The sequence below is a fragment of the Vicia villosa genome, linkage group LG1, assembly GCF_029867415.1.
Source record: "Vicia villosa cultivar HV-30 ecotype Madison, WI linkage group LG1, Vvil1.0, whole genome shotgun sequence".
In the NCBI taxonomy this organism is placed as follows: Eukaryota; Viridiplantae; Streptophyta; class Magnoliopsida; order Fabales; family Fabaceae; genus Vicia; species Vicia villosa.
The window spans coordinates 130429595-130487236 of NC_081180.1; the positions used below are offsets into that span (position 1 = coordinate 130429595).

At 36.7% G+C, this 57642-nt stretch overlaps 1 protein-coding gene and 1 pseudogene across 1 annotated transcript; one reads left to right on the plus strand and one right to left on the minus strand.

The window, feature by feature from the left end:
- Positions 1-4118: 4118 nt before the first annotated feature.
- Positions 4119-13839, minus strand: LOC131644200 (vacuolar protein sorting-associated protein 52 A). The gene is made up of 20 exons (XM_058914632.1): positions 13607-13839; positions 13413-13480; positions 13275-13332; positions 12910-13005; positions 12024-12125; positions 11670-11753; positions 11240-11320; positions 10626-10769; positions 10402-10493; positions 9778-9859; positions 8897-9079; positions 8134-8249; positions 7972-8030; positions 7386-7486; positions 6916-6966; positions 5774-5953; positions 5556-5690; positions 5352-5426; positions 4760-4817; positions 4119-4671 (listed from the first exon to the last, which is right to left on the minus strand). The coding sequence occupies exons 1-20, from the start codon at positions 13631-13633 to the stop codon at positions 4367-4369; spliced, it is 2097 nt and encodes a 698-aa protein (XP_058770615.1). The 5' UTR covers positions 13634-13839; the 3' UTR covers positions 4119-4366.
- Positions 13840-25822: 11983 nt separating this feature from the next.
- On the plus strand, positions 25823-54643 carry LOC131654079 (uncharacterized; annotated as a pseudogene).
- The last annotated feature ends 2999 nt before the right edge of the window (positions 54644-57642 follow it).

The following is a 57642-nucleotide window of genomic DNA, read 5'->3' on the forward strand; positions in this document are numbered from 1 at the left end:
CTTACGATCCACGTTTTTTTATGCCCCAACGATCTTGAGTGAAATCCCGATTTTGACAACCATGATTTGCGGGAAGTGGCAGTTATGGCTTCCCACGATCTCCTAGGAGCTAGGATTGTCATGATTGAAAATATTAGCGTGTGGGGTCGCAAAAGACGTTTCGCAAAAGGTGTCATAATGACTATGACGTCACTGGAACTGAAAGGTTTGGTGTCGAAACGAACGGTCAGAAAATGGTCTTTTCTTCAGTGTGTCGAAAATTACATTTTTGGGGGGTAATTTGTTAGTTGGAGTTTTCAACACCATGGTATCAGCAAAGGAAAGAAAATATCTTTTAAGATATTACGAGTTTTTCGACAAAATAACATGTTTGTTGAAATGTCATCGAAGTCACTTTTTGTAAGGAAGAAGTGTTGGACGTGGACTTAGAAATATTTGCTAAGTTTTATATTGGTTCGACAAAGGGAGCGACATTCGACGGGGAAGTTTGAATTTGAATGGAGGATAACTGACTTTCGTCCTTATCCGTTTTTTCAGAGGACGCGTGGAGCCTCGGGGGAAAGGGAGACATGCCGAGCGAAATGTGGCATGTTTTAAAAGAAAGAGTGTTGGAAACAATTATTTTTGGTCCCTCACAAAAATCACACAACCCAAATTAGTCCCTCACAAAAAAAAGGACTCGATTTAATCCCTTACAAAATTTAACCGGACCATATTAGTCCTTATGTTAATATTTTTACCAAATCGGTTTTTTTCATACTTTTAAACCGTGACTGGACTGCCACGTTGGCTTTTATTTTTTATTTTTCATTTTTTAAAATACTAAATTAATTTTTAATTATAATTTCATTTTTAAACAATTCTGAATTAATAATATCAAAAAAGCTAAAAAAATATTTTATATGATATTGAACCTATGACCTTTAATCAATATCTTAAGTCCTTACCACTAGTCCAATGTATATTCATGACAAATAATTCTTATAATTTTTAGAAATATTAAATAATGTAGAATTTAAAACAAAACAAAAAAGTTAAAATTTGTACCAACTGGGTCTCAAATTCAAATCCATAATAGTCACTTTACAACTATACAAGTCAATTTATATTGTTAATATTATTAATAATGAATTCTTAAGTTAATAATTCAGAATAATTATTTACTTATTTCAAATAACAAAAAAATAATATTTACTAATTTTAAATAATACAAAAATTTAAAAATAAAACTAATAAAATATAAATCCTAAATTAAATTAATCAAATAAAAATAAATTAATTAATATTTAATTGAATTACTATTAAACTAATTGATTACTATTTAGTTTGCATCAACTAAATAATGTTAAAAATTAATTGATTATTTAATTTAAATTTATTAAATATTTTAATAATTAGTTGAATTACTATTAAACTAATTAATTATTATTTAATATGAATTAATTTGAAATAAATAAATATTTATTTGTGTGTTATTTAATTTCAATTACATATAATTTAATTTATTTCTAATTGATTAAATATATTGAGGTTTTACATTTAATAAATTTTATTTTTAAATTGGCGTATTATTTGAAATTAGTAAATCAAAGAGGTTCGAAACCCCATTGATATAAATTTTATAATTTTTGTTTTAAATTCATAATTATTTAATATTATTAAAAATCTTAGAAATTATTTTTTATGAATGCATATTGGCCTAGTGGTAAAGACTTAAGATATTGTTTAATAGTATTGAGTTCAATTCCTTATAAAAAACAATTTTATCTTTTTGATATTATTAAATTAGAATTGTTTAAAAATTAATTTAGTATTTTAAAAAATGAAAATAAAAAATAAAAGCCAACGTGGCAGTCCAGTCACAGTTTAAAAGTATGAAAAAAATCGATTTGGTAAAAATATTAACATAAGGACTAATATGGTCCGGTTAAATTTTATAAGGGATTAAATCGAGTCTTTTTTTTTGTGAGGGACTAATTTGGGTTGTGTGATTTTTGTGAAGGACCAAAATGGGTCTTCACTCATATATATATATATATATATATATATATATATATATATATATATATATATATATATATATATATATATATATATATATATATATATATATATATATATATATATATATATATATATATATATATATATGAGTCTTAGTGTTAGCCTTCAGTGTATTTATTTGTGTACAAAATCTCACTAAAAGCTCGGTATCTGCGTGTTGATAAAAGAGTTTCCTGAGAATGTACGCGTAAACACCATTTTTATCTTTTTTACAATTTTATAACATATCATTTTTAGAATTTTACTTCTAGCAATTTACTTTCAATTATTTTTATTTTGTTTCTTTACAAGTTTATGTTATCACTTTAAAGAATCACTTAGATAAAAAAAACAAACGTTATCATAAAATCATAAATATTGTCGAACTGTTCTTCATTCTCAACAACAAGTTTAAAATAAAAAACACATGCCCTAGAATCAATCTAATCGATCCCGTGAATAATCAAAGATTTTTGTTTTTTAATAGAACTAGCGCTTGTTTATCAATTTTCACGGTAAACACATGCAAACATATTAAACTAACATTGCAATGTATAGCAGGGGTTCTGTTACTCCCTAAAATAAAGCTCAATATAAGACACCCTAGAAAAATAGTATATAAATGGTACTATAGATAGAGATAAAAATTGAAGTTTCTGAGAGATGCAAAGTTAATTTGGGCAAACGGGGAAGATTTTAAAATAATATAGAGGAAGTATTCAGTAAGATTATTGACAAGCAGGATCCTTAATTCAGTTAAAATACTGTCCCATATGTTAATAAATTTAGCATGATTGAAGAAGTAGCATTTTTTCCTTAATAACTTATGAATAGGTTGTGGCCCGCAGGCATTGCCCGACGGATGCGCGGGGCAAGTTGCGGCGGGTAGGCGGACCAAAAATCTCAATCCAACCCGTCATTATTTGGCAGATGCATGGGCCGGCTCTGTGGGCCACGACCCGTTTTGCTACCTGCAGTTATTGTTGTTAAATGTCGGTGTTATTTTTGTTAGTGTTCAATGTCGGTGTCGTGTTTATTTTCGAAGTGTTAACATCAGTATTATGTTGTTTCAATATCAAATCTGTGTTGGATAGTTTCAATATCCGTTAAAGTTACATTCATATTTGGAAAATTTTATTGTGTATGTACAACAAGTCAATTCTTAAACCAACAAGTTAAATCATTTCATTCATATTTGGTGTCTCTTTTCAGTCAAAACAAAACATAACTACAACTAACAAACAAAATCATTAATAAAACCTATTAACATAAATCCTACATAAATTCATTGTCAGTAGTTTCCTCTCCTTTTCTTCATAACTATGATTTTCATAATCATTTTAAAAAAATTTGTTTAAATCCAAGAGTGAAGATAAAGATTCATCAATACTGTTGGACTGAACTTCATCTCCCAACTCTTCAACTGCAGCACCTTCAAAGGAATCTTCAACAATCTATCCTTTAACACCTAAAAAATCATCAACAACTTCCACTTTAGCACCTTCAAAAGAATCTTTAATAGTCTCTATTTTAGCACCTTTAAAAGAATCTTCAATCATCTCTATCTCAGCTCCATTTTTAAAATTTAGATAGAGAAAAAGAATGAAGAAGAGGATGAAGTGAGGGAGATGGTGTCTCTTAAATATGTCAATTAAATAGAATTCAGAGTACCATGATATAAGAATAAAATAAAACGTCCAAATTGCCTTTCCAATATTTGAGTTATTGCTTTGATATTTTCAATTAGTAAAATTTATTTCTAATAAAGAAATATTTGAAGTAAATAGAAGTAAATTTGTCCAAAATAATTAATGTAGTTGAAAAGTGTAAAAGGGTCTTAAAATTTATCAAAACAAGACTGACTTCTTCACATTTGCTGTTTTTGCCAATTTTGTAAGTTAGGTGTACCAAATACTCATTTGGTTAGCTAACTTTTCAGTCGAATTAGGGCATTGGGGAATCTAATCCAATTTCTCAAACTATTATGATTAAGAAAAGCAAACAAACACTACATTATCAACCCTATCATCTTATACACAAGAAAAAGTAAAATAAGATCGTTACCCAAATAAAAATTACACGATAATGTCCCTCTCTGCATTATACATAAATTCATGGATTTGATATTTGCTGCATCTAACTACAACCGAAACACTCATCATTCTCCAACAATGGTGTGCCCGAGGGCACCAATTCAGTAAAGCTATAAATGTACCTAAAACAGCAAAAAATCATGGTCCAAAAATGTCTTTTTTTTTACAACACATCGGATATTATGGATTTGGAATTAAATCCAACAGATAACTAAGACTCCTTCAAAAAATTAGAAAGTCCTCGAATATTTCCTAATCTCATACATGATTGATGATATGGAAACAAGATCCTTGTTCAATGCAGACCCGCCAGGGATCCTCTTGATGGAATCTGAGAGTCTTGTATAGTACAGTAACAATTGGGTCAATGCAGCTCTTAAGATTTCCATGCCACACAAGAAGTTGCTGAAAGATGTGATGACATCTTTGTGCATCAGCTCTATTGCCGCCTTCCACCTACTTGCAAAATCCTTCACTAGTGGCTCCACTTCCGCAATCGTTATAGGTTTATCAGGACTCGCAGTTGGGTCCTCAGCTGATAAATTTGAAGCAATCAAGCCCATATTTTAACAAATATAAAACGTAAATCAGAAGCTACACTGGTGTCATCTTTTTATACTTACAGGCTTTGGCCTTTACAAACTTGATTAAATCATTAAAATGCTCTTGGAGCAGTTCCTCCTGCAAGGATTGAAAACCAAAACCATAAAGAGAATTGCAATTGAAAGCGAGAGGGTAAACCAGTTATTTGTTATACCACAACTTTAGTCAATGGATACACTAACCCGTCTTCTTTTTGTAAATTAGGTTAACATTTACAATTGTTGTAGATTTTTTTCTTTAGATGAAGGTCACAGTTCTGATTTAAGTGGTTTTCACATAAATAGTTTGCTATCAACAAGTGATATCTTGAGTTCTCCCCTACTTTATTTGCAGAGAACTCTCAGCTAGCTAGTCTAATTTCGAATGCATTTCCTTCAGATTAGTACCGACAGCACTAAAATTTCCTCAAAGAGGTTTGGTCTTAAATATTACAATCAAAAGGCATGTCAGAAACTAAAGTTAGACTAGTGCAACATCTTTCACTATTTCTTAACCAAGAATATGAAGAAATAGAAACTGAAAAAGTTTGTTCTGGTATATTCTGAGAGCACAATTATAACACAAACTTTAATTTGCAAAGACACCAGGTAAGAAAGGATTGTACGAAATTACCACAAATAATGCTGTATTGCTCTTTAGTAGTTCCTCAAAGTGCATTTGAATTTTGCCAGCTTCAGGACCTGCTTCCTGGAATCAAGCATGTGAGAAAAATTTAAGTTACCCTGGATATTCTAAATTGATAGAGCCCATGATAATCAATTTTGACATAAATCACGCTTTACAAAATAAATGAAGAGCCAGCTTGCAGATTCCTACCTTCAGAACAGCAATTGTCATATCATAATTGTTAATAAGAAACACCGTCTGTAGTTTTGATTTTGTGAAATTCTTCGCAAGCTTGATAAGTAAATCATCAATGGCCATTCTAAGTCGTTCCAGATTCAAGTCAAGCTGCAATTAATAAACAGATTAATTGTATTAGAAATTTAAAAAAAAAAAAAGGAGTTGATGATTGATAGGCTTATCATACTTGCCTGACCATCTCCAAACTCGGAGTTTAAGTGGATAAGCGAAGCAGTGAACTCGGCATAACGCCTCATCACATAATGAGGATGAACGTCATCTTCCCACAGTGTCTTCACACTTGCATTTCGCAAACTGTAGAGGTGCATGTCAAATACCATCTTAAACCGAGGCCATAGGGATATATTGACCTGCCAAAATAATGAATCAGCTTCAAATATGACTCGAGAGGCCCATTGACTCAATATTATCTTCTAGTTTTATCCATTTTCGTCATTTAACAGCAGAAGGATTTCATAAATGGCAGTAAATAAAATATATTGGAATGAACGAGGGAAATGTAAGAGAACAGAGATTGTATATCACAAGACTTCAGACCCAGGCCAATAGAGTTCCATTGTCTAGAAAGTTTTGTCAAGGAAATGTAGGATTCTAGTCATCTATGACTTCCTTGGGTAGACCAGAGGCAGAGGGTGAACATTTAAAGGACTCGAGGGTGATGTTTTAAGTGTGAAGAAAAATTTAATCCCCTTGCCAATGTTCTAATAAAAAGTTAAGGTTAGTTTTATTGGGTGAAAAATGAAATTCATAGTAATAAGGAAGGAGAAGGAATGGCTTTCCAATTTGATAGCCAAAATGAGGAGAGATTTTTGGGTGTCAAACACTGCGGCTATATGGAGCTAACTATGAAGTGAGGAGAACCGAGTAGTAGATGCTTATTCACTAGTTCATGGTGGTGATGAAGTGTTAAAAACTATTCTTTCTTCATCAAGCTGCTAGCTGGCTGCAGGGAGACATCACTAATTCGCTGCTAGTTGCTCCCAATCTCGAGGGATTCTAATTATGTTTTCCATGTATGTATATGGTTGTACAGATTCCTTGTATGATATAGACAATCATTCAAATTATTCAATTATTTCAAACAGATTTAAGTTCCAGATAAACAGTTGAATAGTTTTCTAACCAACACCCCAGTGACTTCAATGCTATAACTGTCTAAACTCAGAATGTTACATGAATAGTAGGGCTACTTGTGAGCAGGTGAGTTTTACTCATATATGAGAATAATATCAGAATCTACCGGAAATAAACACACTGTCAAGAAAAAACTAATCTTGTCTATGAATAATAATGCATTGCCCAGGAAGCTGACCTTGTCTAAGTAAGAATCCAAGCATGGAATCCGCCTCCGAGACATAATGAGCTGAAATAAATAAGTTTATCAATTTTTAATTGTTTAAAGGGTAAAACATTTTTAAATGCACAAATCTTTGCCAACATTCACATAACTGTTTGGTTTTAACTTTTAATGAAACATGATATATGCAGATTGGAGCTTATTTGAATTCTAACTGTGCAACAAAATCAGTATGTGTTAATTTTAGACCTTATTTGAAAATGTGTATAAGAGGAAAGAGCAAAACTGATTATATGAGTTATGGGAAAATTATTGAAAACTACTGCTAATTATGGTACAGTGATGGCTAGTTATGGGGCGTTACTGCTGTGAACAATAATTAGCTATGTATTTATATAGTCCAATTAGCATCAATGTGATGTTTACTTTGATGTGCTGTCCATCTTACTGAAGACTGGAATCAGTCATACAAGCTAGAACTTTACCTGATGCTGGTGTATTATGCGAATCATAAGCATTAGACCTATAGCATCATAGCAATTTGGAAGTATTGTATTGAAATGCTCATCCATGACACCAAAAGGACCTGAATATACCAAACAGCATATCAGTTGACTCTGTAAATGAAAAAATTAATACAGGAAATGATACAGTGGTGTTCGTTTATTTACCAAAAAGGTAAATGTTTTCTTTGCTGAAAATGGCTTTTGTTACCATGCAATTATTTATTATATTAAATGCAACGGTTATTTATTTGAGCACTAAAAAAGATATGTGTAAACATTAAAGACTTCAATACAAATTAAGTTTGAATTGTCAATTCTACAAATATGTTTGTCAAGCACCTATTTCAATAGTGTTTCCAAATGTTCTGTAACATCATAATACTTTTGTTCTATGTTAGCAGATTTTAAAATTTGCAATTTACAAAGTAGCAATCTATGTGATGTTAAAGTTAATCTAACTAAGTTTATCTTGTATATCAATAGGCTAAAAATTTTCTTCCTGTTAACAATCTGTTAGACAATGACTGCAAATGCATCACAAAATTTAAAACTCCATAACAGATACCTGAAAAAATTTCATAGAACATATGTTGTTCCCCAAAAAATTCATCACAGAAATTATATCTGCAGATGAAAGGAAATAATGTCAACATGCATTTAACTAGAGATTTATGTGCAGTAGTATTTTGTAATACAATATTAAGTAGTATAGCAAACTGGAGAGTACTCTGAAGTAGCTGTATCCATAAGCAGCTTCTGCAAGCTCCTAAACAGAACTTCATAAGGATGTTTAATAGAGCTGGCTTCAGCTATATGAGGAATCAATGCTGGTTCATCAATTTCCTGAAATTATGTCAAATCTAAGGCAATTACCCAATGACTGTACAATCTCTGCAAATCAGAATAATCTAATGGCGTACACATTTCAATTGAACTTGGCTCCTCTTAGATGAAGAGTATGAAAATAATCGTCAACAGAAGAATCGACAGTCGAATTTGTGAACGAATAATACACATTTATAACAAGATATGACATTGTTGATATTTTAATTGTTAATTTTTCAATCATCAGTCATAATTTGACTTTTATCCTCTAAAGTGTGTCTCCTTCTTTAGAGGAGCCAAATCCAGTCACATTAACAATACCAAGAACCACGAAAACAAATTATCATGAATAAAAAGTACAGTATAAAACATATACTCTTAGAAGAAATTTTATTTCTTTTCTAATGCAAATAATTCAAAGTATAATAAATAATAATCAATATTTAAACAAGCAACAGATCCCTAGAGGCATGCAACATAATCCTACCCCAAAAAAAATGTTTTCCTTATTCCCACAATTATAATCCTTGTCTCGACTAACCTTCACTACTCAAAAGAAACAACTGACACCAATGATATTAAATAGGCTCCTAGATCAATTTAGTTAGATTCAGAAAACAAAAAAAATCTGCAAGGCCTTGCCCTTTTCCTAGATCGAGTCATACCTTTAATATATTAATTCTATCCCCAAGAGCAAAAACAGCAGAACGATTCTTTAGCGGTTCCCATGCTCTTGCAAAAAGACCACCGCTTCTTGTCTCTACGCCAATTAAATCATTGGATGTTGCTATATCCAGTTGCAGTTTCTCCAATGCTTGTATATAAGCGCGGAAATGAGCACTGAGAACCTGCAAATATACAGGAGCATAAGGATACTTGATGAAATAATTTTCAAACGCACTATTTCCATGCAAATTCATTACGCTCTATTCACTCTATATGTATATGTTTACATATTGGGATAGCTGCTAAAAATTGATGATTGTAACGTGGATTAGCTTATTCATATAACAACGAAAATAGAAGTCCTTTAAGTGAATTGATCATAAAACATGAAAGCCAGCAAATCAACATAGAACCAAAGCAACACCTTCCAGACAGCAGTACAGCAGTTATCTGAATAAGTCAGGCCAACATAAAGCTGGAAAGATTTATAAATGCTACCATTCACACCTCACTTTAAGTTTCATTTAGGTAAAAAAAATATGCATTTTTAGTGTGGGCTTTCTTCTATATTGAACGTACACTTAGGCCGAATGTATAAGCATACAAAACGAGCCTTTTGTCAACAGTTTATAGTAAGGTTAAGTTCCTTTGAAATAGTAAACTTTTCTTTCTTTTTCTTTGAAAAAAGCTTTGCCGACATATGTGCTGAGATGCTGATGTGACGTTTATTTTACTTTGAGAAAGATGCTATCAATCAGGTAATGTACAAAAAACAGTGAAAAGCTACTAAATTTTTCTTCTCCTCATAGCATTGTTAATATGAAGGATAACATTTTGATCAGCAAATATCTTGATGGAAGATTCTGATTTTAGCAGTTACCTTATTCATTGTATCAATATAAGCTGCACGAACTTCATTATATACTTCCTTGCCATGTTCCTTGAGGAAGTTCACAACATACCTACACTTTTGCATGTCTATTTGTTAGATTCATAAAGCACACAAAGTTAACAAAATTAACCAAAATGCTTTCACAATTTAAAGACGGTGAAAGCAATGAGGTGGTATAGAATGGTAAATGACAGATCCTTCTCTAGTTCTCCTGTTGGCAGATTAAATGCTAATTATGACAACTATAATATTTACAGATACGAAACCCTTCAATAGTAGTTCAGTAACTAAATTCTACAGATCAACGATCTATTTGTAAGCACGGTTTCTGATGATTTAGCAACAGCTTTACACTGAAGGCTCAATACAAAGTAATTGAAAATAACTGTGAATGACAAAGTGCAGTAATACTCAAGAGAGATAGTGTTACGATTTACGAACCACACTACTTTTTATAAAATAAATGTATATTGAAAAAACTCAACATACGTGTTTTGCCTGTTATACTTATCAAGCAAATAAAATTACGTGCTAGTGGAACTTATCAATTGGAAATTCAGAATATCAATCCATCAACCCATCATATTCTAGAGATTAGTTAAAGAAACTCACTTGTACTTTAAAAGGACACTTTGCTGAAGTATTTGGATATTTGTTTTGGGTTTTCTCAATGCATAGAGTTTCTGAACAATGAAGTCAAACACCTGCAGATGAATGGATAACAATAATATAAATACGTGTTTATATTATAAACAGTTCCCAGAATAGAATAACACTTCTGAATGAAATTATAAAAGAAAATAAAATGCCATACTAATACTATAGGTGCAGACAACCTTTGAGACTGCTTTCTGCCTAAGTTTTTCAAGCTCAGGCTGAACATCTTTAAGAGCTTTTGAAGCTTTAACCATTGTGTCCACTTCTACAAACTTCAGTTTTTTACTCAGAATCTCAAGAGTTCTCAAGTATTCCTCGTTGACCTGAAAAACATCCAAAGCCACAATCTTAGATAAAAAGGGACCAGTGTAAATGTTTACGATATTACGTGCAGAATGCAGACCTTCCCAACACCAGCACTGCAATATTTATTATGCATGACCCTTGTTTCAAACATAAGTTAAAAAGTCAAAGTCATTAAAAAACATATATTAGGGATTCAAGATCAGACCCTTGTTTCAAAGCCTGAAAAGCCAATGAAAATGTAGAAGATAAGAGCAAACAATACTTTTCAAATTTAGACTTGGGGCCTAATTCAACCCCACAAAACTAACTTGTAAACTGAGGATTGAATAAACCATATAAACACTACCTAAGCCATATCTCAAATGGATGTGAGATTCTCAACAAATACTACTAGAAGTGTTAAATGTGTTTTTTGCACAACCACCAAAAGTAATTGATAAAACATTATTGGAGAGGAGAGAAGTAGACTATAGAAAAAACATAATACCTCTCCATCAATAAGTATGTCCACCATCCTTGGAGGGATAATTATGTCTTCCACAAATTTAGCCAGCTTGGATTCAGCCACCTTTTAGGAGAAAAAACAAGACCAGTTATATTACATACTTCATATAACACTATAGTAAAAAGATAGAAAGACATAATCTAATTAGGTAGGGTGGGGTTGCAGAGAAAAATATTCTAGACTGAACAAGTGATAGTGAAATTGTAATTCCCCCCATCCAAAATAGAAAAGAAGTCTAACAATTAAGAAATTCTAACGAATTAACCTAATTGTCTAAAATGTAAACAGCTTTTTGATGCAATCTGCTTCCAAGATCAAATTGACAGCTACATAATACTAAGAAAACACCAAAAGGTGCTACAATTCAAGAATGTCTTTGAAGTATTAGTTTGTACATATAAAATGGCCATACCTTGCGATTCTTAAGCCTCAAACCCATATCCATAGACTTCTCCTGTAGAATTTTAATGTCTGAACTTATGGAACCAATCTCAGCCTGATAAATAAACATAGAAATTGAATTTCATATTGTCTGACAAGTCCTTCAAACTATTTAATATAAACTAATGTAATTGTAACATTTGAGCGATATATATACCCTCAGAATATAAATAGGCACTTCATTATTATAATATGAAAATAATACCTCTAAAGCTTTTTAAATGATACTAATTAACTAGGAACATTGGTTGGTTGGTTCTGCTTTATATCAGTATAGGAACTCATAAATGAAAGCTTTTTCAAATTGCTCAAAGGGCCAACATACCTGAAATCCACTTAGCAGAGTTTCCATATGTGACAAGATATTATCACAATCTCGAATTTGATCATGAAGAGAGACTAGATTATCACTTTCTTTAATATAATCCTGTAATAAATGGAACAGTTGTAAAATCAATTGATTAGTGAGTTTTCAGCAACAATCAACAAAGCAAGATTAATGCTAGTAGGAACAACATGACATACAACAACAACGACAACCAAGCCTTATCTCACTAATTGGGGGTCGGCTACATGGATCGACTTGCGTCATAATGTTCTATCCAGGACCATACTTCTATCCAAATCGCTAACCTCAAGATCTTTCTTCATAACTTCTCTTATGGTCTTTCTAGGTTTTCCTCTTCCTCTAATTATTTGACTACTCTCCATCTGATCTACTCTCCTTACTATAGAATATACTGGTCTTCTCTCTTCATGCACAAACCATCTAAATCTATTTTCCACCATCTTCTCTACTATAGGTGCTACCCCAACACTTCTCTACTATAGGATCAGTATGACATGACAAACAAATTTTCATGATAAAGCGGAAGAGGTTCTTTCAGAATACTTCACTATGTTAAGGGCAACAAGCAAATCCAAAGCATAAAAAATCGTCGATCTAGAAATGCCATATAATCAAATTTTTACATAATTGCTTAGTGGCCACAAATCGTAGAAAGATAGCATTCTTCTAAAAGTCAGAAAAGGTTATCACCCATCTTATGCATGAAAGATAGAGAGATTCAGAAAAACAAGGCTACGCCTACATGTAAGATCAGTACTACAACTAGACAGTAAATACATACGCTTACTCGTCATCAAAGTCATCAAATCTAGCAAAGCAAACAAAATGGTGTGGCGATTTAAACACTCTATTATCAACAAACCTGAATTGAGTCCAACTCCACTTTGCGCAAATCATTCTCAACTCCCTTGGTATAGTCTCTAAGTTTTGTACCTTTAGATAGTATATTTGCAACTACCTACACATATGAAAACAACTTAATAATTTTCAAAAGGCGGTGAAAATTACAGAGAATGTGATTTGTAAGCATTGACCATGCAAGCACGGAAAGAAAATACAATTGTTAAAAAAATGTTAGTTTAGTGAACCCGATGAGAGTAAGAAAACTACACGCAGAAACTTTAATATAAACCATTATTATGCTAACTCAGATCAACTAAGCAATTTCATCAGAATCTAAATTAGCAGTGTTTCCAACACAATGACGAAGTTGAAATAATTACTCACTTCATCATTTTTACATTCCTCAAGCTCTTGCTGTAGTCCTTCCAAGGATATATCATCACTGCAAAAACACATAAAATTAACATTCATAGTCGCAAAATTAACTACAAACTGAAAAAACGGTAACTGCAATGTATTAACCCGTTTAGATCCTCTTCGATGGTTAAGTCGCCAACGAATGCTCCCAGATCAAATGCACTGGAAGGACTCTGCGCAACACGAAATGAATTTCGAATTGTTAGTTTCAGCAATTTGTTGGTGATTGGAGAAATTTCAGTGTAACGGGAAATAGGAAAATCAACAAGTAGAGAACGATTATGATATGATGTATGTACCACTGAGCTTCCGGTGACATCAGTCATCTTGATTGTGCCGAAATTGTTCGCTGGTTTTTCTGATTTCGATCAATTTTGAAAAAAATTAACATGTGATGTGAAGAAGAAGCATGTGTGAGGAAGATCAAGGAGAGACTAATGCAGTGATCGCCATTGACATGAGATTTGGGAGACACGTCGCGCCTGAGATCTACCTGCCTGGAGATGATCCGGACAGTGATTGGGCTTACACAAGAATGGGCCTCTTCTGAAGACGGGAAGAACATGGGTTGGGTTTCGATTCAAGAATATAAAACAATGTAGGATTTAAATTGCCACCCTCTGAGTTGATTCTGGCACCCCAAAGCGAATGAAAAGAAAAGACTATTATAATCATATTCCAAGTTTCCACCATTTTGCAAAATTTACGTTCAGAAATTAAAATTTTTAACTCTTTACTGCGATACCGAAAATTTTACGTGCATACTAGAAATTCTTTTAAAAAAATAAGTATAATATTGGAAATTTAGGAATTTCACAGAAATTTGAGAAATTCCGATATTTTTTTTATCGGAAATTATGAAATTTCTGCTATTACAAATTTTCTTTTTCAAAATTTCTGATACCTTCTTCTTTCACTAATTTTTTTATATATTTTTCAGTGAGGGTCACAGGGAAAGACGAGTCCATTGGAGGCTGCTGAGGTAGAGGCTTTATAGCTATGAGTTAAATGACATGCTTTGACCGATTCTCATTGGAAACGGATGACTAAGCAAGCGCAGGGCCAATTTCGTGCACCCCGATGTCGAGCTTCTAGAATTTCTACTGTTATGGAGATACTTGCTGTTATGGAGGTACCTGTGCCAACTGAGCAGGTTCCTGTTGATGTTGAGGAGGTTCTTGTGTCGGCTAAGCAAGTTCCTGTTGCTATCGAAGAGGTTCCTGTGCCGACTGAGTTGGTTCCTATTGCTTCAAGAGGTTCTTGTTGTCGATGGAGTCTTCCCAGAAGGACCTAGTGACCGATCTGTGCTCACAGGATATGCTGATCATGTTACATACAGAATATGTTAGGGAGAGGTATTGTTGAAAGTGTTTGTGGGTAAATATTTTCGGTATATATCGTATCCACAGAGATTTGTTTAATATTACTGTCGTTCTATAGTTGTTTATTTTGAGTGAGAAAACTAGTTGAGTTTGTTTGTTTATTCTCAAATTGCATATAACGGAACAATAATTGACTGATAAAAAGCTTAAAGATGATTAACAATGGTAAACGAATATGTTGAGTTCTAGGGTTCATCAACCTATTCCTATACAATTTATTAATTAAACCTTATTCGAACAATCATTTGAATTATTATCTTCACTTATCCTTAAATATGATAAACTTCTACCGGTATGAGATTCGATCTCTCCAAATATCAATATCGATAATAGTAATAAAGAACGGTAATTATGAAAACCCAATCACAATTCTATCTCTGCAAATTGTGATTGAATCAATATAGTAACCTAGGACAAAAGTTAGAATCATTTCTTTCGATCAAAGACTCCACAATGATTTAAGATAAAAACAAGGTTTCTTATTGATAATAAATTCAAACAATTGTTCATAAGAATTAATCAACGGTATTGTATATTCATAAGTTAACTACTACCTTAAACTCAACAAGAAGAATTTAGCTTTCCATAGACATGAAGAACAAACAAGGTTTCATGGATGGATTCATCTTCATCGAGGGAATGTCTTCAATTGATGTTGAATTCTCCGTCGGATGTTGTTTGCTGTTCTGGATTAGGATTGCTCTCTGAATTTCGCTCACAAAAAGTCTCTCTTCCAAAGTTCTGGTTTATGAGGATTAGGGCTTGTATTTATAGCCTTTTCCTTTATAACGCAGTCACCGCGGCGCGACACGGGCTGGCGCGGCGCGAACCCAAGTCAGAGGGTTCTCGCGCGTCTCGCCTATGATTGGCGCGGCTCGCCACTTGCTTTAGCTCAAATCTTTGTGATTCCTCTTCTTCAGAGTTTCTCCGCTTGCGTGTTCCTTCGTATTTGCTTCTTAACTTCAATATCTGCACAAATAACACCCAAAGTGACGCAAGTCGTTCTACAATTAACATCGAACCTCGAAAGTTCAATTCTAACTATAAAACCCTTAAAAATCATAAGATATATTCACTTTTAGCTCAAAAGATAGTTAATGTAACACATGAAAATACCACTAATTCACTCCTAACAAACTCTCCCCAACTTAGAGTTTTGTTTGTCCCTAAACAAAATTACTTACCTCAACGAAACAACAAAAACATACCAACAATCATGCCACAAGTTTTTCAAAAAGGTTTTTCAAATGGCTCAATTCAGCAGCCAAATCAGATATTCCTCATCTCCCTGCAAACTCAGAACACATACATGAAACAGATTTTGAAAGAAAATTACCTCCAGAAGTTCAAAACACTATACAATTGCAATTGAATCAGCACTAATCACTCTAATCAAAAGTATGATGAATAATAGAGGGGTTAAACACTCATCCAAACAATTAAATCAACAAAAATCCATATCATACGTTCACCATATTGTTAGCATCAAGTCTTGTGGAATCTGAGAATCAGAAGGTCTTTCCAGGGTTGTAGTGTGGTTTTAAGATTCAAAGAAAAGAAGACAAACGAGGGTTATTCCTATTCTAGGGAAGCATCCGAATCATAACTCCTTTCCTTTTCCTTTATACTTTCAACTTTTTCACCCCTTCTTCTTTTTCATTCGTAGCTCGATGTTTCTCTTTTTTTTTTCAACAATTGTTTTCTTTCAAACATTGTTTTTCTTTTGTTTTTTTTTTCAAGCTACGAATCTCTTTCGTTCTTTGCAAATCACCACCAACAGACTTACCCTTCTTTTGATTATGACTCTCCCCAACTTGGAGATCAACCTATATTTAGATTATATGAATGCTCCCCTACTTTCTATGAAGGTCAAAGAGAAAACACATCACCAAATTTTGTGGTTGATGGTCCACAACAATTTTTTTTTATTGAGATCAAAACTCACCAGGTTTTTCCTTGGTGCATATGATGAAATTTACCTTGACCTCAGGCTCAAAGAATGGTTAACAAAGGATCACACTCTCATAGGAGAAAATAAGTTTTAAGATGGAATCGGCTCAAAGAAACTCTCATATTCAAACAAATGCCTAAATCACTTCCACAGATTTCCACAAACAATGCGACAGATGGTTTAGCATGATACAAACAAGTTGAAATAATTGATGGTCTCCTGCATATAGTAAACAATGGAAAGCTTTCCTCACAATGGTTAAGGCTAAGCCGATCCAACAGAAATAGTGTACCATAAAGAACTTCTGCCAAGTATTTACTAACAACCTATGTTTCATGCACACACTAGGAGTTTGAGTTTGAAAATTCATACCTGGCTTGTTACTTATTGAAAAAGAAAGTGAAAACTGAAATTTTTGAACATTCACTCACTACCATTTTCACACATGTTGCTCCATTGTTGGTACTTTACTTGAGATTTTCTTTGCGTTTTCAGGACTACTCACTCTAAATTGGAAACAGCATAAATAAAATAATAATTTGCAAAAACAAGATCAACAATAAGCAAACAATATCATTTGCAAAAACAAGATCAACAACAAGCAAACAATATCATCATATCTGTTAGCAAACATTGACTCAATCTCATCCGCTTTCTCTTGTGGTGGGTTATTGGTTTCAACACCTGCACCCCCCCTACTGGACAAGGGTTGGATTCCAGCCAGCCGCAATATGTGAAATATCTTCAATGCTGAATTTCGTAATGCCGCGGCGCGCACGTTTACACCCGCGTCGCGCAAAACTTTCTGTTTGGCTTCACGGCGCGCACCTTCACACCCGCGGCGCACCAAACTTTCTGTTTGGCTTCGCGTCGCGCCCATTTTACTTGCGGCGCGACTCTGAGAAACAAAGCTAATTTGCAACGATATAATGATACATAATAAAAGAAAAACAAAAGAACTTACTCAGTTGGGTTGCCTCCCAACAAGCGCTTCGTTTAACGTCACATGGCTCGACGGTTGAGATCCTTCTACTAGGTGCTCAAAAGTGAGATTGTGCACACTTCTCTATCAAACTCTCCTCCAAGGTAGCTCTTTAACCGTTCTCCATTAACGGTCCAACTTTCTTTGGTCTTACTCTCCTCAATAGTAATGGCACCATATGGTTTGACCTCCTTAATTACGAACGGTCCTGACCATTTAGATTTTAGTTTTCCTGGAAAGAGCTTGAGTCTAGAGTTGAAAAGTAGAACAAGGTCTCCCACCTTGAACTCTTTCTTCTTGATTCTCTTGTCATGGTACCTTTTCATATTTTCTTTGTACATTTTGTTAGACTCATATGCTAAGTACCTGAATTCCTCCAGTTCATGGATTTGATTCTTCCTTTTCTTATAGGCCAAACTATCATCTCTATTGAAAAATCGTAAGGCCCATAGTGCTTTGTGTTCCACCTCTACTGGGAGGTGACATGCCTTACCATAAACCATTTGAAACGGAGAGGCACCAGTCGGTGCTTTGTATGTTGTCCTATATGCCCACAATGCATCATCAATCCTTACCGACCAGTCTTTTCGGGATTCTGACACAGTCTTCTCTAGAATGTTCTTGATTGCTCTGTTTGATATCTCTGCTTGCCCATTGGTTTGGGGATGATAGGGTGACGCTATCTTATGGTTGATATGATACTTGTCCAGCACTTTCGCTATCTGCTCGTTAACAAAGTGAGATCCACCATCGCTTATAATCACTCTAGGCATGCCAAAACGTGTGAATATGTTTCGATTTAAAAATTTTAGCACAATTTTGGCATCCGCTTTTGGTGTGGCGATTGCTTCTACCCACTTGGAGACATAATCCACTATCTTGAACAAATATGGGTCGTCCCACACATAATATTTTGCATCGGCTAACAACTTTTTCTTTTTGTTCCAATCAAAGTCTTTTGGTATGATACCGGTCGCTTTATAATTAGCAAGATCGGCGAGCCAAGGTGTTATTTGGAGTTGAAAAAGTTGTTCATCCGGGAACTCATCCTTTATCTCAGCTTCTTGGTTGGTGACATTTACATTGACCAAACGGGATAAATGATCTGCTACCACATTTTCTGAACCTTTTTTATCCTGGATTTCTATATCAAATTCTTGCAGAAGAAGAACCCATCGAATGAGCCTTTGCTTCGAATCCGGTTTAGTAAGCAGATATTTAATGGCTGCATGGTCTGTGTAAATTACCACTTTTGACCCAATGAGATAAGATCTAAATTTTTAAAGAGCATACACTATAGCTAACAATTCCTTTTCTGTGGTGGCATAATTGACTTGAGCATCGTTTAGTACCTTACTTGCATAGTGTATGACATGAAATATCTTTCCTTTTCGTTGGCCTAATACCGCACCTATGGCATAATCTCTAGCATCACACATAAGTTCAAAATGGTTTTTCCAATCGGGTGCTACGATCACAGGTGCAGTGGCTAGCTGTTCTTTTAGGTCGTTGAAAGCTTGTACACAAGATTCATCAAAATTAAAACATGTACCTTGGTTGAGTAAATTACTCAAAGGCTTGGCAATCTTTGAAAAATCTTTCACAAATCTTCTATAGAATCCTGCATGACCTAAAAAGCTACTTACTCCTTTGACATTTATTGGGGGTGGGAGTTTTGAGATTACCTCCACCTTGGCTTGATCCACTTCAAGTCCTCTGGAAGATACTTTGTGTCCGAGTACAATTCCTTCGGTCACCATGAAATGGCATTTCTCCCAATTTAATATCAAATTGGTTTCAATACATCTTCCAAGTGCCACATCCAAATTATTCAAGCACATATCAAAAGTTTTTCCAAATACTGAGAAGTCATCCATGAATACTTCAATACTTTTTTCAATGAGGTCTGAGAATATGGCTTGCATACACCGTTGGAAAGTAGCTGGAGCATTACATAATCCAAATGACATCCGTCTATACGCGAAAATTCCAAATGGACATGTAAAAGCTGTCTTTTCATGATCTTCTGGGTTTACCACAATCTGATTGTACCCGGAATACCCATCTAAGAAGCAATAGTAATTCTGTCCCGATAACCTCTCAAGCATTTGATCCATGAACGGTAGGGGGAAGTGATATTTTCTCGTAGCTTTATTGAGTCTACGATAATCGATGCACATTCTCCACCCGGTTACGGTTCTTGTTAGTATGAGTTCATTCTTGTCATTACGGATTACCGTCATGCCTCCCTTCTTTGGCACAACAGGTACTGGACTCACCCATGCACTATCAGAAATTGGGTAAATCATACCTGCTTCTAGAAGTTTGATCACCTCCTTCCTTACTACCTCTTTCATTGTTGGATTTAGTCTTCTTTGCGGTTGAGCTACCGGTTTGAATTCTTCCTCTAACATGATCTTGTGCATGCAATAGGCAGGACTTATACCTTTCAGATCCGCCAATACCCATCCAATTGCAGCTTTATTCTTTTGGAGAATTTGAATGAGTCGTGCCTCTTCGTTTGGATTCAACTTAGAACTGATAATGACAGTTTTATTTCCTTCTTCCTCTAGAAAGACATACTTCAAATGAGGTGGGAGTAGCTTTAATTCTAGCTTTGACTCTTTAACTCCTTTTTTTAACTCCAAATCTTCTACTTTGTCCTCCTTTGTGACCGTGTTGCCATCTTTCTCTAGTTCCTTTAAAAACAACTCAATTTCTTTTTCTTCTTCTTGAGTAAGTACATTGAAAGATTCAACAAGAGATCTCTCTAAAGGACTATATAGATGAATTTGGTTTGCCACTTCCACTACACTCTCTTTAGTAACATCCATGCGAAAACAGTCATTCTTGTCTTTTGGTTGCTTCATGGCATCGAAGAGATTAAAGCATACCTCTTCATCTTGAACTCTTAACTTCATTATACCATCATCAATATTGATCATCATTCGAGCTGTTTTCATGAATGGTCTTCCAAGAATGATAGGTGACTCCTTGTCTTCTTCCATGTCAATCACAACAAAATCTACCGGAAACAAAAATTTGTCAACTTTCACTAACATGTCTTGTGCAATGCCGTAAGGGAGAGTGGTTGATTTATCTGCTAATTGTAAAGTCATTCTTGTTGACTTCATCTCAATATTTCCCAACCGCTTCACTATTGATAGAGGAATTAGATTGATACTTGATCCTAAATCGATCAGTCCATTCCCGATATTTTGATTGCCAATTGTAACTGGCAATGTGACTCTTCCGGGATCTCTCGCCTTTTGAGGAAGGCGTGATATTATGGCACTACATTGTGCATCAAGTAGAACAACTTCTTCTTCTTTCGGTCTTTTCTTCTTTGTCAAGATATCTTTCATGAATTTTGCATATTTTGGCATTTGAGCAATTGCTTCGGAGAATGGAATATTAATTTGTAGCTGTTTAAAAATTTCCATAAACCTTGCATATTGCCTGGCGTGGTCCTTCTTTGATGGAGCATGGGGATATGGCAAATGTTGACTTGGTATCACGTTGCTTGCCATCTTTTCTCTACTGCTTTTTCTTTTCAGCTTTTCTTTCGTTTTTACTTCTTTATTCACATTCTCTTCTTCAGCATTAGTATCAATAATCCCATATTCTTCATCTTCTCCATCATGTTTTTCAGCTTTCTCTTCCGTATCATCTTCAACATCATTCTTTTCAACTTCATTATTACTTCCTTTTTGCCCAGTCCTTGTCACCACCGCTTTGCAATGCTCTTTTGGATTCTCTTGAGTGTTGGCTGAGAATGTTGTATTTGATTGGTTAGCTGCAATTTGTTTAGCCAGTTGACCCACTTGAGTTTCCAAATTCTTTATAGCTGCCTCTTGATTCTTGTGATTGGTCATTGACATTTGTATGAACTGATTCATGGTCTCTTCCAACTTAGATTGTCCTCCTTGTTGTTGTGGCGACGGTTGAGTGTAAGGTTGAAAGGCTTGTTGTTGATATCCTTGATTATGTGGCCTTTGTTGATAACCTTGATTGTTATTCCTTGGTGGATAACCTTGTTGATACGGGGATTCTGATATTGGTTCTGCCTTTGTCCTTGATTGTTGTTCATGTAATTCAATTCTTCTTCCAACACAGGCGGGCAAAATCCTGTCTGATGCTCACCCTTACATAACTCACACTTCGCGACTTGATAAGAATTAGATATACCATTCAGCTCCTTGAGTTGTTGTGGTAATTTAGACATTTGTTGTGTCAAAAGTTCCACTTGCGATGTTAGTAACTTATGTTGGGCCAGTAGAGCATCACTGTTATTCAATTCCAAAATTCCGGCTTTCTTATCTCTGAAAGTTCGATCATGATTCCCCTACCGATCATTCAGAGCCATTCGCTCTATTATCTGAGTAGCTTCAGCAGGTGTCTTGGACATAAGTGAACCACCAGTTGTGGCATCCAAGAGTGTCTTATTTGTAGCTGTGAGACCGTTACAGAACATGTGGATTTGATCAACTTCTACAAAACCGTGTCCTTTGCACTTTCTCAACATAGCTTTATACCTTTCCCATGCTTCATTCAGTGATTCATTACTGCCTTGAGAGAATACTGCTATTGCTGTTTTTGCTTCGAAGAATCAGTTTTGAGAGTAAAACCTTTCCAAAAAAATTTCCTCTAAGGTATTCCAGTCTGTCATCACTGTTTCGGGTTGATCCAGATACTAATCTTTTGCCTTAAATAACAAAGAGTGTGGGAACAACCTCTTGAATAGTGCTTCTTCATCAGCTTGAGTTACACCAGTTGTACCGGCTAACTCATAGAATCTAGTAAGATGCGTATACGGATCCTCGTGATCCAATCCGGCGAAAGGACTTGCACAGACCAACTGTATGATACCGGTCTTCAATTCTGAAGTTCCCATTGGCGGCAGTTCTAACGAACTGTGGGTTGAGTCTTGGACTATTTGCACATGGACCAGTAGCAGCCATGTTGACAACAGTAGGTTGTATAATAACTTCCTGTTCTTCTTCAGCGAATAGTTCGTGAAAGAAGAGTCCTTCTTGCGACTCGTCAATTGTTTCAAGTTGTTGTGACGATGTCGCGGTTGCGTTGTCTCTTGCTCTTGCTATGTTTGCTCTTCTTCGTGTTTTGTTGTTTAACTTCCTAGCGGTCCTTTCGATCTCGGGATCAAAAAGAAGTTGATCACTGGTGACTTTACCGCGCATACACGAATTTCTGCAAAAACTAACAAACGAGTGAAACAACCAAATCGATATAATAGTAACAAAACTCAAAATAAAAACTATTGCAATGCGTGCAATATTGACACCAATCCCCGGCAACGGCGCCAATTTGTTGCTAGTATTTATGGGTAAATATTTTCGAACAATCATTTGAATTATTATCTTCACTTATCCTCAAATATGATTCCATGTCTGCAAATCAAATTAGATAAACTTCTACCGGTATGAGATTCAATCTCTCCAAATATCAACATCGATAATAGTAATAAAAGAACGATAATTATGAAAACCCAATCACAATTCCATCTCTGCAAATTGTGATTGAATCAATATAGTAACCTAGGGCAAAAGTTAGAATCCTTTCTTTCGATCAAAGACTCCACAATGATTTAAGATAAAAACAAGGTTTCTTATTGATAATAAATTCAAACAATTGTTCATAAGAATTAATCAACGGTATTGTAAATTCATAAGTTAACTACTACCTTAAACTCAACAAGAAGAATTTAGCTCTCCATAGACATGAAGAACAAACAAGGTTTCATGGATGGATTCATCTTCATCAAGGGAATGTCTTCAATTGATGTTGAATTCTCCGTCGGATGTTGTTTGTTGTTCTGGATTAGGATTGCTCTCTAAATTTCGCTCACAAAAAGTCTCTCTTCCAAAGTTCTGGTTTATGAGGATTAGGGCCTGTATTTATAGCCTTTTCCTTTATAACGCAGTCACCGCGGCGCGACACGGGCTGGCGCGGCGCGAACCCAAGTCAGAGGGTTCTCGCGCGTCTCGCCTATGATTGGCGCGGCTCGCCACTTGCTTTAGCTCAAATCTTTGTGATTCCTCTTCTTCAGAGCTTCTCCGCTTGCGTGTTCCTTCGTCTTTGCTTCTTAACTTCAATATCTGCACAAATAACACCCAAAGTGACGCAAGTCGTTCTACAATTAACATCGAACCTCGAAAGTTCAATTCTAACTATAAAACCCTTAAAAATCATAAGATATGTTCACTTTTAGCTCAAAAGGTAGTTAATGTAACACATGAAAATACCATTAATTCACTCCTAACAGGTATATATGTTATATTTTTTATTTGCAAAATGTTTATTATGGTTCGATGATGTGTTGAAAGTTTAGTGATGATTTTTGTTAACTTTTGTTTTCTACAAGAACATTTGACGTTGAAGGTTGCATCTGAGGGTTCGAAGTTGAAAAACTTCCCCCCTGAGTCTGATGCCTGAGCAGGTCAGACGTATTGTTTTTGATGCGTGAACATCCTGCCAAAAGGTCCAAGTCAATGTATTTCCCCTTTGAAAAATTGATCATGGATGGTAACCAAAGTACACCTCCTACCTATTCTTATTTTTAGAATTTGTCCGACAGTGCTAAACATGAAATAATGATAAAAATGACTTACTAAATGCACTAGGCTACTGCTTAATTGACCATTGGAGATGTTAGTTGGGGGATGTCTTGGTTCTTGATAACCCGAGGAAGGAAAAAAGTTTCTGAAGAAGCAACATGACTCTATTTTCTTGGAGCGTAAAAATTTCAAAAGCAACTTGATGTCTTGAAAAAAGCCATAGAAATGCATGGTGTCCCCTATGATCTTCTGCCAAAGTCACCCTTTTGGAGGAATTGCTGAACAAAAAAAAAAGAAAATCCTTAGGGAGATTTGGTCTTCTCTGATTAAGGTGGAGAAAGATTTAGATGTTGCTCGAAAAACCCTTGCTTAATGATGACCTGTGATGGTTAAATTAGTGGTTATGTGTGGTTTTAATGGCAATGTTAGTGGTAGTTAGACTGATGACTGAGAGTGGACAACACTAGTTGACAATGGTGGGGGTCGTAATCATATTAATATTTGATGATGGTCAAATTGAAGAGGCAAGTGAATGAAGAGACAATCAAAGATGATTTGTTGTTGTAGAAATGGTGATCGAATTGGTGGTTAATGATTGTTGGAATGATGATTAATAACGGTAAGAGTGATGGTCGATGGTCGACAGATAGTGGCGGATCTATAAGGGTGCGGGTAGGTGCAGTTGCACCCCTCACATTTTAAAATTTTTTTTAATACCGTAAACGACGTCGGTTTGAACAAATAAAAAACAAAACTTGAAGTAGCTATTATTACACTAACACGCTACCTCAGTAAGTAACGTTCCAAATTTTTAGTTTTTATTTTGCACAGTTCCATGTGCTACAACTTTTACACGACACTATTACATCTTCATCTTCCAAGGAAACTTCTAAAGCTATAGTTTCTACAAAGCTTGTCCTTTTCTTCCTTTTCCACAAATAAAAGACCAAGCAAAATATCCATTATTTCTACGGCGACGACGATAAAAAAATTGTTTGTTCACAGCTCCAACGGTGACATCGGTTTCGAGTTCGACAACAACAGCTTCGACTTTGACAACAACTTCAACGATTTCGAGTTCGACAACAACAGCTTCGACTTTGACAACAACTTCAACAGCTTCGACTTTGTCTTTGTTTACGGCTTCGACTTGTCTTTGTTTACGGCTTCGACTTTGTCTTTGTTTACGGCTTCGACTTCGACTTCGACAACACCTTCGACTTCGATAACAACTTCAACAACAATTTCGATAGCTTTATTCACGGTTCGTTCACTGATATTCTTATTATAAAGTGTTCTTCATTCATGAACAAACAGTGACAACTTTTTTCATGGCTTATTCATGGCTTTAAGCTTTTGCATTTAAAGTTTGTGTTATCTTTTACTTTCATGAACAAACAAAATATTGCTTCCTGATTTACTTTAATAATTTCAATTCTAAATTGGTTTTACGTGATGATGTGTTTTCTACCTATAAACTATAAATTTAATGTTTGATATTTTAAATGCTAAATTAAATTTTAGTTTGATTTTTAGATTTTATTATATTTAATTTAAGTGTGAATGTGTGATTGATTATTTGAAAAGTGAGATTGATTATTTGTGTATTTTTTAGGAGCTATATAATGGTCAAACATAAGAAAGTCGATGCATTTTTCAAAAGGAAAATTTCCGATGAAAATGAAAATTGTATAGCTTCAACATCGACACTTGAGGAGCGAGCTTTCGGTGATCAAACAATTCAAGTTCAACTAAATGAGAAACCTCACAAGATTCAAAAAGTCACCATGGAAGAATTTGATATCAATTGTTTAGAACGTGATCCCGGTAAACGTCTCCAAATTTGGGAATATCCAGTAAATCAAAGAGATGAAGTTCGAAGAGCTTATCTTAATTGGGGTCCCTATCAATGCTAAGTAGAAAAGTATCCCCTTAATGGAGATAAATATCCAAGACGATTTCAAGCATCTTGGTTTAAAATGTTCCCTTCATGGCTAGCGTATTCTCCAACTAATGATGCTGCTTATTGTTTACTTTGTTACTTGTTTTGTAAAAAACCAAGTGGACATCCCGGAGCTGACGTCCTTACTAAAAAGGGATTTAAAGCATGGAGAAATCTTCTCAAGACTTATTCAATCAATCAATTCACATCAGAAATGTTCTTAATGTGCAGTTTGCCGATCAAGTCATGCAAAATAGACTTCGTCTCAAGAGCTCTATTGATTCTCTTCGTTGGCTCGCATTTCAAGCATGTTCTTTTGGAGGCCATGATGAATCACTTAGATCGAAAAATAGAGGTAACTTTCTTGAAATGGTAAAACTCTTAGCATCATAAAATGATGAACTTGCAAAAGTTGTACTAGAGAATGCTCCATATAATTCAAAGTGTACCTCTCATTCAATTCAAAAGGAAATTTTGCATATCATGTTTAGTAAAGCGAAAAGTTATATTCGAGAAGAGATTGGGGATTCTAAATTTTGCATAATTGTTGATGAATCACGTGATGAATCTTTGAGGGAGCAAACGGCTATTATCTTGAGGTTTGTGGATAAAAATGGGTGTATCAAGAACGATTTTTTGAGCTTGTGCATGTTAAAAACACTATGGCGATCACTCTTAAAAAAGCAATTTGTGATGTTCTTTCTCGACATGGTCTAAATGTTTCAGATATTCGTGGGCAAGGGTATGATGGTGCTAGTAATATGAGAGGGGAGTGGAATGGATTGCAGGCACTATTTCTCAAGGGTTGTCCTTATGCCTATTAGTACATACACTATTTTGCACGTAGATTACAACTTGCTTTGGTTGCTGCTTCAAGAGAAGTTTTTACTGTTCATGATTTATTTTCACACTTGACTCTTATTATCAATGTTGTATGTTCCTCTAGTAAGCGCCATGATGAATTGCAAGATGCCATATTATATGAGATTTCAAATTTGCTAGAGATTGGTGAGCTTGATAGTAGTAAAGGAAAAAATTAGATTGGCACTTTGAAACGAGTCGGAGATACACGTTGGAGCTCACATTTCTCTTTTGTTTGTAGTATGATAGATTTGCATAATCCAACTTGTGTGGTTCTTAAGGATATTAGAAAAAATGGAAGAAGTTATGCTACATGTGGGGATGCTAATGCTGCTTATAAGTTTATGAAATCATTTGAGTTTACATTAATTTTGCACATGATGAGAGAGCTTTTGGGAATTACAGATCATTTGTGTCAAGCTTTACAACAGAAATCTCAAGATATACTTAATGCTATGTAGTTAGTCTCCACTACAAAGACACTAATTCAAGGGATAAAAGACACTATGGCGACACTCTTAAAAAAGCAATTTGTGATGTTCTTTCTCGACATGGTCTAAATGTTTCAGATATTCGAGGCCAGGGGTATGATGGTGTTAGTAATATGAGAGGGGAGTGGAATGGATTGATGGCACTATTTCTCAAGGATTGTCCTTATGCCTATTACATACATTGTTTTGCACATAGATTACAACTTGCTTTGGTTGCTGCTTCAAGAGAAGTTTTTACTGTTCATGATTTCTTTTCACACTTGACTCTTATTGTCAATGTTGTATGTTCCTCTAGTAAGCGCCATGAGGAATTGCAAGATGCCATATTAGATGAGATTTCAAATTTGCTAGAGATTGGTGAGCTTGATAGTGGTAAAGGACAAAATTAGATTGGCCCTTTGAAACGAGCCGGAGATACACGTTGGAGCTCACATTTCTCTTTTGTTCATAGTATGATAGATTTGCATAATCTAACTTGTGTGGTTCTTAAGGATATTAGAAAAAATGGAAGAAGTTATGCTACACGTGGGGATGCTAATGCTGCTTATAAGTTTATGAAATCATTTGAGTTCACATTAATTTTGCTCATGATGAGAGAGCTTTTGGGAATTACAGATCATTTGTGACAAGCTTACAACAGAAATCTCAAGATATACTTAATGCTATGTAGTTAGTCTCCACTACAAAGACATTAATTCAAGGGATAAATATGTTTTTGGTCCCTCTAAATATAGCGAAATTCATTTTTAGTCCCTAAAAAATTTTCCTTCGAAGAATGATCCTCCTAAAGTTTTCCGTCCACACTTTTGGTCCCTCATGTTTAATGTAACACCCCTCTAATAACCCACGGAAATTAAACAAATATTAATCAGAGTAAACATGCAAGAGGTGTCGCAATTCATAAAATAAAGAATACACACGTTCGGTACATGTCATGCATTCACTGAAACATCTGAAATTATAAATCATTAATTAAAATCATGTTTACACAGCGGAATTGAATTATCAAGTCAACATTCATCATTAATGTATCAGACTTCAAACAACATAAACCAATAGAGTTATAATCAAAACTCCAAAACAACGTGTTCCCAGTGTTACATCTACCAGAGCATGACACCGACACTATAACTAAAAACCGACTTATGAGCTAATCCTCACCAAGTCGCGCCGCTATCCTCAATCTGAAAATGACAACAAGTAAGGGCGAGTCTTGTCATACCCCAAATTTGTCCTACCCTATTCATACGGCTTATGATTCATGTACATACATCACTTAGGTCATAACTCTCACTCATGCATTCATATCATGGGTGCTATTCGAAGGCTAGCAAGAAAAAGCTCTGTTGCAAAGAATTTTGATCAGAGAATAAGGAGACTGAGGTTTAATCATGTGGTTCTATGTTCAAGGAGGTCCTCCTGGATTGGGGTTCCTCTCTGTCCCAAGTCAAGGCATTGGTTGAAGGATACTGGCTTGCAAATCATCCGGTTCTTTAAATCAGGGTTTCTTTGACCAAAGTCAACCAGTTGACTTTCTGGTCAACATTTAATCAGGGATGGCTCCTATGTGTGGAAAACTTCTCATGCTGACCTTGTGGAGGTGTTTGTGTGACTGGAATCGATTGGAGGAGATTTAATCAGGAATTTCACCAGTAGTCGGAAAATCAGAACAGTTGACTTTCGGGTCAAAATCAGAAGAATTGTTCAAATATTGACTTGTGGTGGAAAATCGGTCAAGAAAAGTCAATAGAAGAAAATAGAGTCAAGAGAATCTCAAAGTTGCCAAATTGGGAAAGTTTGTTGAAATATAAAATTCCCAAAAGTGGAAGTTTCTACACTTAGAAAAATTCTTGAAAGGTTGAAGATTTGGTTGACTAGCTCACTTCATGTCAATATTGCACGCATCTCAAGGCATTGTTTCAAGAAAGTCTCAACATGAAAGTTTCTCAAATCATGACCCTCTACAATTCTCTAGTTGGAAGTTTTCTCATTTGAGGCCTGGTTAGAGAGATAAAAAGATGGAAAGTTGGAAGGAACACACTGATTCTATATTCCATACTTAGAAAAATTTTGAGAATTTGAAAATAGTCAAACAGCTGACTTTGAGCCCAGTTTACACGTGTTTCTAGGCCTCATTTCAAAACAAAGTCAACGCCAAAAATGTTCATCTCATAGCCCTCTATAATGTTGTAGTTGGGAGCCTTTTCATATGACACATGGATTGAGAGTTATTGAAGGGAGAAGTTGGCAAAATCTCACTGTGCACAAGGCAAAAAGCTAGGCAAGTTTTCTGGGCAGCGTGAACATTCTATCAAACAGGTGGCGTGCCAAATTGCAAGCTAATTTTAGAGATGTATAAGTGTGATAAGAATGCAAATTGGGTATTCATATCTCCTCCCCCATGTCCTCTACACAATGGGCCAAGAATCAAGATAATTAGATGCGTGTGGAATCATTTACCTAGCCCCAAAGTCATGCCTTCGCAAGACCAATGACATGCATCTGGCTGGGCACACACTCGAGGCAGCACGCAGGCATTTCCACAAATAGGTGGCGTGCCATAATAGAAGTCATTTTTAGAAAAGTACAAGGGTCCATTGATGTCAAACTTGGCGCTAATCTCTTCATTTACATGTTCTCTGGTCATCGGTACCAAAATCATGGATAGTGGACGTGTATCGAATGGTTTACAAAGGCTCAAAGTCACTTCCTCGCCAAGTTGTGCGCCGCCAAAGATATAGGCCAAAAGCTAAGAGCACATACATGCATTTCAACAAACAGGTTGTGTGCCATTTTCCAATCCAATTCTGAGAAATTAGAGACACTTTCAAGGTCTAAACCAAGTGTTAGCCTACTCTCCTCCATTCCCTCTTTCCATTGAGCGTAAAAGTTAATCAGATGGTGGGTCACAGAAGAAGTTATGAGCACACGAAGTGGATGCCATGGACGACTTATAAACGCAAGGCAGGAGTGGAAGTGCTGCAGCACGGTGTATGCGTGTATCCTATTATTCTCTCAATTGGTCCATGCAAGTTACTACAAACCGGGCCCAAGTGAATCAATCTTGCTCACTAAGTAAGGATCCTATATATGCTACTTCACCATAATCCAATGCTCCTCACCTCACCATAACCACCCTATACTATGAGCTCACACATATAAACCAAACCACTCCACAAAACGAGGGATCCTTTTTCATTTTTCTTTTTTCAGTTTTCCAAATCCTTCCACGCTCTCTCTCATTCTCATCACTCTCCCTTGTTCTCTCTTCACTCTCTCTCACCATGGAAAAAAAGTTTGTTACATTGTGTAACAAACTCTAACTAACTTCTTCATCTTCTTCACATAATGATATAACCGAAAACTCCAACAACCCTCCGCAACCATCTTCATCTCTCTCTTACCTTCATCATCTTCTACCTCCATTGATCTTCACAACACCAACCTTCGCTCTCCATCACTGAACCATCGTCACTTTCATTCTCACACTATTCGTCCCGTCATCTTCATGGAATCACCATGATCTCTGTCACTGTTGGCTCCTGAGCGTTTGTTCCAAGATTGAATGTGAGATACGGCTCTGATTCACCTCAAACTCATCGAAAGAAGATCTTCTCGAGGTTCTCATCGTTAAGCTTCACATATTCAAGGAGAAGCAGTGAATTTTTCCTCTACGTGAATCAAGATTCATTCCAGGTATGCTTATAATCTCTCAACATTTTAGAGCATATAAGTGTAGCTGGTTAAATTGATGATAATGATGCGTGCATTATTTTATGAATCTGAACACTTGAGTCCATTATATGAATGTGAGTTTTCCGGAATGTGGACCTTGTTCTTGAAATAAGCATGTGTTTTGGAATGCATTGGTAGTTGCATTGTGGTCTTGGTGGATATTGCTCATGTTAGGGTTTTAGAGTGAGGCTCGGTTAGTAGGATAGAGAGGGATTCGGAGGAAACTGAAGCAAGATCTATGATCAGGGAAGAAAACCGAGCCAGACGGTGTCGGTTTCGTGAATTTCTGGAGTTTTCTTGAACTCCAGTGGTGGTGACGGACGTAGAAGACGACCGGAGTTGGTATCTTCGGCGTCTGTGTATCTGACCTTCTTCTCTTTCCGTCCATGACGTGGCACGCATGCGTTGGATTAGTTTCCAATTTGTTGGTTTATTTTGTCTTATTACAATGATTAAATGATTTGGTGCCACGCTGCGATTGGCTTAGGAGGTTCATTTGTCCTTTTGTGACTTAAATCCATGCTTGACCAATTGATGATATAGTTCCATGTCACGTTACATATTAATTTCACATGCTGCCAAATAAAAAAATGTTGATACAATAATAGTGAAAATGCAAATAAAAATGTGAAGTGTGAGCTGGGCCTCACATGCATTAAGCTTTGTCACTTTCTGGAATTGCACCCTCTTGTTGCAAACACACCCCCAACCTTGTGAACATGGGCCTGAGCGCCACTGCTCTTACCACCCCCTGTTTGGGCCCAGTCTGCTTCATAACATGATTTTTAGTTCGTTTTAAAACTACTGATACACCCCCCTGCAGTTTAGATTTTAGTTTTATTTTAATACTGTTTTGCTTTTAACTTTTGCTTCATAAATTCCTTTTAACTCAAAAAAAAATGCATAAAATTAATGTGTAGATAGTTTAGATATTGTGAATAATTGACATGATTTTTGTTGTTTTTTTCTAATTGTCTTGATACTTTTAATAAATTTTTTTTCTTTACAATATGTTGAATTTCTTTGTTTTTAATACTCCCTTGTAAATAATTCTTTAATAGACTTAGGAGTCAATTTTAGTCTCGATTTTTTAGAATTAATTGACATATGTGTGTTTGTGAATACCATTTATTTGTCACATATTGATTTTCCTTTACCTATTCCATGTATAGTTTTTAATAAATTGTATAGCTTTCATTATTTAGATTCCCTTGTATAGACAACTTAGATTAGAATTTAGGATTGGTTCCCCTTTGCATTCTTTTTCTTTTCAACTTTCAAAACATTAATAAAAGGAAGATGCGAATCACATTAAGCAAGTGATAGAGAAATGAGTGGGACTCATTCCCTAATCTATTTCTCAATCACTTAGTGGCATAGAAACGAGTGGGATTCATTCCCTAATCTGTTTCTCAAACATTAACTAATGGGAGAGAAATGAGTGAGATTCATTCTCTAATCTGTTTCTCAAACATTACATAATGGGATGGAAGCGAGTGGGATTCATTCCCTAATCTGCTTCTCGATCATTATACATTTTATGTGATTCGAATCGTGAAGTAAACTCCCTTAAAAAACACACAAACAAAAACACTTTAAAACATCTAACAATGGTTCAGATTAAAACAAAGTAGAGAAAGTGGTGAGTGGCCCGGTATTGGGAACTGTTCATCACTCATCTATCCTAAAAGACACAAACCAATCATTTCCTTTTCTTCTTCCTAAGGGCACCGTTATCTCCGCTCCATTGCATCCTAGGCGACCCCTTATGCAAGAGCGTTGACTCCGCCCAATTAAAAAACACAAAAACAAACAGAAAATCTTTAGCCGAGCTACGGTAACTCTGATTCCTGAAAAGGATACGTAGGCAGCGGGGTAGGGCCCGTGCGAGTACAATTCTTTATTTTCCCTACATTTTGCATTCATTTCGCATTTAGACATAGACATAGTATACACCCTTTAGATAGAAACGAACATAGGTGGATACCATCGAGTACGATGGGCGTGAGGGGTGCTAGCACCTTCCCCTTGCGTAACAGACTCCCGTACCTTGATTCTCTGGTCGCAAGACCCTGTTCCTTCCCTTGTTAGGTTTTCTGATATTCCTTTCCCTTATGGGATAAATATATTGGTGGCGACTCTGTTCATTTTTCGCGAGCGTGCGACAGCTGGCGACTCTGCTGGGGATGTTGCTAGACCTGTTGCTGGTCCATCCATAGCGAGTCGATCCTAGCCTGCGTTTGTTTGTTTATTTACTGGGTGTTTATTTGTTTTTATGTCTATACCTTGTATATATGTTTGCATGTTTATTTTTCTGCTTGCATATCATGTTTATTTCTGTTTGCACATCATGCATATGGATTATATTCTGTGTTCCTTGGGGTCTTCTGTTCTGTTTTGCAGGTTGGGTGGGATGTTCTATGAGGTAAAAGGCCCAATACCCAGGCCATGAGTGATACCTTAGGAACTAGGAATAGAGTGGCCATGACGGACAGAAGACGTATGTCTGATTGATCCGATCATGTATCCACGGACAGAGCTTGGTTGAAAGAGGCAATATCGTATGATTACGCCTACTTTCAATCCTCTGTTGGCTTTTTTGACCTACCCTGACCTAGATTCACCTGTGAGTGGGGAGGGATATACATGACAGGTACCGTTGGTGACCGTTCTGTTCTGTTGGTGACTTGTGTTCTTAATGGTTTCACTGTGCCTGTGCCGGACCTTTGATCCTGCAACGTCCGATCTCATTCAGAGGCCACACACACTTCTCCTATGTGGGGAAACCTCCGTTGCATCATTCTCATCATGGCATATTTATTTTCAAAAAAAAAGAGAAAGAAAAGATGTAATAAAAAGAAGAAAGAAAAAAAGAAAAGAAAAATAGTATTATTTCTCATATGCATGCCATTTTTTCAGGGTATCTGAGGTTATTACCTTTCATCCAGGATGGCTAACAACGTGACCGCTACAAAAGAGGCTACCAAGCGTACATTCACCTGCAGTTTCTTTCGTGAGGATATGACACATCTGATTCAGTTGAGCACTTCAGTTACTGGGCATAACTTGGATGAGTTCAGGAAGACATATGGCCATATCTTACACATGTTAACTTCTCGGGTTGATGGGTGGGCTCTATACACACTTCTTCAGTTCTACGATCCCGAGTTACGATGTTTCACCTTTCTTGATTACCAACTGGCACCAACCCTTGAAGAATATGCTGACATCCTCAAGATTAAGGTTCAACATAGGATCCCTTTTGTCTGTGTACCTGAGAAACCGAAAATGGACCGAATTGCTGGTGCTCTTTATTTGAGCATGAAAGATGTTACAGATAACTGGAAGCCTAATGGTGGAACCCACGGATTCCATGTGAAATTTCTGATAAAGAAGGCCGACACCCTTGCTGTTGAGAAGAAATGGAAAGAATTCAACGCTCTCCTAGCCGTTATGATCTATGGTTTGGTGTTGTTCCCGAATATTCCAAATTTCGTCGATCTAACTGCTGTTTGTCTCTTCATGGATCAAAATCCTGTGCCCACTCTTTTAGCAGATACTTATTATACCATCCACTCCAGGTATGGGAAGAAAGGATCAGTTGGGAGTTGTTTACCGTTGCTATATGAGTGGTTCACTTCACATTTACCTAAAAGCGGGCCGTTTGTTACAACAAAAGACTCACAAAAATGGCCTCAAAGGATCATGGGGCTTACTGGAAACGACATTGTCTGGTGTCCTACCGGAATGGACGTTGAGGAAGTTATAACTAGTTGTGGTACTTTTGACAATGTTCCCCTCATAGGAACGAAAGGTGTTATCAATTACAATCCTAAGCTAGCGCTGCGTCAGTTGGGTTTTGCACTTGAAAACAAGCCTTTGGACAAAGAGATATTCGAATCCGTTTGCTTTGAGAAAGGAACCGATCCAAAGGGTCTAGAAAAGGTGAGGAGTGCCTGGAATAGCATCCATACAGATGATCAGACTTCTCTAGGTGAAAAGAATGCCGTTGCCAAACAAGCCTACACGGATTGGGTTGAGGATAGAGTTAAAGATCGTCTGTTGCCTTTCCCGAAGGTTAATCCATTGTACAAGCAACCACCTAAGGTTCCAATTGCCATTATGCCTGCTGAGAATTGCATCCCAGTAAATATGGAAAGCACCCAATTGCACGAAAAGAAGTCAGATGCGCGACCAAAACATCATCTCGTGGACCAAATAGGGGTTGAGTTGACACATGAAGCCAAGGTGCTGAAAGAAAGATCTTTGAGAGTTCAAAAGAGGGCTAGAACGGAAAAAGGTGAAAGGGATACTACTGTTGTTGTTGAAGATCACCAGGAGATCATAAAAAGGGCCGTAAAAGAGGCAGAAGAGAGACTCAAACGAGAGTACAGGGAAGACTTGAAGGCTTATAAACTCAAGATAGAAAGGGAGGCCAGAGCTGAAGTGAGGAGTCTGAAAAAGAAACTGGAAGAAGAGACCACCCAAAGGATAGCGGTTGAGACTCAGCTGAAAGGAAGTCACCTCCGCACCGCCCGACTAACAGAAGAAAACGCCAAGCTCAGAGATCGAATGATGGGTATGGAGGACGTGTCTGAGAAGGATTATCTCCCAGAATGCAAAGGATGTGACGAACTCAGGGAGTGCTGCAAGAAGCTAGATGGGCATTTGTTTCGCAAAGATGAGGTGATTCAAAGCCTTCTTAAAGGAAGAGATCGAGAAGCAACCAAGAAACTGTTTGATGAAACTAAGAAGTGGAGCGACGAGCATTTCAGACAAGGAGGACCTCTGTTTTATATTCAGATGGATTGATGTTTGAGTCTGTATGTCTCGACCACCACCAGACTTGTTGGATGGGGTCTTTTATTTCCCTTGTTGAACTATCTTGTTGATGTATGGCTTGCCCAAGTTTAAATTTCTGTTATGAATAAAAAGAACTAGTTTCTCTTGATACTTATCTTTTGTCACATTGTTAGCTATTCTGGATCAATATTAAATCTTGGATACTCTGAAAATGGCACATCACGTCATACGCACACATGCACTCATACATTCACATTATCACATTGCATTTTTCAGGTTATTGTACAAGAAACTAATTGGGGTCCCTTACAGCGACAGATTTCTTTCCCGACGACGAAGCTGACTTTCTTACATCCTTACCGTACCCGGAGCAACGAGAGAATCATGGAACAATTTGAACAGAATCAGGCTGCCCTCCGTAGGGATATGGATGTTATGGGGGAAAGAATGGCCCAACTTATGGAGACTCTCCATGCCGTTGTTCAAGGACAGGATGAACTCAGAAAGAGTGTCGCTAGTTTGGTCAAAGATACTCCTACCAATTCTGCTGACGGAGGGGTGAAAACTAAAGAGACTCCTATTAATGAGACACTGAAGGTAGTGGACGACCACCATGAGGTTATTGATCTTGAACACGATCTTACTGCTGAGTTGACTGAGACCGCTAAGATGTACCAAGCTCTTGAAGAACGCCTTAAGGCTGTTGAGGTTGCTAAAACTTCGAGCTTTAACACTGCTGCTATGTGCTTGGTACCTGGGATTGTTATTCCCCCGAAGTTCAAGGTGCCAGATTTTGATAAGTACAAGGGAGTTACCTGCCCAGAGACTCACATTCGTTCCTACTGCCGTAAGATGGCCGCTCACGCTGAGAACGAACCTCTGCTTATGCATTTCTTCCAAGATAGTCTCACTGGAGCCCCGTTGGAGTGGTATATGAAACTCGAGAGGTCTAATGTCAGTACTTGGGGAGAACTTGTTGATGCCTTCTTAAAACAATACCACTACAATACTGCTATGGCTCCTAGCCGTGCCCAGCTGCAAAATATGTCACAGAAATCCGAAGAGTCTTTTAAGGAATACGCCCAGAGGTGGCGTGAACTTGCTGCTCGAGTCCAACCTCCTTTATTGGACCGAGAGTTGATTGATCTGTTTATGCACATGGTTAGTAATACTTCTCCTTCTTTTTCGGATGTGGTCATCATTGGTGAGAGGGTTGAGAACTGTGTCAAAGCTGGTACCATTCAAGGTGTTACTAATCCTAGCAACTCAAGTGGTAATGGTAAGAAGCCGTATTCTGGGTTTGTGAAGAAGAAGGAAGGTGAGACTAGCACCGCTTCTGTTGACCAAGGCCGAGCTCCCGCATATTCTGCAGTTCCACCTCCTTATTATCCGATGCCTTATGCTGTTCCTAGCCCATATGTCCCTCAGGCATATGCTGCTGCTCTTCCACAACCATGGATGGCACCCCAACAGCCTTTCGTACCACAACAACAAGCTGCTGCTCCTCAGAATCGTCAACAGAACCCTAGGCCTCAAGGTCAAAGGGGCCCACAAAGAACAAGATTCCAAGATAGGCGTATTGATCCGGTTCCGATGTCATATGCCCAACTCCTCCCTCAGTTGCTTGCTGGCCAATTGGTGCAACTCCGTGAACTTGGGCCTCCGCCTAGTCCTCTCCCTCCTGGTTATGATGTTAATGCTCGATGTGAATTTCATTCAGGGGCTCCAGGCCATACTATTGAAAAGTGTAGAGCATTCAAATTGAAGGTTCAGGATCTCCTTGACGACAAACTTATCTCGTTCGCTCCTGCTGGTCCTAATGTGCAGAATAATCCTATGCCTCCTCATGCTGGTACGACCAATGCTATTGAGTTATGTGATGATCAGACCCTGGTAAATGATGTTAATGAGGTTAGGATGCCGCTAGCAGTTGTCAGAGAGTATCTCATGCAACAAAAGGTTTTGTGTGAATTACATGACTACTGTTTGCAATGTTCTTCTAATCCTGAGGAATGCACTAGGTTGAGAGAAGAAATCCAGGAATTAATGGATGAAGGTGTTCTTAGAGTGGAAAGGGTCGTTCCTGTCGGAGATGTGGCTACTTTAGAGATCCCTTACTACCTTGCTGAGATATCAAAGACTCAGGACACTTCTTTGGTCATTCATGCTCCGAGTACTCCTTTGGTCATTCAGGCTCCGAGGACTCCGTTGATTATTCAGGTTCCAAATGTTCCTTCAACTCCTCCAACCTCGTCTCTTGTTCCCTCTCCTGTGAATGATTCTAAGGCTGTTCCTTGGAGTTATAATGCCGTGTATATTCGAGGGAAGAAGTTTGACTGTCCTCCAGTGGGTACTTCGAGCATCACAAATATTACTGGCACTAGTGGCATTACCCGTAGTGGTCGGATCTTTGCTGCCCCTCCTCCGCCTCCTAAAGAGACCAACAAAGAGGCTAGTACACAAGCAAAAGGAAAGCAAGTTGCTGTTGATCCTCCTGCAACACGTAATGCCCAAGATGCCGAACAACTCTTGAAAATCATTAAGAAAAGTGATTACAAAGTGATTGACCAACTTGATCAGACCCAAGCCAAGATCTCCATCTTGTCCCTCTTGGTACATTCTGAAGCTCATCGTGATGCTCTGATGAAAGTTCTGGCTTCCGCTCACGTGACTCAAGACATTACCGTGCCTCAGTTTGAAGGGGTTGTGACCAACATTGCTGCTGGTAATTGTTTGGGTTTTTCTGATGATGAACTTCCACCTGAGGGTAGAGCACACAACAAAGCATTGCATATCTCCGTCAAGTGTCTGGATGCTGTGTTGTCTCGAGTTCTGATTGATACAGGTTCTTCTCTTAATGTGATGCCCAAGGCCACTTTGTTTAAGCTGAGTATGGATGGGATTATGATGAGACCATGCACTATGAGTGTTAGAGCATTTGATGGTTCTAGAAGGTCCGTAGAAGGAGAAATTGATCTGCCTATCTTGATTGGTCCTCACATGTTCTACATTGCCTTCTACGTTATGGATATAAACCCTTCATACACTTGCCTCTTGGGTCGTCCTTGGATTCATGCTGCTGGAGCTGTGACATCCACTCTCCACCAGTGTTTGAAATTTGTTGTGAATGACAAGATTGTTGTGATCACTGGTGAAGAGGATTTAGTAGTCAATAATCTGGCATCGTACCGTTATGTTGAAGTGGAGGGAGAGATACAAGAGACACCTTTTCAAGCCTTAGAGATTGTGTCAGTTGACAAGCTCCCTGTGGTCGAGAATAAGAAGGAACTCGGAGCGCCCCTCTCGTCTTTAAATGATGCTAAGGCTTTCTTAGAAGCCGGTACTCCCCATAGTGCCTGGGGCAAGCTGATTGATGTTCATGAGAAGCGAGACAAGTATGGCCTTGGGTATCAGCCATCTTCCTCTACTCAGCTCAGCATAACTCCTGGAAAGAAGGTGATTCCCCCCATTTCTCAAGTGTTCGTCAGTGCAAGCACCAGTTCTGGAAGTCAGGTTCTCGCCGTGGATGATGATGATGAAGAAGATCTCTCCAGATTCATTTGCAATGCTGCGCCTGGACAGGAACTCAACAATTGGACTATCTTGGACATCCCCAAAGTCACTTTTATGGAGATGTAATTTTCTTGTTTCAATAAGTCATATGCTTCGCCCTAAGCATTTTTGACCTCTTGTATAAAGAAGGGCCCCCCATGTGTTTCAATTTGTTTAATATTGAATGAAAATCATATCTTCGCATGCAATTACTGTTCCATTTCTTTCATTTTTGTTTTTTTACTTTAAAAACTTTTTCAAAAATGGCAAAGCTTTTTCTTTTTTTCCTTTTTATGTGTGGCATTCTAAGGCATAAATCATCCATCGTGCAGATTCAGCTCGAATTCCATCAAAAATGATAATGTTACAGTTCCACGTCTTAATATCCTTGAGAATCCAATTGACCAAGCTGATGAGGATAATGGGGAAGATTGTGAAGTCCCTGAAGAATTGGCAAGACTTTTGAGACAAGAGGAGAAATCTATTCAGCCGCATCAAGAAGCCATAGAAATCATCAACCTCGGTTCAGAAGAAGCAAAGAGAGAGGTCAAGATAGGGGCCGCTTTGCAAAATGATGTAAAGAGAAGGTTGATTGAGTTGCTTCGAGAGTATGTTGATATCTTCGCCTGGTCATATGAAGACATGCCTGGTTTAGACACAGATATAGTTATGCACAGGCTACCTCTCAAACCAGAATGCCCGCCTGTAAAGCAAAAACCACGAAGAACACGACCTGATATGGCTTTGAAAATCAAGGAAGAAGTTGAAAAACAGTTGAAGGCTGGTTTCTTATCTGTGTGTGAATATCCTCCTTGGATTGCAAACATAGTACCTGTTCCTAAGAAGGACGGAAAGGTACGCATGTGTGTTGACTACCGAGATTTGAATAGGGCAAGTCCGAAAGATGATTTCCCTCTGCCTCATATTGATGTGCTAGTCGACAACACTGCTCAGTATTCGGTGTTCTCTTTCATGGATGGTTTTTCTGGTTATAATCAAATAAAGATGGCTCCTGAAGATATGACCAAGACTACCTTTACCACTCCGTGGGGTACATATTGTTATAAGGTGATGCCTTTTGGTCTTAAGAATGCTGGTGCAACATATCAACGAGCAATGGTGACCCTCTTCCATGACATGATCCATAAAGAGATTGAGGTGTACGTCGATGATATGATTGCAAAATCCCAAACTGAGGAGGAACACTTGGTATATCTTGAGAAATTGTTTGCTCGTTTGCGTAAATTCAAGTTGAGACTTAATCCAAACAAGTGCACTTTTGGAGTGCGATCTGGAAAGTTACTTGGATTCATTGTGAGCCAACGTGGGATTGAGGTCGATCCTGATAAAGTAAGAGCAATACAGAACATGCCAGCACCGAAGAATGAAAAAGAAGTTCGAGGGTTCCTTGGGAGGTTGAATTACATAGCCAGGTTCATTTCTCATCTCACTGACACTTGTGAACCCATCTTCAAACTGCTGCGCAAAAATCAAGATATCCGTTGGGATGATCATTGTCAGGAAGCCTTCGAAAAGATCAAGCAGTATCTCCAAGAGCCACCAATTCTCATGCCTCCGGTTCCTGGGAGGCCGCTTCTTATGTACTTAACTGTGCTTGAAGGATCTATGGGGTGTGTGCTGGGCCAGCATGACGAGTCTGGTCGAAAAGAGTGCGCCATTTATTACCTGAGCAAAAAGTTTACCGATTGTGAATCCCGTTACTCACTACTCGAGAAAACTTGTTGTGCTTTGGTATGGGCTGCTCGCCGACTGAGACAGTATATGTTGACTCACACCACTCTATTGATCTCCAAAATGGACCCGATAAAGTACATCTTTGAAAAACCGGCTCTTACAGGGAGACTAGCCCGATGGCAAATGCTTTTATCAGAATACGATATCCAGTATGTCACACAGAAGGCCATCAAAGGAAGTGTCCTTGCAGATCATCTTGCTCATCAGCCATTAGAAGAGTATCAGTCAATGAAGTTTGACTTTCCTGATGAAGATATCATGAAGCTAGATGATAATGAAGGACCCGAACCAGGAGAGCGTTGGACTCTCACGTTCGATGGTGCATCAAATGCTATGGGCCATGGTATTGGGGCAGTTTTGACTTCTCCTCGTCAAACTCACATCCCTTTCACAGCTAGAATATGCTTTGATTGCACGAACAATGTCGCAGAATACGAAGCTTGCATAATGGGCCTCGAAGCAGCCATCGATATGAGGATCAAGATCCTTGAGGTTTATGGGGATTCTGCATTGGTCATACATCAAGTAAGAGGTGATTGGGAAACACGACACCCCAATTTAGTTCCTTATAAGGACTATATCTTGGAGTTGTTGCCCGCTTTCGAGGAAATCACTTTCAATCACATCCCCCGAGAGGAAAATCAATTGGCAGATGCTTTGGCTACCTTGGCGGCTATGTTCAGAGTTAGCTCCCCTAAAGAAATGCCAGACATAACGATCCTCCGTTACAAGGAACCTGCACATGTGTTCCCCGCTCATTGTCTCACTACTGAAGATGTGTATGATGAAAAGCCATGGTATTACGACATCAAGAGGTATGTTGAGAAGCAAGAGTATCCCGAAGATGCTACGATTGGTGATAAGCGAACGCTTCGAAGGTTAGCATCCAAATTCTTCTTGTCAGGAGACGTCCTGTACAAAAGAAACTATGATTCAGTTTTGCTCAGATGCGTGGATAGACACGAAGCAGAATTGATCATGCGGGAAATTCATGAAGGATCTTTTGGAACTCATTCCAACGGACATTCTATGGCCAAAAAGATCTTGCGAGCAGGGTATTATTGGATGACAATCGAAAGTGATTGTTATGTGTACGTGAAGAAATGTCACAAATGTCAAGTGTATGCTGACAGAATTCATGTTCCTCCGACTCCTCTGAATGTCCTGACATCGCCTTGGCCCTTTGCTATGTGGGGCATAGACATGATCGGACGGATAGAGCCACAAGCTTCAAATGGACACAGATTTATTCTTGTTGCTATTGACTACTTCACCAAATGGGTTGAAGCTGCTTCTTACAAGAACGTGACCAAGCAAGTCGTTACTCGCTTCATCAAGAAAGAGATCATATGCCGATATGGGGTTCCAAATAAGATCATCACTGATAATGGGTCCAATCTTAATAACAAGATGATGGCAGAGTTGTGTGAAGAGTTCAAGATCGAACATCACAATTCATCACCCTATCGGCCAAAGATGAATGGCGCCGTCGAAGCTGCTAACAAGAATATAAAGAAGATCGTCCAGAAGATGGTTAGAACGTATAAAGACTGGCATGAAATGTTACCGTTTGCTTTGCATGGCTATAGAACTTCAGTTCGTACTTCAACTGGGGCAACTCCCTTCTCTCTTGTCTACGGTATGGAGGCCGTACTACCTGTCGAAGTGGAAATTCCTTCGTTGAGAGTCTTGATGGACGCCAAACTCGATGAAACAGAATGGGTTCAAACGAGGCTTGATCATCTCAATCTAATTGAGGAGAAACGCTTATCTGCTATCTGCCATGGCCAGTTGTACCAAAAGAGGATCAAGAAAGCGTATGACAAGAAAATTCGGCCTCGAGAATTCCACACAGGTGACCTAGTCGTAAGGAAGATCTTGCCAATTCATACCGATCCGAGGGGCAAATGGACTCCCAACTATGAGGGACCATACATTGTGAAGAAAGCATTTTCAGGTGGTGCTTTAATCTTGACAAAGATGGATGGGGAAGACGTTCCACTCCCAGTCAATTCAGACTCAGTCAAAAAATACTACGCGTAAAAGACCCGCTAGGTCGACGTACCTAGGCAAAAATAAGGGCATCCCGGCAAACCAAAAGGGTTTGGGCAAAAATTAGGGATAAAACAAAAAAAGAGAATAACCCGCTAAGTTGAAAACCCGAAAGGGCGACTTAGGCAAAAAGGGGCATCCCGCTGGATTGAAAACCCGAAAGGGCGATCCAGGCAAAAGTTAGGGATCAAAAGCGAGAGGCTGCAGTCTGAATATCTTTCACAAAGACCACCATACGCCCTTGACAGAACGGATGGATCAATCCAACCATTACCCTTCTGAAGCAAAGCATTGAGAGGATCGAGGATATGGGATCTGTAGCAATACCAGTTTTAATGGAAATTCGAGCATTTCTCTTTGCCATTTTACTCTTTGCATTTTATTTTCTTTTTCGCAACTACCTCATTTAGGAGTTGCTTCCCTGTACAGAAGCCTATTCACAGGCATTCCATCAATAAAATGATCTTTTGATGCAAAAGCTTTCTTTTTTCTGTTTCGCATGCGAGATGTGATTTAATTCGTTATTAAACATTGCATTGAAAGCATGGGGGGCAACAATCACAAAATCAAAACGAAACATGATGTTACATAAACATAAAAGTGCTCTAAGGGGCACCATTTGCATCCAAACGTTGTTTTCTGTGCAGGTTGCAGGTTTTAGCCACCATCTTGGCTCACGATGTGTCACATAAGTCATCATCATCCCACGTGAAAGTTCCAGAGTATAATTCATCAGTACTGGTAAGCACGAAGCACCTGAAAAAGTCCTTATCCCTCTTCCATATGGCAGACGAAGAGCGGTCTCTCAAAACTCGTGATTCCCCAAGCAGCTTAGGATGTAAGGAAAGGCGAGCAAGGTCATCTCGTCCCCAGCAGGGCTATGCTCCAACCCTCAATGCGGTTACCAATAATCTTTGGTACTGTAGGGTTCTAATATCAACTCACGATGATGGCTCAAGATCACGAGCAACGGACCCCAATGATCCTACTCTTCTGTCCCACCAAGGGCCTTTATTTGGCACTCTCTGCATATAGTATTCATTGCACATAGCATTGCATCCTCGGAAGCGTAGCATATCCATTACAGTGGATCATTACGCCATAAAAACTCAAACATGCATACGGAACATAAGCCAGATAATAGGAGCCAATGTTGAATCAGAACAATGACCCATCCCCTCAAAGTTGTTACCTGTACAAACTTTGCCTGATATCTGCTATCATACTACAAACACTTTTAAGCCATGGTGCCGATACGAGGTGTCCTCAATTCCTGACAAATGTCTGACACGAAGTCTTTCTGTTTTCCTCCTTCTGATGTCGAGGCGATGTTGAGTCGTAGGTCACACGAGATCTATCCCCTTTTCGTCCTGAAGGTCGTACGAGATCTTCTCTTGATGTTGAGTCGTAGGTCGCACGAGATCTGTCTCCTTTGGTCTTGTAGGTCGCACGAGATCTACTCTTCCCCCTGTTTTGAAGGTCGCACGAGGTCTTCTCACGATGTCGAGTCGTAGATCGTACGAGGTCTATATCTTTCGGTTTTCGAAGGTCGCACAAGGTCTTCTCCCAATGATAGGTCATAAGGTCGCACGAGATCTTTTCTTACCTCCCCTGTTGTCGAGTCGATGTTGAGTCATAGATCGCACGAGATCTTCTCCCTTCTGCCCTGAAGATCGTACGAGATCCTCTCCTGATGTCGAGTCGATATTGAGTCTTAGATCGCACGAGATCCCTTTTGTTTCAGTCCTGAAGATCGTACGAGATCTTTTCTTTCCTCTCCTGATGTCGAGTCGATGTTGAGTCTTAGATCGCACGAGATCCCTTTTGTTTCAGTCCTGAAGATCGTACGAGATCTTTTTCTTTCCTCTCCTGTTGTCGAGTTGATGCTGAGTCGTGGATCGCACGGGATCTATTTCCTTTCAGTCATTGTTTCATGAAACATTTCTTTTGGGAACCTTGTATTGGCACCTTAGGCTACGTTACAAGCTATCACCCTTCTTCCAATTACTCACTGTAAATATGTCCATCAGAAAAACAAATTTCTCTTCCCCCAGCAGATATCAAAACAAAAATAATAAAAGAATAAAGATCATACCATCTTTTCAGGACAAATTTCAGGTCTTGGTATTTAATCTTCTTCTATCTCGAATATTCGAAAGGCTAGCGCCAATCTCATTTTCGAGTATAAGACGATTAAATAGGGGCAGCTGTCATACCCCAAATTTGTCCTACCCTATTCATACGGCTTATGATTCATGTACATACATCACTTAGGTCATAACTCTCACTCATGCATTCATATCATGGGTGCTATTCGAAGGCTAGCAAGAAAAAGCTCTGTTGCAAAGAATTTTGATCAGAGAATAAGGAGACTGAGGTTTAATCATGTGGTTCTATGTTCAAGGAGGTCCTCCTGGATTGGGGTTCCTCTCTGTCCCAAGTCAAGGCATTGGTTGAAGGATACTGGCTTGCAAATCATCCGGTTCTTTAAATCAGGGTTTCTTTGACCAAAGTCAACCAGTTGACTTTCTGGTCAACATTTAATCAGGGATGGCTCCTATGTGTGGAAAACTTCTCATGCTGACCTTGTGGAGGTGTTTGTGTGACTGGAATCGATTGGAGGAGATTTAATCAGGAATTTCACCAGTAGTCGGAAAATCAGAACAGTTGACTTTCGGGTCAAAATCAGAAGAATTGTTCAAATATTGACTTGTGGTGGAAAATCGGTCAAGAAAAGTCAATAGAAGAAAATAGAGTCAAGAGAATCTCAAAGTTGCCAAATTGGGAAAGTTTGTTGAAATATAAAATTCCCAAAAGTGGAAGTTTCTACACTTAGAAAAATTCTTGAAAGGTTGAAGATTTGGTTGACTAGCTCACTTCATGTCAATATTGCACGCATCTCAAGGCATTGTTTCAAGAAAGTCTCAACATGAAAGTTTCTCAAATCATGGCCCTCTACAATTCTCTAGTTGGAAGTTTTCTCATTTGAGGCCTGGTTAGAGAGATAAAAAGATGGAAAGTTGGAAGGAACACACTGATTCTATATTCCATACTTAGAAAAATTTTGAGAATTTGAAAATAGTCAAACAGCTGACTTTGAGCCCAGTTTACACGTGTTTCTAGGCCTCATTTCAAAACAAAGTCAACGCCAAAAATGTTCATCTCATAGCCCTCTATAATGTTGTAGTTGGGAGCCTTTTCATATGACACATGGATTGAGAGTTATTGAAGGGAGAAGTTGGCAAAATCTCACTGTGCACAAGGCAAAAAGCTAGGCAAGTTTTCTGGGCAGCGTGAACATTCTATCAAACAGGTGGCGTGCCAAATTGCAAGCTAATTTTAGAGATGTATAAGTGTGATAAGAATGCAAATTGGGTATTCATATCTCCTCCCCCATGTCCTCTACACAATGGGCCAAGAATCAAGATAATTAGATGCGTGTGGAATCATTTACCTAGCCCCAAAGTCATGCCTTCGCAAGACCAATGACATGCATCTGGCTGGGCACACACTCGAGGCAGCACGCAGGCATTTCCACAAATAGGTGGCGTGCCATAATAGAAGTCATTTTTAGAAAAGTACAAGGGTCCATTGATGTCAAACTTGGCGCTAATCTCTTCATTTACATGTTCTCTGGTCATCGGTACCAAAATCATGGATAGTGGACGTGTATCGAATGGTTTACAAAGGCTCAAAGTCACTTCCTCGCCAAGTTGTGCGCCGCCAAAGATATAGGCCAAAAGCTAAGAGCACATACATGCATTTCAACAAACAGGTTGTGTGCCATTTTCCAATCCAATTCTGAGAAATTAGAGACACTTTCAAGGTCTAAACCAAGTGTTAGCCTACTCTCCTCCATTCCCTCTTTCCATTGAGCGTAAAAGTTAATCAGATGGTGGGTCACAGAAGAAGTTATGAGCACACGAAGTGGATGCCATGGACGACTTATAAACGCAAGGCAGGAGTGGAAGTGCTGCAGCACGGTGTATGCGTGTATCCTATTATTCTCTCAATTGGTCCATGCAAGTTACTACAAACCGGGCCCAAGTGAATCAATCTTGCTCACTAAGTAAGGATCCTATATATGCTACTTCACCATAATCCAATGCTCCTCACCTCACCATAACCACCCTATACTATGAGCTCACACATATAAACCAAACCACTCCACAAAACGAGGGATCCTTTTTCATTTTTCTTTTTTCAGTTTTCCAAATCCTTCCACGCTCTCTCTCATTCTCATCACTCTCCCTTGTTCTCTCTTCACTCTCTCTCACCATGGAAAAAAAGTTTGTTACATTGTGTAACAAACTCTAACTAACTTCTTCATCTTCTTCACATAATGATATAACCGAAAACTCCAACAACCCTCCGCAACCATCTTCATCTCTCTCTTACCTTCATCATCTTCTACCTCCATTGATCTTCACAACACCAACCTTCGCTCTCCATCACTGAACCATCGTCACTTTCATTCTCACACTATTCGTCCCGTCATCTTCATGGAATCACCATGATCTCTGTCACTGTTGGCTCCTGAGCGTTTGTTCCAAGATTGAATGTGAGATACGGCTCTGATTCACCTCAAACTCATCGAAAGAAGATCTTCTCGAGGTTCTCATCGTTAAGCTTCACATATTCAAGGAGAAGCAGTGAATTTTTCCTCTACGTGAATCAAGATTCATTCCAGGTATGCTTATAATCTCTCAACATTTTAGAGCATATAAGTGTAGCTGGTTAAATTGATGATAATGATGCGTGCATTATTTTATGAATCTGAACACTTGAGTCCATTATATGAATGTGAGTTTTCCGGAATGTGGACCTTGTTCTTGAAATAAGCATGTGTTTTGGAATGCATTGGTAGTTGCATTGTGGTCTTGGTGGATATTGCTCATGTTAGGGTTTTAGAGTGAGGCTCGGTTAGTAGGATAGAGAGGGATTCGGAGGAAACTGAAGCAAGATCTATGATCAGGGAAGAAAACCGAGCCAGACGGTGTCGGTTTCGTGAATTTCTGGAGTTTTCTTGAACTCCAGTGGTGGTGACGGACGTAGAAGACGACCGGAGTTGGTATCTCCGGCGTCTGTGTATCTGACCTTCTTCTCTTTCCGTCCATGACGTGGCACGCATGCGTTGGATTAGTTTCCAATTTGTTGGTTTATTTTGTCTTATTACAATGATTAAATGATTTGGTGCCACGCTGCGATTGGCTTAGGAGGTTCATTTGTCCTTTTGTGACTTAAATCCATGCTTGACCAATTGATGATATAGTTCCATGTCACGTTACATATTAATTTCACATGCTGCCAAATAAAAAAATGTTGATACAATAATAGTGAAAATGCAAATAAAAATGTGAAGTGTGAGCTGGGCCTCACATGCATTAAGCTTTGTCACTTTCTGGAATTGCACCCTCTTGTTGCAAACACACCCCCAACCTTGTGAACATGGGCCTGAGCGCCACTGCTCTTACCACCCCCTGTTTGGGCCCAGTCTGCTTCATAACATGATTTTTAGTTCGTTTTAAAACTACTGATACACCCCCCTGCAGTTTAGATTTTAGTTTTATTTTAATACTGTTTTGCTTTTAACTTTTGCTTCATAAATTCCTTTTAACTCAAAAAAAAAATGCATAAAATTAATGTGTAGATAGTTTAGATATTGTGAATAATTGACATGCTTTTTGTTGTTTTTTTCTAATTGTCTTGATACTTTTAATAAATTTTTTTTCTTTACAATATGTTGAATTTCTTTGTTTTTAATACTCCCTTGTAAATAATTCTTTAATAGACTTAGGAGTCAATTTTAGTCTCGATTTTTTAGAATTAATTGACATATGTGTGTTTGTGAATACCATTTATTTGTCACATATTGATTTTCCTTTACCTATTCCATGTATAGTTTTTAATAAATTGTATAGCTTTCATTATTTAGATTCCCTTGTATAGACAACTTAGATTAGAATTTAGGATTGGTTCCCCTTTGCATTCTTTTTCTTTTCAACTTTCAAAACATTAATAAAAGGAAGATGCGAATCACATTAAGCAAGTGATAGAGAAATGAGTGGGACTCATTCCCTAATCTATTTCTCAATCACTTAGTGGCATAGAAACGAGTGGGATTCATTCCCTAATCTGTTTCTCGGTCACTACTTAATGGGAGAGAAACGAGTGGGATTCATTCCCTAATCTGTTTCTCAAACATTAACTAATGGGAGAGAAATGAGTGAGATTCATTCTCTAATCTGTTTCTCAAACATTACATAATGGGATGGAAGCGAGTGGGATTCATTCCCTAATCTGCTTCTCGATCATTATACATTTTATGTGATTCGAATCGTGAAGTAAACTCCCTTAAAAAACACACAAACAAAAACACTTTAAAACATCTAACAATGGTTCAGATTAAAACAAAGTAGAGAAAGTGGTGAGTGGCCCGATATTGGGAACTGTTCATCACTCATCTATCCTAAAAGACACAAACCAATCATTTCCTTTTCTTCTTCCTAAGGGCACCGTTATCTCCGCTCCATTGCATCCTAGGCGACCCCTTATGCAAGAGCGTGAGCGTTGACTCCGCCCAATTAAAAAACACAAAAACAAACAGAAAATCTTTAGCCGAGCTACGGTAACTCTGATTCCTGAAAAGGATACGTAGGCAGCGGGGTAGGGCCCGTGCGAGTACAATTCTTTATTTTCCCTACATTTTGCATTCATTTCGCATTTAGACATAGACATAGTATACACCCTTTAGATAGAAACGAACATAGGTGGATACCATCGAGTACGATGGGCGTGAGGGGTGCTAGCACCTTCCCCTTGCGTAACAGACTCCCGTACCTTGATTCTCTGGTCGCAAGACCCTGTTCCTTCCCTTGTTAGGTTTTCTGATATTCCTTTCCCTTATGGGATAAATATATTGGTGGCGACTCTGTTCATTTTTCGCGAGCGTGCGACAAGTCTCATCACAGTTAACCAATGTTATTGCATCATAAATAACAATATATCATAGTTATATCATTCACCCAATCGTTTCATATTCAGACACATCATTGTCACACATCTACAACAATCAAGTCATCACATAACATATATTAATCATGTTATAAGAAAAATCATGTATATGTATGAAACTGACACTATGCATGTGGTACCAAACATCACCAGTGGGAGAATCCATCGACCGATCTATCATCATCCAGATACGGCCCTGCCAGCACAGATTCCACACAATGGGAATCTTGCCCTTCACTGTATCCTCTCATCGTTAGGATACAACCCTCATCAAATGATTATGAATGCATGCAACATATATACAACATACTATCATCATCATCATACTATGAGTAGCATCGTCTTATACTCATTCATCATCATTCATCATCATCATCATCATTAACAAGTATGTTCAATATACATATAATTGCATCATTCAATAAATCAGACAACAATATTTCATACAGATTCATCAGTTTAAAGTCACACGTCATCAGACTTTCAAACATCACAAAACAACAAAATCTGTAGGTCACGCTGGCCATACGCGTACCATACGCGTATGGACAGAACCAACAGGCCCAAAAATTCACAAAACACACACCATACGCGTATCATACGCGTATGGACAGAACCATATTTCCACACAAAACAACATCATACGCGTATCATACACATATCACTTCCCCATACACGTATCATACGCGTATCACTTCCCCATACACGTACCATACACGTATCATACGCGTATCACTTCCCCATACACGTATCATACACGTATCGTACGCGTATCAACAGCGTCTTCCCAAAATCTGCAACTTACCCATTCGTCTTCCTCGCGAATTCATTTGTACAGCCTACGATTTGGGTCTCAAAACCAGAAATTTCACATTCTAAACAGCATAGAATTCACCCAATATCAATAGTATATGATTCTACAATCGATTTTACTCATCACAACCTAATCTACTCAGTTATTAGGGATTAACAGTCACAATTTTCAATCCAATTGATGAACACAAACAGAAAAATTCAGAATATAGAATCCATTGATCCAAACAATACTCCTAATCAACATCATTATCCACAATACGATAATAAAGATTAAATGGAGAGTCCCCCCTTACCTTAGACAAGAGTTCTTGATCCTTGGTCTCTCCCTCTACAGTTCTCCTTCACGTTCCTCGTTCCCAAAACTTCTGTTCTTTCACGTTCTTTCTTTGTTTCCCAAGTCCCAATTGTTTTATGAAAATAATAATAAAATTAGTAAAAGGTTTATTAAATCACCCCCCCTTCTTTTACTATTTCCTCACATGGCCCAAATGCCATAAACCATTATTTATCCATTATTTTCACAAAATCCTTAATAATTCTAACTATTAATTCAATATTCCAATTAAATTAATATTAAAATTATACGGGTGTTACATCTAACGTTGTTAACAGAAACTGATGTGACACGACACATGGCAATGTCAGCATGACAAGATGCTGACGTGTCATGCCACGTGGCTAAGGTCACCATCACACTTGAGCCAATAAAATTTTGTAGCTAATTAATAGCTAAAATCGTAGCTAATGTGTAACAAATTTATTCCAAAAATTCTGATTTTAAAAACATACAGTATGTTTTATAATTTTGTTTCATAATTTTTTGATGGACTATAGTTTTCAAGAATTCATATGCTTACCTCCGAACTTGGAAGGGGCAGTGATACAATCAAGTCAGGCTGCTTCATCATTTGTATCTTCAGGAGGGATGAGAGCAATAGTATGTTCCAATATTATTTCAATCAATTTCTTTTCTTTCATTTTTAATGTATAATATAAAGGTTAAATTGAAACCATTTCATTAGCTCGAAAAATTAAGTTTTATGGTTCCCCATACTCACGAAAAAGGCCCGGCTATATGTTCAATAATTAAAAACTGTATAGAAGTAACCATTTGGTGAATCCGTTTGCTGTTATATAATTCAAATGCGTTTACACACCTGCAAGCATCGTTGGTGTTCAACTCTGTCTGTCTGTATTTGTAATACATCTACTTAGACTTATATGTGTATTGCATTTGACTCATCTAAGTCTGTCCTTTTTTCATTTATGTATCACAAATCTTGCACTCAATCTTTAGGCCACATTCTTTGAGTGTTTTAACTTGTGAAAAATTATATAATAAGATATATTTAATAAAACTTATCAAATAAATATGTTATTTCCTTCATTATGTAAATTTTGAAAGAAAAAACTATGGCCCATCAAAAGATTATGAAACAACATTCTTTTAAAATCAAAATTTTTAAAATAAATTTGTTACAGATTTGCTACGACTTTAGCTACAAATTAGCTACGAAATTTTATGGGCACAAGTGTGATGTTGATCTTAGTCACGTGGCATGACACGTTAGCATCTTGCCACAATGGCGTTGTTATGTATCGTGCCACGTCAGCTTCTACTAACGGCGTTAGACATGAGGGACCAAAAGTGTAGACGGAAAACTTTAGGAGGATCATTCTTTGAAGGAAAATTTTTTAGGGACTAAAAACAAATTTCGCTATATTTAGAGGGAGTAAAAACATATTTTTGAGAGATGATGGGTGGGATGATTTATTGAAAGATGTGGTATTGTTTTGTGAAGAACATGATATTGATTCCCCTGATTGTAATGCTGTTTATATAAAGCGTGAAGGTCGTGCACGTCATCAAATGGATCACATCACAGTGGGTCAACATTTTAGAGTGAATCTCTTTTGTGTTACAATTGATCAACAACTACAGAAATTGAATCATAGGTTTTGTGAGCAAACAATGGAGCTTTTAAGTCTAAGCAACAGTTTGGTTCCTTAGGGTCTGTTTGGTTCAAATGAAGGGGAGGGGAGGGGAGGGATTTTAATAGAGGGGAGGGAAGGGGAGAGGAGTTGAGGGAATTTTTTTAATCAGATATGTGTTTGGTTCAAACGAGGGGAGGGAGGAGAAGAGACGAATTTTAATTAAAAATATGTTTGGTTCAGGAGAGGAGAGGAGGGGTTTTATTAATAATTTATATTTTTATCCTTATTATCTTATATAAGTGATACAATATGATATTCAAATGTGAAAATTTTATACATATTTTTTTGTTGGTAATATTTCTAATATTGAGTGACTAAAAAGTTATAATTTACTACATGATGTTAAAAAATTGAGTTCACTTAATTCGAATAAAATATTCAAAAACAAATTAAACTATATGTTGATAACAACTTTTAAATCGTAATGAATTATTTAACACATCAAATACATAAAATAATTTATTATTAAATATAAATGATTTAAATGTTTTAATAAAATAAATAAAAAAATTAAAATGAAAGATTTAAAGTTTGATATAAAAGAAAATATGATAGGATACATAACAAAAATAGAAAAAGAATATAAATAAACAAAAAAGAGTTATAAAAAAAAATCAAAAAAACACAATGATTATGATTTATATTAAGGACAAAAATTTTAAAATAATTTGAAGGTGGAGAATAATTATAATAAGTTGATAGAAGCAATCGAGAAAAATCACACAGAAGAAAGCAGTAATACAAAAGAAAATGAATAATTTTGAAATATTAAAATAAAATTGAGGATATTATAGTAATTATAATAAGTTTTAAAATATCAATGTTCAGATTCCCTCCCATCCCCTCCAAATCCCCCCGATTTTGGGGACGCAAAAAGTGTGTTTTGGAGAGATTTTGCTCCCCTCCCATCTCCTCATAAAATTTGAACCAAACACATTTAATTAGAAATATTCCCTCCCATCCCCTCCATCTACCTCGAACGAAACACACCCTAAGGATATTTACAGAGCATTTGATATGAATAATATATGTGCTCTTGTAAATAAATTCTATCCTACGGATTTTAGTGAGCATGAGAAAATTAGTTTGAGATATCAACTTCAACACTTTCATCTTGATGTTGTTGGTCATCCAGGTTTAAATCGCTTGTCAGCTATGTCTGAATTGTGTGAAGCTCTAAAAAAGACAGGGAAGACGGGTACATATTATTTGATTGATCGACTAATCTGTCTTATCTTAACTCTTCCGATTTCTACCACTACTACAAAAAGATCGTTCTCAGCAATGAAGATAATCAAGACAAGATTGCGCAATAAAATGGAGGATGAATTTCTTGCTGACAATATGATGCTTTACATTGAAAAAGAAATAGTTGATCACTGGTTATTGATGAATTCAAGTCTTTAAAAGAACGGAAGGCGGTACTTTAATTTGAGGTTGAATATCTCCTTTTATATACTCTATTTTTATTTTGTGTTGAAGTTATTTTGAATATTTGAAAAAATTGTATTTGAGTTTTAAAAATTTAGTAAATTGCAATTATAATATTTTAGTTAATTCTTGTCGCCCCCCTAATATTTTAGGCAAGATCCGCCACTGTCGACAGAGGATAAATGAATAAACACATATTCGAAATGGTGATTCAGTGTTACCGAAATAATAACTTAAATAATAACTAAAATAATGACTAAATTAATTCTTGTCATAAATCAATTTTGATCCAAAATCACTCATCCAAATCGTTTTTGTTTATCTATTACTTAAATAAGTGATTTTCACACCTTTTCTTTTTGTCTTTTTTGTGATTTCGTGGGTCATCGTTTGTTTTGATTTCCCATTTTCTGTGGTGTATTTTGATTTCTCGTCTTTGTGCGGGTATTTTGTTTTTCCGTTTTTGTGCGGTGTTCATTTGTTTCAGGTTGAAAGATTAGTTTCGATCTAGTGCAGATTCAATCAATGACTTTGGTGTCGTCAATGCTACAGATCCGGAAGCATGAATATTTCGGACATCTCAATACAGTCAATACATTAATATTTGTAGGCATATGCAATTTGCCGTTTTATGCTATTAACATGGATGATGTGGATTTGTTCGCAGATTCATCCTTTTTTGTTTTTGGCGATTTTGAATTTGTATTGCAACGATGTACTCTATCGATTTGAATGATTGAATATCATTTATTTTCTGTCAAAAAAAAAATAATTTTTGTCATTTTATTTTTTTCTTTATCAGATTTGGGTTATTTTTTGCTATTGAGTGGTGATGAAGAGATTGTGTTTCTTTTTCTACTTCTTCTAAATCCAAATATGAGTTTTTGTTCGATTTGTAGTTTTCCTCTCAGATTTGAGTTTTTTGTTGTTGTTGTTGTTACTAAGTTATAAATCTGAGTTTTTGTTCGATTTGCAGTTTTTCTCTCGATCTTGGTTTTAATTGTTGTTATTTAGAAGTGATGAAGAGAATGATGATGAAGAGGGGCCTGAGTTTTTGTTAGACTTGCAGTTGTTCCTCTTAGATCTGGATTTTTGTTGTTCTTATTTAGTGGAAATTGAGACATATGTTTTTGTTAAATTTGTCACTATTCCTCTAGAATATGGTTTCATTGTTGTAACTATATTGTTGTTACTGAGTTTCCTTTAAATCTCTTGTATGTATTTTTACTTTGTGAATGGTTATGGTTATTAATATTTATGATAATTTTTATTTGGTTTGAAAAGTCAATAATATACTTCACACATATTGCAAGCATAAAGTGGTGGAAGAGAAAACTTTCATGAATAAAGTGGTGGAAGAGAAAACTTTCATGAATAAAGTGGTGGAAGAGAAAGCTCTCATGGAAGAATAATTCTTAATTTGAATTTGTGATGACCTCATCATCTTCAATGTAATAGATGATGCAGTAGAAAATGATTGGATATGTTTATGTGTTGATCTCTTAAGAGAGAAGAAAGAGAAAAAAGGGTTGACCATTTTATGATAGAAATGAATGTTGTGTGAAATAATTTTTTTGATATAACAATAATAATATTGAAACTAATAGTATTGTCATATCAAACATGAAAGGTTTGAAAATAATGAATGTAATTAAATTAAATTAAATACTTTAATATTGTGTGGTTTGAATAAACTAGAGAATAGAGCTATAAAAAAATTAGGGAATGAATTGGACACGTGACCCAAGGAGTTTTTATTGATTTGACATCTTTGTAACTTTATATTTAAAAAATGAATAAATAGTAAAAATATATTATTTATTTTAAAAAATTGATTTGAGAGATGAATGAATCATAAATCATGAGTTGTAGATTTGACTATAAATATTTTTTATTTCAAAAGAAATTAATTATATTTTTTTTTATTAAATTAGATTTGACGGTAAATAAATTTCTCTTGCTCTCTTCATGCATAGTTTTTTTAGCTTCTCTTATTTATTTTAATAAAAAAATTCCATTTGTTTTTAATAAAAATAAATAAATTCAACTTTATAAGTTTTTTAGATTTTCGTTAATAAGTATTGTAATGGAATAAATTAAAGAATCAAATATTGAAAATAAAACCTCTTCCTTTTTTTTCTACTTCTATATATTCTTGCAAAAAAAAAATTATTCAATAACTTTTACCTATTATTTTATTATCGTTATTATTATTATTATTATTATTATTATTATCATGTTTATTTTTAATAAAGTGACAATAAATAAAATGTAATGAGTATTGAAATATAAACTATAATAAAATTCAAATTTTGATAATTAAGAGTATTTAGTTAGTACCTCTAATATGATTTCAACGAATTTACCTATATATAAATTTACTATAACTCATGAATTAACTAATTGGTTTGTTTAGTATATTATCCAATTCAACTATAGTAGTAATTCATATCAATATACAAATTTGTTTTATTTTATTTTAATGTTTTGTAATATTATTTTTTTAATCTATTTTTAAAAAATTACAATTATTCTACTTTCTAAAAATAACTATCTTTAAAACTTATTCTATTTCATGTACTAAAAAAATCAATAAAATATGATAATTGATATTAAATTTTAGACTTATGGTATAATATTAATATTATTTTGTATTACGGCTATTATTACAATAAGGTGAAATTAAAGAAAATAAAAGTAAGTATACTTAAAATAATGTATAAATTTAAATGGCTTTGGCTTATAATTGGAATATTTTGATTCTGTTGTTGTTCTTTTACGCTCATTAATTCAAATGAGATTAATTTATTTTTTTCTATTTTTAAAATAAAATTAATGCATGTAGGAATGTTTCTCTATTATATTTTTAGACACAAATTTGAAGTAAATGTTGTAATATTTTTAAGAATAATAATAAAAGGATTGTGGAACGGTTAAGAAATGCACAATAAATGTTATAATTATGTGATAAATTCGTTCATAAACTACTATTTTTAAT

Bases quoted from the DNA above. Each gene is read 5' to 3' on its own strand.
- LOC131644200 (XM_058914632.1), bottom strand. From the start codon at position 13,633: ATGACTGATGTCACCGGAAGCTCAGTG. The intron at 13,481-13,606 runs GTACATACATCA...CGTGTTGCGCAG, and splicing joins ATGTCACCGGAAGCTCAGTG to AGTCCTTCCAGTGCATTTGA. The intron at 11,321-11,669 runs GTATGGCCATTT...TTCTCCTAAAAG, and splicing joins TGAGGCTTAAGAATCGCAAG to GTGGCTGAATCCAAGCTGGC.